Source organism: Hippoglossus hippoglossus, chromosome 15 (genome assembly GCF_009819705.1).
Source record: "Hippoglossus hippoglossus isolate fHipHip1 chromosome 15, fHipHip1.pri, whole genome shotgun sequence".
NCBI lineage: Eukaryota > Metazoa > Chordata > Actinopteri > Pleuronectiformes > Pleuronectidae > Hippoglossus > Hippoglossus hippoglossus.
The window spans coordinates 17,759,918-17,832,006 of NC_047165.1; the positions used below are offsets into that span (position 1 = coordinate 17,759,918).

The following is a 72,089-nucleotide window of genomic DNA, read 5'->3' on the forward strand; positions in this document are numbered from 1 at the left end:
AACTTAAAAAAAATGGAATTAGGTTGAATCAAATATTTTGGGGAGTGGATTTATTACCTCCACCAAGGAGACATGTTTTCATCTGCGTTTGACTGTTTGTTTGTCTGTTAGTTAGCAGGATTACTTATAAACTACTGGATGGATTATTACAAAACTCATTGGAAGGATGAGGGTTTTGGTCAAGAAATAAATTACAGTCATTTTTTGTGTGGATCTGTTTGAGGGGATGGATCCAGGATATTTTTTTCTTATTTTCCTTAACATTGTGAGATACAGGGCCTTTTTTCAACGTTGCCAATGATTTCTCAGAGAATTATTCATGGATCTTAATGAAAAAAAATCTGACATGTTTAGGGGACTGATATTTATGAGTTTGTGCGATCTGGTGTCCGTCCAAATAAAAAATCTGGATGAAGTGACTTTAATGTGGTTTCATACTGTTCGGCCTTGGTGGAGGTATGAGCTCCACTGAGTGCGTTTCCAATTTATTAAATCACAATCTGTACCTCAGGTGAACCTACAGCTAGTTTAGCTCACTAAGATTAACAACAAAAACTGATGTGTGAAATTGGATAATCTAACAATTTGCCGTGGTTTATGTGCCAGATTAGCTCTTTCCAGATACAGTGATTTCCTGGAGTCTCCAGCTCGCTCAAACCCAAGAAACATTACGGCAAACAACCCCAGGTAAGACGCTGATCAACGTTTTTAACTTCACAAATTTTACTAGTTACATTAAAATATCCATCTTTTTCCGAAAGACTTTTCAACAGCGAGAAAATTATCTTTTCTGTCCAAACTCTTTGACGCTGGTAGCAGCGATAAGTCCGAGCCTCGAGTCCACGTCAACCAATTAATCTCTGGCTCTCCAATGACGTAAGTCTTACAACTCTTCTTACAAATTAGGAATGTTGAGCCAATGTGGTTAACTCTTGAAGAAACTACCAAACTACAACAGTTTTAGCACGAGATGAAGTCCATTGAGGACGTTAAAGAAGTGAGAGAAATCCTTGTCAAAGTTTGAAATGCCAGGGAAAAAACTCTCTTCATTCTTCATTTTATAGAGTTATAAAGTTGTCAGTTCCACTCAGCATTTCTCTGTGTTTCTCCCTTGAAAAAAAAAGTTCTGTGTTATTTTTATTAGGTGTAATGGTGCCAGTCAGGTGGGAGGGAAAGCAAACATTTTGATCAGGACTCACACTGCAGCGCTGCGGCGTGCCTCATGTTTCTGACTCATGCTGCAGTTTGCTGTTTCCCAGTGCAGCTTCATGGAGTTGAAACGACCAAACTCCCAGTTTCAAGCTGGAAACGACAACGTCGCCTCCACCCACCTTCTCCTCGTGCTCCCCTTTTTAGCTGAGCTCCACGGCGAGCAGGCATCCCAGCTATTTCAAACACTCTGAAGTACTGAGGTGGAAACATGTGAGGAATCTGGATGATTGACCCTCCACTCCCCCTCCATCCACTCCCTCTATCCCTGCTCTCTGTTACCTGCTGAGGGGGAGGAGACGACAGCGGAGGCCTGGTTGTCTGGACGAGGCCATTATGGTATCAGTGACACTAAAGGAGGTCCTGCTGACTTATGGAGTGATGCCTCCTGGGCCACAAGGAGAGGGACTCTGCTGCGCGAGATGGCTCACGTCGGGCGGAGTGGGAGCGTTCCGCAGTAAGAGCTGGTCCCCCCTGATGCAGGAGATGTCCAGAGTGGCCACATGATGAGAATAAGAGGTTTCTCGCAGAATAGTTTATCAATTTTCAAACCCATTTCTTGTACTCCTATTACTGAATCCAGTTCCCGTCCGACCAAAGAACAAAAACTTTCTCCTGGCACTTTCTGTCAGGGTTCGTTTACATCGCCACATGGCTGCAGAGGAGCTATATGGTTCAAATTAGACCCCAAGGCGTGCATCTACTTCTGACTACAATCTCCCCCATGCACCCCCATCACGCGCAGCTCCACGCATTTGTTTCATATTTGGCACAGGATGTGACTCACCTACGCTTGATGTGTTAATTATATAGTGTCAGTGATATATTGGGAGAAAACGGAGAAGTCTCTCTAAGATTTGGCAAAGCTGAGTTACAATAACATATCGCTGCCACTCATGATTAAGTGCAGCACCCTCAAGGAGAAAGAAGGATCTTTCAGAGGAGAACAAGCCTGTTTTGTACTCAGTGATTTTTCAACACTGAATATCTTAGTTACACATCTATAGCATACAGAGAGATGGAGGGAGGGGCTTTGCAGTTCTGGCCCAGTGGATTGTGTGTGTGTGCACTGCAGTAACAAAAAACACTGTATAATGGGTGGTTGACTCCAATAGAGGCGTACACCACAACCATTGCCTATGGTGTCACTAATATAGAGCTGTGGGGATTTAACAGGACATGTTTGCTTTGGCTGTTTAAAATACACAAATCTAAGACAAAACACCGGAATTAGAAATAAAGCAATGAGTCTACAGCTATTGTAACGGCTCTGTGAGTGTATTTTCTTTATTGTTCACACATGTGTTTGCATGCTAATGTTGGCTAAATAGCACCAAAGACAAAGTAGGCCTACAGCTGAGGCTTATATAAGTGAGAGTGGAATAAAAGTGAAGAAGGGTATCACAAAGGTAGTTTGGGTTCATCCTCTGGGCACCATGAACATGACAATTCCTCCAATAGTTCTTGAGATGTTTCAGTCTGGACCTTAATGGTTGAATGACCAACTGACTGACATCCTCAGAGCCAAACACCTTGCATAGCGGAAAAAGTTCGATGTTAAATATCAAATATCATAAAGTGATGAGGCTGATCGCTCCAGACATGTTTCAAGAGGTATAAATATAATTTTGCTTAAATAACAATTTGAGTTTTGTTTTCACCAAAATTAAATTAACCACGTCTACCACTGTCTTGTTGCAATGCTCATAAAATAGGGTAAATGGTAAATGGAAAGTAGCTTTTCCAGTCATATTGACCACGCTTTCTATCATATCATTCATACATAGCCATACAGGGGCAGTTTGGGGTTCAGTATATGGCCCAAGGACCCCTCCGCATGCATACTGGAGGAGCCATGGATCGAACCACAGACCGTTTGGTCAGTGGACGACCCTCTCCACCTCCTGAGTCAGAGCATATTAATAATTCTTTGTTTTTGAAAGTTTAGCTGCTGGATGCAAGATATCTCCTTCACTGTAAAGTCAGTACTCAGTGTATTTTTTCAAGTTTCCCACTAGTTTGCTAATCGACCATGATTTGAAAAGTGATAACACGCACTTCTAATTGAAAGTGAAATGAAGCTCCTCGTGTTAAAATCGACATGAACAGTACATCGCTCTGTACAGTGAAGCATCAGCATCCACAACCCATGTTAGACTGGTGGAGGACTTTAGTGTGAACCAATTAGCTGCTCCATGGACAAAGGGAAATAACGGCTCACTGCTGATTAGCTCCGTTCACCAGCATCTTAAATTTGCATAGCAGCAGGAGGTATGTTTAATGACAAGTGAGCGGCAAAAGGATCACTCGCAGCCTCGATCATCACAGTAATAACATGAATTCTCACCATTAACATGTGCCATCAGAGGATCCAACCAATCCGCTGCGCTCCTGATGATTTCTATCGACACGGGCACAGGGATCAATATGTTGATATACGATGCTGATGGCGAGCTATTAGCTTGTCACTTTCATTTCCTCTCACGCTCTCCTCTGGTTCCAAAAACCCTGTGGCCACTGGATTAAGGAAGAGGGGCGACTGAAGAAAAGATCGGAGATGAAGAAAGACAATGACAGGTTGACGGATACCACAGTGCAGGGCCACTGGGTGCACACAGTTCTCAGTCAAAGGCCCATGAGACTCTGCTTGATGAGGTTTCTCTCAATTGTGAGACGCCTGAGCAGTGGAAAATAAATTGGGCAGTTGGAAATAGACTAATGTGAAGGGAGGAAAGAGAGGGAGAAACAGTGGGGGGTATTTCACGCTATACTCTCAAATGTACCTCTCTCTCGCTCTCTTTATTTCCAGCCAACCTGTCAGCTCCACTGTTATCTGATGGCTTTACTGGTGGAGGCAGGGATGGGAGAGCAGAGAAAAACAGACGTAGAACTCTCCATTCACAGGTCAAACCTTTGCCTCAGACAAAAAAAAAACTCTTGTTAGTGCCTCTTTTCAAAATGAATGGAAGCAGTTTCCCTCCCTTGTTTAAAAAAAAGAGGACTTCAGCGGTGGAAGCGAGACAAAAATGAAACCTCTGTGGAGATCAGAGTCTTCCAGCCTCCCCTGTGTCTCTTTCAGAGCACTTGAACCAATGCAGGAGACAGCTTGAAGCAGTGGGAGAGGAGCTGCAGGGGGCCAGCCTTCAGTCTCTCTCTGGCTAGCTGTGCTCAGATTTGTCGGAAAGTTATGAACTTTATTTATTCCTGTAGCTGCAACAATGCATAGTACCAGAAAATCTAACTTTTTATCCTTTACTTCAACTTCAGGTCTTGTCTTCTTGTCTGCTCTGTGCTTTCATGTTACATCAATCTGCCCTCACAGGTTCTGTGGAGTGCACAACTGGATGTTGTGAAAATCATATCATGCTGTAAAAAATCTGTTACAAGCAAAAGTCTGCATTCAAAACGTCAGTCAGGGAAATGAAACTGAAAAGCAAAATGCAAAGTATCAAATGTGACAGTGTGCATCTAGCATTCTTACTTTACATTATATGGTATATTATATTCTTACTGATGCATTCAAATGTAAGCAGCAATTTAATTTAGTTACTGGTCGAGGTGGAGCCATTTTAACCTACTGTCATAGGTGCTTGAATCTGTGGTAATGTGTGTATTATGCTTAATAAAACATAATATAACATAACATATAAATAATTGATCTGCTAATTAACCACTAAACTGCAGGTCTTATAGAAATGTAGTGGAGTAAAATGTGTAATATTTCTTTCTGATATAGTATAGTAGTGAAGTAGAAATATAAAGTAGCCTTTATGTAGGCTATATAAAATACATATATAATGTATGTTCTTGTAAAATCCCTCCATCCATAATCTATGCCACTTATCTAAGAGTTGCAATCGGGGTGGAGCCAAGTACACATGAAGTACATATGTGAGGGCATTTTATTTAATTTGTGCAATAAACCATGCCAATAAATCAGGTTATGACTGTATGTTGCTCATGTGTTGATTTTAGAATATGACAAATTGGGTAGACCACACTCACTGTCTATTAAAGTGGATGACAGATGATAACATACCTGAGAATATGGACTTCCCAAAGTGTCCTTGAGCAAGACACAAGCCTGACCTGCTGTACGGTGCTACAAGCTGACAGACTGGTGGGAAGTAATAGAGTATTTACTCAGGTATAAAACTAACTATGAGTAGCTGCAGTAAATAAAGATGTATATTGCTACTTGTAATGAAATATTTTGACTCTGTTATATTTTCTGTTTATTATGACATTGTTTTATCATTACTGGAGCCCCTCAATATATTATATTGAGTAGTTTGCTTTGAAATAGATTTAGCTAAGCTGAGTATGTGTTTTCTGTGCTCATACTAAAGCATTTTCACCGTCTGAAACTTAATCAGATAAATCACCTTATTTTACTTCAGAGATATGATCTAAATTAAAAGGACTGAGGAAAAGATTTGAGATGAAGACAGTGACAGGTTGTGACAGGTTGACAGAAACCACAGATAAGATGCAACAAATATTGATGTTCCCTTTGCTGCTGATACTTACACCTATTTTGTCCGTTTTAGAAACAGTTTAAAATGATCTTGATTGCGATATTATTTGACATTTATAAATGTTCCTCTCTTTTATTTAACTGCAGAGCTACGGTCTGAATATGGACCGCACTGCAGAGGATGAGCTGAACATTGTGGATGATGCTCTCTGCGCGTCCCTGTGTGTGCGTAATCAGTGCGCCCCCTCCCGCACGTGTCACGCCTCGGCCACTGGGGGGCGTTGTTCCCGCGGTCTGACGCGCTGGGACCTTACCGATGGGGCCCTCGCTCACGTTGGACCAAGTTGTGAGCGACTGAGCGCAGCGCGGCGCGGCGCAGGACGGACAGGGAACAGCGCTGCAGTTTGCAGGAAGCGGCTCGAATTACACTGGGGGTGCTTGGGGGGGGGTGGGATGACACCCACTGGAGTGAAGGAGGAGGAGGGAAGTGTGTGGAGACGTAAGGAGGAGAACAAACCTAGTAAACCTGACAAAGCGTCTGAGAAGCGGAGCGAGGAACTGTCGGCGGAACAGGAGACGCAGACGCGAAAGACGCTCTCTCCAGCGGGGGGACGCACACTGATGGATTTTATGTCATCTTGCATCGGACAAACTATTCTCACCCGCGCGCCAGCTCCTCTGTAGCTGCAAACTTTCTGTTTTTAACTTGACAAGTGCGCCGCTGGAACACTGGGGCATGTTTTGCGCACTGGAGGAAACTTGGTGACGGGGGAGGAAAGTTAGTTGAAGGGGGGGACAGCAGCAGTTATGGTTCTCCGAGCTGTTTTCGAAGGATAAGTGGGATTTCACTGCATGGCACCGGACTACACTGCTCCTCCGGTGTGGATTATACCCTCCGATCTGACTCGATGCCGGCTGATTGTGGAATAGAAAGCTGAGAAGAAGGCAGCGCCTCGCAGATTTTTTTTTTTTTTTTGGTGCATTGTGGAGTTGGAGACATTCCTCCTTCAAGATTCGACTCATGCTCTCGCCTCCCTTATCTGTGCATGCCAAAACAGAGATCTCCACGATTTTAGTCCTCCCTGGTAAGAAGCCTGTTTTTTCCCCTTCCCTTTCTTGTTTACGATAAAGCTCAGCTGGGAAAAAAGTCGACAGCTTCTCCACTATCACATCTGTCAGGATTCCGGCTGTCATGACAAATAGGCGACGTGATAGTAGACACGGCTTTGCGCTTTTGGGGGTTTGTGCTACGTTTTTCCGTGCGCTCGAGAACTATTTACTACTCACAGCTGAATTTACACAATTGTCAAAGCAATGACTCAGTTTGGAGACTTTTCACAAGTCGATGCAAAGTTAATCATTAAATATTTTCTTGAATTTGCATCAAACAAATAATAACGCATTGTGCGTAATTTTTAACCCCCTGTTGTTTTTGGAATCATCCTTTTGATAAATGTGATCAAGTTAATTCAATAAAACCTCCATGTTTATTTTGAAAGGCGGGGGCTTCTCCACCAGCACCTTGCGCCATCACTTTAGGACCCATTAACAAGTGTCCTGGTTATTTATTACTTTGCTTAATTTTCTTACATTGCATTTATGGTGCCAATTATCCCGTGACCGCAGTTGTTTTTTCACTGCTTGGTGCCGGAGCCCTAAATCACTGAGCGGCTCCAAATGAGCCCCCATTGTGGGAGAAGCCAACTGATTTGAATCTCAATGGGAATTCAGTCGGTGCCAAAGGAGGTTTCATTCAAAGCCCCCGGGTTGAAGTGAAGGCGGTGGTCATGTATGGAGCGAAGTCCCTCGTGTGTCCTAATGTCAGCAACATTGGGGAAGTTTTGCAACGAGGAGAACATCAGGTCACATTTTAAAGACATCATTTTAAATTTGTAGTTTTTATATTTTTATCAGGACATGTTTTGCTTCCATTATATTTGACCGACTACCTGTAGAATAACCCTATTTTTGATGTGATTTGGTCCTGCTGCCGTCGCCTCACACTTGCAATTGATGTAAACCGTGCAGAGGTTTCTGGGTAATTCTGTTCTCTTTCCTCCTGCATGGGGTTTATAAGCGTTAAGGCTGAATCAGACACTGACTGGTTTATAATAATCCATCAATGATTCGTGTGTCTGAGCTGATGCAGAATTAGCTCAATCAATTGGAAAGTCAACACTGGGCGTAAAAAAGTTGTGGTGTCTGAGGGTTATAAATTCCTGGATTCACCTCCACGTCATGCGCGCGTCCCCCTGGGGTTTAATGGTCGAGGGAAACCAGGATGTTCACGTTTTCAGGTTCACGCACTAAAAGTCAAAATACATGTGTTTCCGCGGGTGAAACCGATCGATACGTCCAGCTGGGGCGCAGGAGAGCGTGACTTCTCCAAACCTCCAGGGACACTGGATGCACGGTTGATCCGCAGATGTCTGGCAAAGGAGATCGGTGTGCGTGCGTGTGTGTCCCATTATTGCAAACGTGCAACTGAAGCCTTTTTGGAAATCACGAAAATGCAACGAGAGCCTTAGATGCAGTTAACACGGCTGCAGCAGTGCGCGCAACAGGTTTGGCGCATGAACCAAATCGGTATTTCACCCAGATACTATGACTCATCAGTCAAGAATATTGTTTATTATTAAATCTTAGTATAAAGAATAGAAGCAGGGTGTTCAAATGATGCAGGAGATAGTTTTAATAAAGTTGGCATGAGTCTGATCTTAATGCATCGTGGGACTCCGACACCGGTTAGACTGCGAATAAAAAGCCATACAAAGCTCCTGTGTCTCCTAACTGGCATCTCTCAAACGCATCTCAATGCATATGATTGTAGACCGGAGGTAAAGGTGGATGCAGGGTGGTTGTGTGTTCACCGCCGGTGCCTCACAGCTTCGGTATGTCTGTGGCATGGCTTGTTTGACAGCATTTTGGAACACTGTCTCTGTTGCTTTCTTTTGATTCCTTTTTGTTCTGTCTCACTTTGTCAAAAAAAGAGCATAAGCAAGAGGAAAGGAGGTGTTTTGAAAATGTATTTGAAAGTAAATTCATTATGTCAGACTGATGTATTTACAATTTCTCTCCTCTGTCACATCCCTGTCCTCTATCATCCCTCTCCTCCTCTTCCCTCTCTCCGTCTTTCGCCCTCTCAGCCCAGGTGATTGGGTGAATTCCAGTGAGTGACAGGCCGAGCCCGGCTGCAGTTGATGGTTGGGCGGACCCCCTCAGATGGGATCAGTGTCCAGGGGGAGGTGGAGAAGGGTAGTATGGGGAGCGCTGGCCCCCACTAACGTGATGGCCTCGTGGGCCTGGCTGCTGGCCGCTGTCCTGCTGTCTCTGCTGACGGTCAGCGTGGCCCGACCGCCACTCACCGCTACCAAGGAGGAGGAGGCCACTCTGGAACCTGAAGGTAAGCAGCAGCAGCAGCAGGGGGAAGGGAAGGGAGGGGAGGGGAGGGAGGGCAACCATTTGTTGGGTTTGTTTTTAGAGGGCAGGTGTAAGTCTGTCAAGTTTGTCCCCCCCCCCACCCCTTTAAACCTGACTTTAGAGGTTTGGTGTCTTTTCTTTAGAATCGTTGTGCTTAACTAACTTAAAGTCCGAGGATAAAAATCCACAACGGGCCGCCAGTTAAATGAGGATTGTTAAGATTTCGACAATTTCATGCGTCTGAGGACGGATTAGTTACAAAATAACCCCCAAAACACATTTTACTCTATTGCTTATACACCCACAAGTTAGTATCTGAAGTTTTTTGGTAGAGAAAATCAATTTCTCTCTATTTTGGTATATATTAGATTTTGGGGGGTGATTCAAATAAATAAATCCAAGGAAAACAACTAACCACGGCATGGCTGCCGCCCTCCTGTTTTCCTCAGGCGTGTGATTGACACTCGCGCTTGTTTTATTTTTCTTTCTAATGTCTGTGACAGTTTCTTCTGGAGTGTTAGAGGCAGGTTTGTGAGCCTGTGAGGGAGGACAAGGCAGAGCTGTGAAGGAGGGTGGGACAGTGTTTATGCTGGCATCTCTTTAATGCCCTGCTTGCCTGGAAGGACGCACGGACAGAGAGTGAAAGGGAGAAAGGGAGAAATTAGGATACTGAGTTTTGCTTCGTTTCTTTGAGTCACGTCAAACTGCACTGCATTTTCTCCCAAAGTTTGTTAATGAAAAATATCTTAAAGCCCTATTTTTTTATTGGAAAAACTTTTGAGAAACCTTTTTTATTGAGAGGCCGTCTTTTAGTTTTTCTTTTCTTTTGAGGCTTCTCCATTTTCTGTCTCCGGTCCTGGAGTCTGGTCAGAGACGAGCTAATTAGAGTTTTTGTGATGGATGTTAACTCGCATTCCAAAGCCTTTTGTTCCCGGGCTTTAATCAGCATACTAATTGTAAGTTAGCGCAACAACTGAGCATCACTTGTTGAGCCACCTCCCCCTTCGCCTTCTGTCTCTACACACACACACACACACACACACACACACACACACACACACACACACACACACACACACACACACACACACACACACACACACACACACACACACATTCTGTACCTTGTCTTGCCCTTTGCCCTGCAGGTCAGGTATCGTTGTTACCTTCGTTGATGAGAGGCCGTCTGAACTCTTTTCCTCCGCTCGTAGTTTTTGTTGTTCTGTCTCAGACTGTTTGGCTCCGAGCTGATGTGTTCGGAGCCCCATGTGGCCCCGGCGGCCACAGCGAGGACAGAAAGAGAGAGCGTGAAAGAAAGAGAGAGAAAAAGAGGGGGAGAGTTTTCCAGAGTTATACAATCCTCCAGGAAAGTTCTAAGAGGATTTGTGCAAATTTGACTTCTCCTTTAGATGGAGAGATTACAGAGCGCCGGGCAGCGGTGAAGTCATGTGACTGCAGATTAAGTGGCTAGACCCGAGGTTCACATGATGACGGATCAACAGGGCACAGTGATCCTGGTCTGCTTGTCTGACCCTGACTCAGTGAATCAGTTTTCCCGCTGCACAGGGCAAACATAGATATTTTTTTGAACTGCAGCTCTGTGTGATTGAATCAGTGTCGGCAGGCCTCAGTTCAGTGCTGCTGTCGCGACTCCTGATTGGCTGTTCTGGTGTCACCTGTAGGGCATACATGTTAGAGAGACAGGCTGGCTGGACCCGCCCTCTCTGTCTAATAACACCCCCCTGCAGAGATGTTTAGGATTTCCAAGGCTCTCTGCCCTGCAGCCTCGGTCACACCGCTGCCTGAGTGTGTGTGTGTGTGTGTGTGTGTGTGTGTGTGTGTGTGTGTGTGTGTGTAGATTCATCAGATTGCATATCAATGTTTTCTCTATAGAGCCCACGCCTGCACCCCTGGTGGCCCCTGCTAGTTTGTTTACCTGCAGCTGCTGTAACAGTAGAAGCAGAGCGGGCGCGCTGGTTAAGGCCTCCACAACAGGTCTATTGTTGTCGCTGTAGCCACTTCGGTATCTATGGGAGTGTTTACCTTGTCCGGGCGCTCTCCATTTGCACAGTGATTAGAATACTATGAGCTGAATAACAATCGCAGCACACACTGGTATGTGTGTGTGTGTGTGTGTGTGTGTGTGTGTGTGTGTGTGTGTGTGTGTGTGTGTGTGTGTGTGTGTGTGTGTGTGTGTGTGTGTGTGTGTGTGTGTGTGTGTGTGTGTGTGTGTGTGTGTGTGTGTGTTTGTGTGTGTGTGTGTGTGTGTCTTTAACATTGGTATTCTGTGCTCTGCAGTCCGTTTAGGCCCCTCTTTGCATATAATGTGTGATAAATGTGGCACCAGGCGCACTGGAACGCAGGCTGAATGTGAGTGCAGCTGACAAAAGTCAGCTCGTGGTTTGGCTGCTGTACTTTGCTCGACTCCCCTGCCAAACTCTGTTCTTCAAAAAAAAAAAAAAAAAGCTCTGATCAGCAAAGAGTCAAAGGCTTCAAAAATAGTTAAGTAAATAAAGGCTACATTATGTGTCAGGGACGAGTCTCTCATGCTCCGACAGACAGAAGAAAGCAGAGGGATGCCTGCCAGCGAAAGGCGTTTGATTTCTGGAAGAGTTTCTTGGCACAGTTGGAAATCGAATTGCTCTCTTGGCATCTCGACATTTCTACATTTACCCTCCACCTGTAGACTATGCATTATTTTATTAAGATACATAATCACCAGAGTGTTTATTTTAGTATAGTTGAATAATTAAAACCATAGTGTTCAGCAAACTGTTGTATGTACAGAAAGTGTTAGAGAGAGTTGCAGGCTCTGTACCTTTCTGTTACTGTCATATCTACACAATCCACACAGTAGGAGAACAGCTGTAAAAGTGTAAAAGTGTCAGCTTGCTTGATAATGACATGGCGTGTGTGTGTGTGTGTGTTTGTCTGTGTGTGTGTGTCTGTGGCGATGGCAATGGAACTGAACTCTAAACAAATGCAGTGTGTTGGTCGGTGGTGGGGCCAGGGGCAGTTGGGCTGAATATATGGCCTTCACACAATGACTTTTATTAGCCGTTGCTGGCTGGTGTTAATCTTGAAGGTTCAAGTTTGTTAGTGTGTGGGTGTGTGTGTGTGTGCTTCACACCGCAGCTCAGTCTCACACCTGTCTGATAAGAGGCTGGGAAGAGCCGCTGCCTGTGCCAGCTTGTGCCTCAGGTCTCTGTGGACTGTCCGGTGTGCGGCGGGAGGCAGAGAGAAATCTGAGCCAGCAGCAGGGACAGAGTGCAGGAGGACGGTGGGCAAAAAGGAGGAAAAACACGGATTTAAACAAAATATGTATTAATCAGAAACACTGATGCAAAAATAATAATGCAATTTCCTAATAAAAGTAAACGGAAATTTTTTAATTTGTATGGGGATTTCCGTGAAGCTTCTATTTTTTTGGCATGCATGTTTACTAAAAACTGCTGCAGTTACTTTATATTTTATTATTAGCTTTCCTTTTATTGCTCAGGATGATAGATCTGAAAGGTCACAGATTTGATTGTTGCATCAGCCTTACATCATCCTTGGATGTGGTTTTTGTGCCTGGCATTGAGCCAGATGTCCTCCCGAGCCAAGAGGTTGTTTCTACAATCCGTAAGTCTTTACTTTTAATCAGAAAAAATTGGCTGACTAATCGATATTGAAAACAACCCATAGCTGCAGCCTTATTGTTTACATTAAACTGACTCTGTATTCAGTTCTGAACATTAATCTCGAGAAGCCAGAGCAAATTACATCTCTGAGGGGTCGCTGGAGCTTCATCCTGAAAAAGGTTTTGGGAGCTAAGCGGCAGTCAGTGGGTTGAAGAGGTCGGGTGGGGGTCAGGGAATGCCTGGATGGGGGGTGAAGGGGGTGGGCAGACTGGAGGGGCTGTTGCCATGGATGCCAGCATGGAGCTGCTCCTTTGTCAGAATAAAAAAAAAAAAAGCTAAAGAGGAATTTAAATGTGAAAGGATGTCAGAAAACAGGGAGGGACAAAAAAAGTGGAGAAAAGTCCTGGGATTTGACTGCGTGAGGAGGATAGAGAGGAAAGAGGAGACGGTAAAAAGGAGGAATAAGAGACATGAGGTGAACAGGCAGTGTGTGTCGCCTGTTGGTCTGCATGCGTGTCGAGTGCGTGCCTCTGAGATGGCCGTCATTACATTTAGTCCATTGTGCAGAATGCCATAAGGAGGAGATGGCAGAATAGACTCGCAGTTGAATGAGCCTCTCTGCAGAAATACATTTATGTAAAAGACAAACTCCAGGGCTATTGGAGTTTGGGCTATATAAAACATGCCCTCGCCACATGGCCAACCGCACTGCTCGGCTCTGTCTGATTTGAAAGACAGACAGACGGACAGACGGATGTCAAGGAGACATGGATGAGAATTGCTTTCTCCAATTTGCTGCAGACTCTCGGGCTGCGAGACTAATTATCACCAGCCGAGAGACGGCGTGAACGAGGACGGAGAGGCAGCGAGGAGTGGACAGCCCGAATCCATGACACCTGATAGACAACTGTAATAGCTGTCACAGAAGAAAAAAGAGGGAGATGGGTTTTGAAATGGAGATGTGCTTCATGAGAAGAGAGGCAGAATGATAGTGACGAGGGAGGGAGGGCGGAGGAGAGAGCTGTTTGATCGAAATTGAGCAAAAGTGTGTGCCTGCCTGTGTGTGTGTGTGTGTGTGTGTGTGTGTGTGTGTGTGTGTGTGTAGGATAGAGGCACCCGCTCCCTCCTGTGGTGCAGAGCGGGATGAAACTTTGTAAAGATGAAAAATCTGCAGTGAAGTGTTTCAGCTCTTCAGCTCAGCGCGCATCCCTGGACTCTTGTAAACTCAGTAGAGCAAGGTGTGTGTGTGAGTGTGTGTGTGTGTGTGTGTGTGTGTGTGTGTGTGTGTGTGTGAGTGTGTGTGTGTGTGAGAGTGTGTGTGTGTGTGAGTGTGTGTAGGTGTAGCTCTGTATCTTAAGTGTGTGCAATTTTCCTTGAGGTTCTTGCTGCATTCACCGTGTGTGTGTGCTGATTGCATGACACAGGTTCCCATGAACAATCGGGCATGCTGGAGGTGTCAACAGGTTTTGGGAAGGGTCAGGCTGAGGTCAGCGGGGTCAACAGGGTGGGTGCGGGGGGGGGGGGGGGGGGGGGGGGGGGGGGGGTCGTGGGATATGTGGGAATGGGACAGAGCGGAAGGGGAGGTGAAAGAGCTAGAAGAGGGAGCAGCAGCAGTGGGGGAAGGAGGAGTTGACGGAGGAGGACAGATGGACACAGCGGAGATAAGAAAATGATGTAGGCAGAACTAACACGTGCATGCTTTCTTTAATCAGATGCACCATTTGGATGAAGTCCCTTCCTGTTTTTCCTTCTCCCTTCCTTCACTTTGAACTTCTTTTCCCTCCTTACATCTCTCCTCTTCCTCAGACCCCTCCTTGTATGAGTATCTTCTTTCTATGAAGTACCTCAGTGCTCTTCCTTTCTTTTTCGACTTGCTGACAGATATTGTTGCCTGTGTGTGCGCGTATATGTACATTCCACACCCCCCACCCCCCCTGTGTTGACGTTGTCGGTACCTGCGAGCTTCCCTGCACACACTGTACCTTCTCCACTGCTTTGTGTCCCGGTGGTTACGACATCTCCGGGTTTCTAAGAGTCTAAATCAAACAATAAAGGAAAAAAGGCGGAGCCAGTAATAATGTCAGAGGCCTCCGGTGTGGAAAAGCACGTCGTAAAAAAAGGTAGCGGAGACAGCTCCCATCAATCAGCGCGGGGGCTCCACCTTTTATCAGACCACACACTCTGTGCTCGGTGGTGAGGGAGGGGTTAATTATTAGTGGATTGAAGAAAAGTGGGAAAATGACAATACAGGAAGTGTACCTGTGAGTCTATGTGCCCAGAGGGATTGTTTAGAGGCTCACACACATGCCTGGACCGCTGGCTTGTGGCGGAATGACTTTCCCTTCCTGTTGGGGCGAGTGTGTGTGTACTATTTACATTAAACACGCACTCAGGGCAGCAGCACATACTGTAATGGAGGTGGGATGTTGTTAAAAAGGTGCAGTGAGGTACAGGAAAGGCTGGGAGTGCCACCGCCTCTTTAATTACACCTATCAGCCTTCAGCCAAAAACTCTACGTACACCTCCATCACTTATGCTTTTCCACTGTTACTATTTTCCCCCTCAAATCTTTTTAATCCCTCTCTTTTTTTTGGCCCTTTCCTTTAGCTCCTGCTAAATAAAACACACACACACACACACACACACACACACACACACACACACACACACACACACACACACACACACACACACACACACACACACACACACACACACACACACACACACACACACACTTTTTGACCTTTTTCAGAATTTTGTACATTTGCGATGAGTGAATGTACACAATGTCCATGAATGTGTGTGTGTGTGTGTGTGTGTGTGTGCCTCAGGCTTTCTGGAATCAGGTTTGATATATGTGGCGGTAGCCAGCTTGTATGTCAGGCAGGTTTTCCCCCTTATTACTCAACATTTAGTCACAGTCTCGACTTTAAATGGTTAAAGTAAAAAAAAATCCTTCCTGATGTAGAGTTTGCAGTTTCAGCTCTGGCCCCTCACTTCACTTTTATATATGTTGGACATTCATTTTGCTCTCCCTGTACCGCTGTACAAGTCAGAGGACAGGGTGTACACACACACGCACCCACTCACAGGCTGACTTGGATTTCCTCCCAGAAGCGAAGGTTTTTATGCACTTTGGAGTCTCGCGGAGTTTCTCGCTCTGTGCCTTGGCCGGCGAATCCGGCGCTGGGATTGTAGATCCTTCATGGCCGTGTTATGAAAGAAAATGCAGAAGGGAGAGATGGAAAACAGAAGAGTCAGTCAGGCTACAGCCAGGTCAAGGTTTTCTAAAGCTTAGGCGCTGAGTCAAAACCAGAGAAAAAGCCCCTCAAAAAATAAAATAGAGAGCGCACCCCCCCAAGCCCCCTCCTTATCCCTTCCCCTGCCTGACAACTGCTTCCGTCCTGGACCTTTCTGGCTGCTTTCCTTTCTGATGGGCAGACGCGCTGGAGTTTTATTACCTTTTTTTTAGTCTGAAGAAATCTGTCTGCGCTGCTACTACTCACCCACACACACACCGGCTGCTTGGAATCTTCGCTAAGAGGGAGGTGGTTGTTTGGGCGGGGGGTTGTCTGTCAACGCAGCTCGCAAAGCATTGAGTGTTTTGTTTTGTTTTTTTCAACATATGCTGCTCTGGCCGTTACTGCATGCTCTGAATCTATAAACACCAATCACACTGCACCAATCACCTGATAACCAAACCATGGTATTCTCTAAGAGCTCCATCTCAGATGACTCACTGGGAGTTTGTGGTAACGACATGTTGGTGTGATGGTTTTAAGAAATGGGCCTCCTCTTTTCTGTATTGCTCCTCTTGCATAAGTTGATTTTATTTGCATCCATTGGGGGTTATTATGGTGTTTTTGTTTCTTACACTATTGCTTGTTTCTTCCTCTCCCACCTCTCTTTCTTCTTCTTGTGCACCCTCTTCCTCCTCCAATCCGACCTTTCCCTTACCCCCCCCCCCCCCCCCCCCCCCCCCCCCCCCCCCCCCCCTTTCCCTTCACCCCTCCCATTCGCTCTGCAGAGGCATCGAACAAATACCAAATTTCTAAGCCCACGGTGTGCTCAGTGCACCCAGGGGAGTTGCTGAAGCTGAGCTGCCCTCTGCCATCGACGGGGATCATCACCTGGACCAAAGACGGCAGCTCGCTGGGCACCAACAACCGCACGCTGATAGAGCAGGAGGTGCTGCAGATCCGTGATGCCACGCCCAAGGATTCGGGCCTGTACGCCTGCACCAGCGTTAGCAAAGACACGGTCTGCTTCATAGTGAATGTCACAGGTGAGTCAGGGATCAGGCAGGATAGGACAGGTCAGGTTGGGACAGGAAGTGTGGAGACGTAGAACAGTGTCCTGGTAGTTGCCGTGGCACAGATGTGATCAGGGATGGACATACTGACTTCTGAGCGACTCTAGGTTCTAGTCTGTGTGTGTGTGTGTGTGTGTGTGTGTGTGTGTGTGTGTGTGTGTGTGTGTGTGTGTGTGTATGTGCAATTACAGTAGCATACGACCAGATTCAGAAAAATCTCCCCACATGTGACAGCATGAAAAATTCAGCATGCAATACCACATGTGTGTGTATGCGGGTTGCGGAGGGATGGCAGTAACCGTGGTTACTCTCTACAGATGCAATTTCGTCGGGAGATGATGAGGACGATACAGAGCGATCGGAGGACACCGGGGCGGACGGAGAGCAGATAAGTGAGTACGGGAGGAAAAAAACGGAGTGATGCATGAGCAGTGCTGTCCTTCCACACCATTAGACCCTCTTCAGATGAACTACACATTGTAAACAAGCCTGTGAGCCCACCCTTTATATGTCATGATGGTGTCTTACGTCTGATCTGTCAAAGTTCAATCAGAATAGGTAGGGGTAGAGGTAGGAAACAAACAGGTAAAAGATAACGCTTGAAGTAACTGGTCTACAAAGTGAATGAGCAGTCAACAGAACTTAAGTCTGGAATGCTGATTGCGATAACTAAACACTTACAAAGACTTAATCCCTATCTGAAATAATCTACTTAGCTGTGCCAGTACACAGTTCAGACTGTATGTGGATGATTAAAGCAGGAAAGAAAGCGGACAGTCTCCATTTTTTGGCAAAATCGGGAGGAGACAGGTGTAAACAACACCAAAACTCATATCAGCTCTGCCCTGCACCCACATCTCTGCTATTCTATACCTTAGCATTCCTGCCCAGGCCTATACTGAGACTTAGTAAGTGTGTAGTATGTGTGTGTGTGTGTGTGTGTGTGTGTGTGTGTGTGTGTGTGTGTGTGTGTGTGTGTGTGTGTGTGTGTGTGTGTGTGTGTCTCCACGGCTCCAGGGAATACAGAGATTCCTGGCATTCCTGCAGCCCGTGTCTCTCAGGTAGTCAGGCCTCATGGAGCCAAACAACCAGCCAGTCAGTCAGCTGGGCTCACCCATTTTGAAAGACACCCATCTGGACGCAGTTACCCACCTGATGGGCCTGTGTATATGAGTGCGTGCGTGAAATAGAAAGTGTGTCTGTGTGTTGATATGTGGGGTAGTCGCGTGTTTATGTAGCCACGTGCACACATGCATGCATTCACATACACATACACTCAGAAAAAGGGGGCTGAAGCAAAGATGAGGGCTTCCACATCTTGTTAAAATTCTCCACACGCACTTTGTCTCACCGTGAGTCCTCCTCCTCCTCCTCCTCCACTTTTGGGCTGACTGTAATTGCCTGAAATCCATTAAATATGGGGGAGAGAGGGAGGAACTCGGTAAGAGGAAAAAACGGGGGGAGAGGGAAAAGATCCAGCCATTCTGGTGGTAATAAGCTGTTTGAAAACAAAGGGAAAGCTGTTCTGGCAGTACAGTTGCATTTTCTCGCTGTGTGTGTTTTTTGGAGATTCAAAACTGAAATTATTATTAAAAGAAAAGGGGGAAGAAGAGGAGAGGGGAAAAGGCAGAAGGAGGAGAGGGAGGGGACTGGGGGATTTGTTGGATCAGCACCAGCACTTCTCGGAGCATGGCGTGGAGCCTTGGCCTCGGGCCCGAGGACTGGAGCGAGGGAGGAGCGTGCATTTAGGCGTGGGAGGGAATGAGAGCGGAGGCTGCCGGGTGTAGCTTTATATCTGTGGCTTTTTTTTTCTTCTCTGTCCTGGAGCACTCTGAATGGGCCGGCCATCAGGCGACTGTCAAACAGCGGATTTCGATTTGACTTTGTATAGAAGAGACAACAACACAAGCATTTTTAAAAAAGGGAGCGCGTCCAGAGTGTTTGTCCATCGTCAGCAGCGGGTGGTGTTATTGGAGGAGACATGGAAGAGCCTTTCCATTGATCTGCTATGGAAGCTGTGTTCTTGGGATGGGTGAGGGTGGGCAGGAGGAGAAGAGGGTAGTGCCGATGTCATGATGAAGAGCCATGTGGAGTTTTGCTTTCTGAGTCACAAAGCCTCCGTACTGTCTATCAGGATTTAGCTCCACTTAGTTTAGAATATGATTATACCGGGTTTGGAGTTGGGCTTAGGGTTGTTTGCTTATGTTGCAGGGACATGGCCTCAAAGTCAAATTCCTAGTTTCCATGTCTGCCAGTAAACTGGGGTCGGCTATGGTCCTTGTGACAAAAATGTCGCCATCCACCCATGTCTGGTAGAGTACCCATGGACCCCAATGTGTACGTCCGTGTGCAGCCCAAAATGTTTGCCTTTTCTGACTGTACACGTCGGTGTGACCAGGTACAACCATTCAATCAACTGGAATGAAATTTGGGGTGGGCCCTCATTTTAGTGTGAATGGAACCGTGGGCATGTACGTCTGAACTCTGTTCATTTGAAGAGGACCAGTACTAAATTCATTTCAATTTCTGGTCCTAATAATCCATTGCACACAACTGACTAGTAAAGCTTGTATAGATGAATGGTAAACAGGAGAGAATCAACAATGAAAAACCACTTTGGGTCACTGGTGGATTTAGCTCTCCAGAGGAACTTGGCGAGGGAGAAAATCTTGACTCATAGCATGGGGGTTACAAAACCTCAGCTCACCCCAGGCCAGCTTAGGATAAACAGCCGTGAGTGGGGATCCGGATGCACGGGGCTTTGGGGGTGGCGGGGGTTCCTGGAGGCCTCAGCAGTTGAGAAAGTGAGAGTTTGGCCTCATCAGGAGAGAGGTCTGAGGGTCGTCTCGTTTGAAGTGCTGCCCCTCCGGACGGAGAGCATGGGAAACAGCGCCGCTCACCTTTCATGTCCCGACCTCATCCTCCGACCTGCCTGCCAGTTTGGGGTCAGGGGTCATCACGGAGAGACACGCTCCCGATGAGCCAGTCTCGGACCTAATCTGTCTCTGTCTGAACGGATGGAGTGATGACAGGAAGAGAGAATGGAGAGGAATGGAGGTGACTGGGAGGTGAAGAAGCAGGAAGTGAAACGCAGATAGTGAGAGTGAGAAGGAAGAAGAAGAAAGGGGGAATGGCTTATTATAGTTTCAGCACTTACCGTATGCATCCATTCAGGAAGGAAGGGCACTGTTTACTGAATTTACTATGCAAGAATGCGCGACTCGTCCGGTTGTGTGTGCCAGAGAGAAGGATGGGAGGTGTCTAATAGTATGCAGATTGGACAGGCAGGAAAGAGAGTCGGAGGAGGGAGGGCACTTGAAGCAAATACACTCCTGGGACGTTAACTTATGTTTGATGGTCTTACAAAAGTCGGTAGAGGTCTTATCTGTGGGTCCTTCTGTCGCTTGTGCTCGGGCTATACGGAGAGAAAGTCATGGTGTGGAAGACCGTTTGGGTTGTTGTTTGACTTTCTCTTCCCCTCTGAGCCCCATCTGCTTAGGCAATCACACTCCCAGGTGCAGGGAGAACGGGCGGATGGGGGGGCTCAGAGGAAAATCCAGCTGACTGAGATTCAGAAACTGGGAGAAAAAAAAAAAAAACAGGGAACCAGGGAACAGACGAAACACAAGGAAGGTGGTTCCTGTAAGGGAAATTGTAACAGTGTGGCACTGATAAATCTGGACTTAAGTTTGCGTCGATGACTCCGGAGTCCTGTGTTAAACGTGACATTCATTTTCTCCCCTGACGGTACGTAATGATTTTCCGAGGGTGATAAGCATCCGTGGCCCGGCCGTCTATATCTAGCCCAGTGACAGATAAACAGGGGAGCTATGGTAATTGGAGGAAGTGGAGGGAGAAAAAAAGTTGCTAAGTGGAATGAGATGAAATTGGATGTGATGGTCTAGTTACCCTCTTGGCAACGCCCAGGCACATTCTCCCCTTAGAGCTGATGTCCCCCCCCCCCCCCCCCCCCCCCTTCTTCAACACCCCGCTGAGCCTATGGGGAAAGAGTATGTTTTTATTTAACTGTGTGAGCTCTGGGTTGTGTTTTGCAGACAGCGGGTCAGTTAGTGCAGGGGTGTAGGGGGGTGGGGTGGGTGCCTCTGGGACTGGGAGAGCTATAGGAAAGGTTCAGGTTCGGCCCATCTGCAGTCGCACTTCCACGTAGTGCTGCCTTTGCCAGTTCAAGGCCCGAAAGCCAAACTGTTGAGGACATGATTAGAGAAACTGACCCTGACTGAACACCGACTGTTCTCTGGTTGCAGGCGCTCCTTATTGGACCTCATCAGCAAAGATGGAGAAGAAGCTGCATGCGGTGCCAGCTGCCAACACAGTCAAGTTCCGCTGTGCTGCAGGAGGCAACCCCCGGCCCAAGCTGCGCTGGCTTAAAAACAGCAGGCCTTTCCGCCAAGAGGACCGCATGGGAGGGTATAAGGTAAGATAAACAGTCATACATCACTCTTTTTATTACGAATGTCAACCCAGCTGCCTTCTCCCGCTTTGTTCTGCTTTCTGTCCCACAATGCATCTGGCTAGTTTGTGAATGTATTTACAAGGGACGTCAGGTCTCCGATCTTCCGATCATTCTCCGGCTGTCCTTTCACCCCTTTTCCACCCTTCACTGGAGAGACGGGATGAGAGTAGACAGAGGAAACGAGAGCAGTGTTTCTGGTGTGAAATTGGAATTGCTCATCCGTGCGCCTCCTCTCAACAGGATACTTTGCAGAGCCTCTCACTGTAACTCGAAATGGTTCCTTAGCCCCAACAATTAGAAACCTAAGCCCGGGACTTAAGGGTTAAATGCCCTCGGACAGTAACGTATAGAGAAAGTAGGTAGCGTCAGGGTTGAAATGAGTTGAGAATAGCTGAGGTAACTCAATCAGGGAGAACAGGTCCCACTGGCTTTGCTCAGAGACCGTGTGATTCCAGCATGTGATTCTGTTGTTATGAAATGTGATTTACAAACACTATAGCTGAGCTGGTTAAAGTTTAAACTGAAGGTGCTTGATGTGCTGTGCAGCTTGTGACTCTCTGTTTTCACAATGTACATAAAGCAAACCACACAGAGTAAGAAATAAAACTACAAACAAACACCCCCTGATTCCTGGAAAGAAGACCAGAATAAAGATAATTTCCGTGGTCAACACTTTAATTCCATTTCAGTCATCAACTTAAATGACTTCCTATGGACAGCGCTGTGTTTCCAACCAACTGCTTTGTTTGACTTCTGAAATCTCTCACCAAAGTCCCATTAGGGGATAAAATAAACGGTCTGAGCTGATTTGTGTGTGGTGAAAATACCTGATTCCGTATGTCATGGGAAAGTGAAGCTACTTTTGTTATGTTTTATTTCCTCCTTGAAATCAGCTACGACAAGTCCGAATCTGAAGAATTTCTCCCCCGTGACAGGGTCTATTTGGATTGGATCGAAGCTATTTTTCTCCAAAATTCCTCGGGTTGTCTCTGAAAACAAGCAGCGTTTTACTGTGTATGCTGGAGTTTTGCTGACGGAGTGGAATAACAGATTAAACAGACAGTAATGAAATTAATTTATGAAAAGATCCAGTGGTGCTGAACGAGTCGGAGGCTCCTGGCTAATGCCTTATGGTTTATGAGGAAACACGTCTCCCTTGTCAGGGGAGTTTAGGAGCGGACCATGTTGATGTAGCTGCTAGTGTCGTTCTGTTTGGATTTCGGCCGGCTCGTCGCAGCGTAGACAAAAAACAGCTCCTGGTGTGACGGAAACGTTACAGTCAGGCTGTCAGATGCACTGTGGGCTGCTCGTTTCTCTCTTTTTGTCAACAAGTGCCGGACAAAAGCCGTACCTGAGCCCAACCCTGTGGCCTAATCTCTCCATTGTCAGAAATGTAGGCCTGCACAAGCAGCAGCTACTGTGTCCCTTCGGAAACGCTATTGTTGGCTCACACCTGTGGATTCCACACACAGGTGAAGCTATTTTTACAAATCATTATGAATAAGTGTGTATTTGAAACAGCTCAGACCGGACAGGTGGAGTTTACGACACAAGATAGCAGTGACTCATTTGAGAATTAGACAGTTACAGGGAAGTATGGAGGACTGTGCTGGGTGTGCATCTTTAAAAAAAACTTGCTCCTAGTTTTTTTTATGAAACTCTCAAAGCAGTTGTATATGTAGAAATAAAAACCGGAGTGATACTCAGTAGAGCACAAACCTCCATCAAAGGCCAACAGTCCCTTTATGAAACCACAGTTATTTTCACTACATCCAGATTTTTATTTGAATCTGCACCAAATTGCACGCACTCATAAATATCGGCTGTTTTTTCCCATCAAGATCCATTAATTAGACCATGGGAAATCGACAAAAATGCGGATCTGTACCAACATTTATACGATTCTTCCTCAGGTCACGTCCCACCCCTCCACAACCGATTTTATGGAATTGAGTATTTTTAATCCTGTTAACTAACAAACTTCTAACCCTAACCCTAACCCCCCTGTTATCAGACTCAATATTGTTTTCCAACACACTGAATCAGCTCTCGTCTTTCACTCCTCCAGCCAAATCCCAGCTCTTGTCACTAGCTTGTCCTTGTTTCTGTGAAATTCTGTGTTTGCTTCTCCTAACAAGAATCCCATGCCTCTCCTACCCAGGTGCGTAGCCAGCACTGGACCCTGATCATGGAGAGCGTGGTGCCGTCGGACAAGGGCAACTACACCTGTCTGGTGGAGAACGAGTTCGGAGGCATCAACCACACCTACACCTTGGACGTAGTGGGTCAGTACCACATTCTCATAGCACAGAGTGACACCTGTGAGGCCAATAAAGGAGGAGATGGGGGATGGAGGGAGGTGGAGGAACGGGGAGGGGAGGGGAGGCCAGCTGAAAGAGTTCTCACAGTGAGAAGAGTGTGTATGTGTGGGTGTGTGCTGTTCGATTGGCCAGGTGCATGCTGGATGCAGGTGCAGGCCAAGAAGTGCTGCCAAGCGCACGGAAGCTAAACATGAGTGAATGTTTTTTATGTAGTTTTCATTCATTTATATAGTAATACGTTTTTTTTTATTAAATCCTCACATTTCCATCAGTATTATGTCTTACAAACGTTTTGGTCCTTTGTGCTTAACCCCACCCATCTAAAAGAAATAAACTTAAAACTGTTTATTTATTCAAAAACACAATGAATAAGTGGTTTAACTAACCCTTTAAGGTCAGCTCAGGTATGACGGCGACTTAAACCGGTAGCAGGTTATTGTTGAGTGTCTCTTTCTGAGGACAGTGCTGACCTCGGCACTATGGCAGCGAGTTCAGAACCAACTCAACCAACCCCTCACTCTGACCTTTGGAGCGCAGAAAGCAAAGCGTGTTTTTCTGCTCGGTTTGCAGAATCAATAGACAACAGGGACAACAAGGGGAGTGGGATAAAGATAGTAGATCAATATGTGCATAGGTGTGTGTGTGTGTGTGTGTGTGTGTGTGTGTGTGTGTGTGTGTGTGTGTGTGTGTGTGTGTGTGTGTGTGCGTGCGTGTGCGTGTGTGTGTGGTGCAACTTTGCCCTTAATTCAATGCAGACCAGTTCTCCTTTGGCCTCACTCGAACCAATATAGAAGCGATCGGTACACATCAAAGTTTATCTGACAAAGCTCTACTTCTGAAATCAGGTCAATAATCCAGAGATAACAGGGACAGACATGCGGCTGCAGCAGTTTGATTCGGAACATGTGGGGACCACTGGTCACTCCAAGTGTCAGCGGCCTGTGTCTGTATGTAGATTCATTCTTAGAGTGTCTCCATTGTCCGGAGCAGGCCTACTGTAATTACACACTGCTGTTTTGATTAGTGCTTCCATGGTAATAAAGAGTATTATTTTCATTTTATCAGATGGAGATTGAATACCTGAGGGTTTTTGCTCAATGAGCATATAGGCACATGCACACAAACACACACGCGCACACACACACTCCCCAACGCAGGCCCCCTGCTCTGCTCCCCTCTGGAGTTGGCTAAAGCTCTCCTTCAGACTGCATATTTCTGTTTTTTGTTCTGTTTTATTGCAGAGCAGTAAACCCCCTCCTCGTCTGGCTCCACAGCCACTGCACCCTCCAACCTCTTGCCTCATTTTCCTCCATTATAGTGGGTTGGCCAGAGGGAGGAGAGGGGGAAGACAGAGAAAAGAAAGCTGGGAAACAGACAGAAAAGGTTGTTCTTATCAGTCTTTCTTTTGCCCAAGTGACCTGCAGGATCAGCCATTAAAAGCAAGAGTTATCTGGCCTTTTCTGGTTCAAACTGGCCTCTGGACAACAGGCCGCAGTTGGACATCGTCTAGCAGACACACAGGACGCGTCAAAACAGACATTGAGGCTCTTTGAGTCAGAACTGTGGCGAACGGCGACCCTGCGGCACTTTGTCAGTAGCCCCATGCCATCCTGTGCCATGCAGCGCCCTTCCTGTGCCTCTGCCCCTCCCCGACCCTTAGGGCCCTGTGTGCCAAGCTGCCAGGTTACCCAGAGTTCATCAGTCTCGCATGGGACGCCATGGAATGCCCCTGGTCTGTCTCCTCATGCTTCTTTCTGCCACCATCCCACTACCGCTGCCGCCAAATTACTAGACTAATTACTTAATTGATAAACGGACTCAGTTTTGAAACGGGTCACTACATGTTGGTCACAGCAAACCATGAACAAGCAGCTCAGCGTCTGCTCTTTCTTTCAGTTTGGACCTGTTGGCTTTTTATGTCCCCATTCCTTCATGCTCCACGCTGCAGTCTGAGAAGACAGCAATTTATAGTCGTCTTTTATTGTTTCTCTTTCTGTTTTTACCCAATGTAAGTGCAGCTCCTTGGTGTGAGGTCGATGGGCCGTAAAAGAACTAGACTTGCTCGACACCAACACACACACGCGTACTGTCTTTCTTAAATTCCTTTTTTTGATTTAAGCAATAATAGCTCCACCAACTTTTATTGTTGGGTTTCTCTATAATCATGATGTGGCCTATTTTCTTGCACTAAACACCCTCTCTCTGTCATTGGGTCTGAATTGTCAGCTATGGAGCTTTAAACGGCCCAGCTTGAATTTTTAAATAATGATGGTTAGAATGAAATTATCTCTGCACAATTGTCGAACTTGAGTTTGTTTCCACACAACATTAAAAGTTAACTACTTTCTGCCCTTTTTTAAGTAAATATACGTTTTCTCAGACTGTATTTTGTAGGTGGGTTTACTTTTCTGTTCCGGAGTGGGAGAAGGCCTGTGTAAGATGGAGGAGGAGAGAAAATAGGGGGGAAAGAAAGAGAGAGAGAGACAATAAACAAGGCTGGTCCTAGGAATGTGCAGGAAGGAGGAGGGAGATGGGGAGAGAGAAGGTGGGGTGGGAATCATCTGATCTGACAGATTTGAGAAAGATGGAGGAGGAGGAAGACAGGCAGGCGGTCAGAGACACGGACGGGATCTCTGCTCTTAGTTTGTCTACTCTCCATCTGTTGATCCCCCTTTCTTCCCTCAGCTCACCCTCCTAATGCTTTCTCCCTTTTTAGTCTTAAACCCAGAATCCCTTTATCACACAGCTTCACCCCTCTGACCATCCCCCATGACCCACCCCCGACCTTACACACACACACACACACACACACACACACACACACACACACACACACACACACACACACACACACACACACACACGGCACAAATGAATTCACTGCACCTTCCTTAAGCCTTAAGGCTTTGTTTTGGAAAGTCACTGCATTGCCCAAGGCTGAGTGATGTCATTATGTGTGTGTGCGTGTGGGGTGGCAGCGGGTGGTTGCCGTCCGTGTGGGGGTTGGTGGGCTCATCCGTGTGGTTGTGAAGGCCTTGCAGTGTTTTGAAAGGGAGCATTGTTCAACAGGTCTCGCTCTGTTTGGATTCGCGGGCCAAATGTTTGCATGTCAGAGAATGCAGAGAGCTGGATGGATGTGGGGGTGCTACCAAGGTGTTTCACTTCCAACACTGGTGCATGATGTAGTTTAGTCACTCATGTGCAACATACACACCCGGCTTCAGGAGGAGTCCTCTTCCATCTCCTGCAGTTATTTTTGTTTCCGAGATAAAACGCTCGTGTGAAGCCTTTAAATGCTTCAGAGATAAGAACGAGGCGCAGTCACGATTTTAACTGTCAGGGTTGCTGGGAAACATTCACACTCACAGTACATGCAGTTCTGCAGTTCTCTCACGGTTGGCACTTTGTTAAAGGTGTCAGATTTACCTGGTTTTTCGAAGGTAATACCCAGTTTTCGAAACACTTTCCATCTTTGAACGTTAACACCAACATTTTCCTCGCTACCGACAGAGCGCTCACCTCATCGGCCCATTCTCCAGGCTGGTCTCCCGGCCAACACCACGGTGAACGTGGGAGAGGACGCCCGCTTTGTCTGCAAGGTCTACAGCGACGCCCAGCCTCACATCCAGTGGCTGAAACACATCACTCAGAACGGCAGTCGCTATGGCCCAGATGGACACCCCTACGTCCGGGTGCTAAAGGTACATTCCTTTTCTTCCTCTTTTTTTCAGTTTAATCCTCTTGATTAGAATCAAATCCTTCCCTCTTGTTTTTATTTTCTTGGTTTCAGGTGTTTCGGATAAATTTCAAAGCTCAGACTGTATCAGGAACTAATCATTACATTTCCTTCCTTATTAGCTGATAGGTCTTTTCCATCCTGGCTCTTGGTGGTGATTCCTGCTGTCTCTTCTCTCCTGCAGATATCCATATCCAGTAGCTGTAGTCACAATGTTTGCATGCCTGTCTGATTTATTCTACGTATTTATTTAGATTTACCATGTTGAAGTCTTGACGTGTGTATGTGTGGATTGCAGCGTTCAGGCATTAACAGCTCGGACGTGGAGGTGCTCACCCTCACCAACGTGACCGAGGACGATGCCGGAGAGTATATCTGTAAAGTCTCCAATTATATAGGCGAGGCCAACCAGTCAGGCTGGCTGACTGTCATCCCAGGTAACCCCCTGAGACCCCGCCCCATCTACCCTCCCTCCCGGTGTGGTTTCCTGGGCCTCGTCCCTGACCTGCTGTGCTGTGGTGGTGATCCCGCCTGTGGTCTCTTGGTGGTCCTGGGGCTCACAGACCCTCTCTTCCCCCTTAATGTTGGACCTCTTGTGTTTCAGCTGCTCCCTCCACTGTAGAGACCGGGTGCAGCCATGGAAGCACTGCTCCGACCTGCATACCTACACTCTGAAATTGTCACAGCTTGGTCTCACCTCTCCCTTCTTTCTTATCTTTAAGTTTTATCCATCTCCACCTGTGTAGCAAGCTGTGTCAAGATGGTGTATGGTGTTGCAGTGCAGTGCTCTCCATGCTCTCTGTGTTTGTTTATGCATGTGACCACTCCAGTGTGTGGACTGGTCTCTCTTAGCAGGTTCTGTTGGTGATGGGAACCTTTTGGGTTTTTTATTTTTTATTTTTGGTGCATTGACTCCATTTTCCTGTGTTTTGGTGGCATACTGGGCTCTATCCATGTCTTTGTTTATGAAGCCTCCTCCTACCCACCCATGGAAAATCCCATAATCCTTTGCTCTAGATGGGAACTCCACGACGGACGTCATCCAGCTCCTCTTATTTCTCTCCTGGTGCTGTGGGTCTCATTTTGTTTCTCTTTCTCTGTCCTCCCTCATCCTTCTCTGTGACTCTTCCTCCCTGATCTTTGACCCTCTCTTCCTCCTCCTCCTGCTCTTCCTCCTCTTCTCCCCTCCCAGACCGCAGGTGTTAACACCACAGATAAGGAGATAGAAGTTCTCTACTTGCCCAATGTAACATTTGAAGATGCTGGGGAGTATACGTGCTTGGCGGGTAATTCTATTGGGATCTCCTATCACACTGCTTGGTTGACGGTGCTTCCAGGTATATACACTTGAAAACTTTCCTTTCTCTTTTTATTTTCTTGTCTAAAACAGTTTGATTATGTAATTGCATTGACCTCTACGGAAGGCAAACCCTCCCACCGGCACGCTGCTGCTCAAATATCAGATGAACCATCACAGTCATGATCCAAAACAATGTAACGTAAGAGCAAGGAGCATATATTCCGTGATATTATCGGGATTGGCGAGCTGTTGAAAGCTCAGAGCAGATAACGGGGTAGTTAGCAGAAGACTTATTATAACTCTCAGGCGGAAGTGGAGCTCCCAGAGCAGCTCGAGTGTCTCCAGACTCCCGAAGCAGGGGAGGGTTTGTCTCCCGCCTCCTCTTTTCCCTCTGTTACATCTTTCTCCTGCTCCTTGGGGAAAACTTTTCAGTGCCACACTTCAGTTCTGCATGTAAAAAAAACACATGCATTTCACTTACGCCTCAAAATGTTTCTCCACTTATTTCCTGGCTCTGATAATTGCCTACTTTTAAGATCCTTATTTCCTCTTGAAATAAAGGTCGAAAGCTAAAGCTCAACACTTGCTTCAAGTTGGCTTGACTTTCTCGATTATCAGGGCCAAACCTCTCTGCCACTGCACGATGAATCTCGTGCATGCAAATGTTTGTCCATTTGTGTGTGTGTGTGTGTGTGTGTGTGTGTGTGTGTGTGTGTGTGTTCCCATTTGTCAACTTGTTTTATCCTAGTTTTGTCTGTCACTGTATGTCTGGTCTGTAATTATGCATACCGAAGGATCAGATACATCAAACTCGGTGTGGGAGTCTGCTCAAGTTCACTCCAGGCGAAACAGAACAAACGTTTCTGCGAGAGTTCTGGCCAAAAGTAGAGTGGGCATTAAATGAGATCGATGAGAGTAGATGAGTGTCTGCGGGGCTTAACAGACAGCGCTCGCTTTATATTGTAATGAGATAATAGTTTTGTTTTGTCTGTAAACAAGACATCATAATGATCACAGACAAGCCATTTCCTTTGGGAGTAATATGGGATATTTATTGGCCTTGATTTGCTCTATGCGCACCAGTGGCACCATCAAGGCTGTTGCTTCTGCGCGTGTGCTACGGTTTGTGGACCGGCAGATACGAGGCAGACAGGAGAAAGGTTCCTATATGGAGCTTCACCTCCAGCTGGCTGACGGGCTGCTCGGCTGGCTGTGCTGCACAAGAGCCTTGTTTGTGGTCTGGAGGGCTATGCATTATGGAACAGTCCATTTATATGGCAAACACACACACATGCACACACACACACGAACTCTACTCATTTCCTCGACAGGAAGTTCAGGCCATATATACATCCACGAAGGACACCGCTCTCCCTTGTTTGCGTTTTTGAAGTGGAACGCATATTGTTCTGTTGTCCGTGGGTCTGTGTTTATGCTCGCGTGTTTTGAAGGTTAGCACAGAGTGCAGACATATGCAGGCCTGAGTGAAGATTTATAATCTGTTTAGACTCTTAATCCCTGTACAGGCCTGTTAGGTTCAAAACGTATTCGTTGGCAAAGAATAGAGCGAGTGGAGGACGCTACAAAATCATTTCGTTGAGTTCGCCCGCCAGTCGTGATCATATTAACGCATGAGTCATCTCCGAGAGCATCTGTCTCTGTGTTTGTCTGTCTGATACCCATGTGTGTTCAAATGAAGAATGTGCCTGTGTGTCAGTCATGTGTGCGTGTGTGCAAGAGTGATTAACTCCGACTTTCTTTTCCTGACGTCCATCTTTATTTCCCTCAGCCCTCGAGAAAAGAGCAGGACCCTTCTCCCCAGACTACGTGGAGATCGCTATATACTGCGCGGGCGTCTTCCTCATTGCTTGCATGGTGGGCATCGTGGTGGTGTGCCGCATGAGGAACACGGCAAAGAAACCGGACTTTGGTGGCCAACCGGCAGTGCACAAACTGAGCAAGCAGATACCTCTGCGCCGCCAGGTAACAGAAAGTAGATAAAGAGTTCTAAAGGCATCTAACACCCCTAGAGGAGAACAACACACTGCACTGCAGATCCTGCTGCAGAAATACAATGACAGACTGCAAATATACATGAATATAGGAGGGTAATGCTGCAAAATATAATGAAAGCTGCATGGGTGGAAAAACATGTATCACTCATATTTTAGCGTGCAGTATGCTGTTACGATATTTTAAACAATCCACCTCAGCCTCATTTAGAAGGCATGCAGGCATTTTTAAGCAAGTAAGCACTGCTGCCTCAAAATGCAGCCAGAGCTTTTTTTCTCTGTGTGTGAGCCATGCTTTTCCTTCAATAACTAAAAGGTGAAATGTTGGATTTCATTCTGCGACGAGACTTGATTCCTGTGTCAAGGTAAGTTTAGGCTGGAGAGAGGCCAGATGAGCCTCGGGACAGAGGCGAGGCTTCTAAATGCCAACTGAAATAATCTCTGGCCCTGAGACAGACTCTACACTAATGTTAAACCATTAAAATTAAGGATATATACTTTACACATTAATGTTCCATATTAACCAGTAAGAAATACCACAGTCAATCAAATATTCACTCATTTACTCCGAACTCCTCTGGTGATGTCTTAGAGCTTTAGCTGACCTATGAACCCAGACTCCGGTGATCAGCCAATACTTCTCTTCCTGTAGGTGTCGGCAGACTCGAGCTCTTCCATGAACTCTAGTACGCCGCTGGTACGCATCACGACACGTCGGAGCTCGGCGCACGACGACCCGATCCCTGAGTACGACCTTCCAGAGGATCCACGCTGGGAGTTTTCCCGAGACAGGTGAGGGATGCTCATTGGTTATATGTACTCTTAATTTATTTTACAGTGAAACTATATAACAAATTTTGTCTGTTAAAGACAATATGAAAATATGCAACGATTTCTGCTGGTTTCACTGACTTGTGGTCGATTTCTAGCACGAGAAATAGTGAATCTGGCCTTGTCCTGATCGCAAGTCATTTTATGAAATGCATAATACATCATTATGTGAACCTGATTCAGCTCCAGCTTGAAGTCTTTAAAATGCTGATCTGCTCCTCCACTTTTATGTGATTATCAAAGAGGTATTTCTAATAACTCACTCAAATTGAAATTCAAGGCCTGCAGACAGTTTGACAACTTTCAGTGCTACACCCTTGGCCTTTGTCTTCAGCTATCTTTGGCTTAAAGGTGCATTTCAATAGTGGATAACGGCAAAATTAACATGATGAGCATCTGTTTGATTGTATGTCAGCTGCTAAATGATCAGATAAGTATTGTCGTAGGTAAAGAGTGTCATTAACACTGATAGACAGCAGACAATCACGATTACCCAGTGAATAATGGTTGTGGTGGCTGCTGCTGTAGTAAAACGACCTGAACTTGGCCCCCCGGCCCCCTCCTGCCCCCTGTCTCTCCATTACAACCTCTGCTACATCACACTCTCACACACACACACACACGCATGCTTCTGATGACGAGGAATGGTGCTGTGCTAATTAGTGGTTTGCAGCTCGCCGCTTTCATCTGCATGTTTGGGCGAGGAGTGTTTGCTCAGTTTCATACCAGAGGACTTAGCGCCGCTGAGGTTTCGGTTAGTCACAGTTGCAGTGGCCAGTGATAAGCTTCAGGCTGGATTTAATGGAACAGCGAAGGTTACAGGAGTTTAATACCTACTCGAGGCCTCTGGTTTTGAAAGACAAGGGGAAAATCCCAAGGCATAAACATGAATGTCTGTCTTTTGTTAAAATGGTTGTAAAAGAGCTGGAATCATAAATTTTATCATCCCTCATCAGTGGAAAAGAAAAATCCATCCTGACTCTCTGCGCACATGCAGAATGGCATCGTGGTGAAAAGATTTTGATTGTAATTGATGAACCAACCAAAAGGGATGTTTTGTCTAGGCTGAATACAGCTCTGTGTTTGGGTCTTTATTCCCCGCCTGTCATCCCAGCGCCTGAGGGATCATGGTGGGATTGCAGAACGTTTGCAGTTTGCGTGGAGGAAAAATAACATTGATTATGTGTGGCTGGATGGACAGAATGGCTGCCATTGAGCGTGGCGAGCATGTGCGGACAGATAGGGGATTGTGTTACTATGGCAGGGCGCCGACCTCGGGCCTTCGTCTTTGCGGTGCGCAGCGTGATTGTTTACATAGCCAGGATACTAAGCCTTAGGGAAGGGACCAACACCTGTCAATCAAATAAAAAAACACCAGGGATTGCTAACTGAGGTCAGGTTGGTGCCGTCGCTGTGATAGATAATTGTAGTGATAATTGTAGTTGATAGTGTAATGAAGTTAGGACATTAAGTTTAACACACCATCTATTTTGACATTAAAATAGTACTTAAATTTCCATCTGGTACTGAAGTCAGATGCACCTGTATGGAAACACAAAGCCAGCATTCCATCCATCACAGGCTAATGTGTTGGGGCTAAGCTAAGGCCTGTGTAATGACTTGTAAAGAGTGTATATTGGAGCATGCCAGGGCAGGGTAAAGACTTTATAAATGAGAACCTCTCGCTGGCTTTATCAGGTGATTATCGTTGCCACGTCTGCCTTCCTACCTACTGCCCTGGCACGGGCTGCAGTCACCGCGCCAATAAAGCTCTCACACAGACACAATCAGATTGAAACAGAGGGAGATTTATCGAGTAAAAAAAAGACAGGGTGAGGTTGAGAAACTGGCTTGGTGCCTGGTTTCTTTCCCTTTGTCAATCTTACTCTCTATCTAACCTGTTTGTTTCTGCACAGTTAGGGAATCGATGCCACGGTCCTAGTTTTTAATTTGTGTTCCAGCAGCTAATCAACATCCTGTCTGTTTTTCCTTGTGTTTGGCTCTGCGTTGCTGTCTCGCGGCTGCAGGTTGACCCTGGGCAAACCCCTCGGTGAAGGCTGCTTTGGCCAAGTTGTAATGGCAGAGGCCCTGGGCATCGATAAGGACAAATCTAAGGAACCCATGACTGTCGCCGTCAAGATGCTGAAAGGTAAGTTGTTCTTGTTCCGGTGCACAATCACACTGAGGCTGTAATGGTAAACGTCAGGCTCATGTTTAACATCACACCAATGGGATGAAATATACTGTACACTGCTTTGTTATGTCTTGTGGGCAACCTGAGTAAATTTTATAGGTGATTTATCCTCTAGTGAGGGTTCAGGAAAAAGGGCAAGGCGGAGCCTGGGGCTGCCATTATTATTCATTATTTGTGGCTGCTGAGTGACGGCTTGGGGGAGGCGGGTTGGGTAGGTGAGGGTTAGGGGCGGTCACATACCTGACCTCAGAGCAGCAGCTGGCTGAAGCTCAGTCAGCGCCCACACAAAGAGGCAAGTCACACTAGCAGCACTGGAGTGATTAATGAAAGCAGCAGGAGGGGGCGCTGGGTTGGTTTGAGGTTGGTTGGGGGGTGAGATCAGGTACAGCAGCAGGCCATCGGACCCACCTTGACAAGGGAAAGAACCACTTCAGGTAAGGTAATGGTGCACAGGAATGCAGGCTATGCCATTTTGACTTGCACCGCCTCAATCAGCCCCATGAAAAAGTAGCCTGTGCAGCAGATAATGAATCCAGATTGAGCTTCTTTAATTCCTCCTCCCTCCTCCTGGCACTGAAAGGATGCCTCTGTAGTCTGCATGAGGAGCTTCCCTCGCTCCCCTGCCGTAACTTTAGCCCACATTGTCCTTCGGCCGCACTTATTCAGACGCACCAACAAAACAGGGTGTTGTCTGAATTGGGAGGGCAGCCCCCTAGTCCAGAGTCCAAAGGGTTAAAGGGAAGACAGGAGTGGTGTGTTTGTTTTTGCTGAGTTTGGTCTGACAACGCTCATCCATCTTCTTCTGTTTCTTAGATGACGCCACTGAGAAAGACCTGTCCGACCTGGTGTCAGAGATGGAGATGATGAAGATGATCGGCAAACACAAGAACATCATTAATCTCTTGGGGGCCTGTACACAAGAGGGTGAGTAGCACAAGGGTAGCCTGCTCTTGCTAGCTTTTCCAGGATTACCAACCCTAACTTTAACTCTCCACAATATTGTACTAAAGGTTGCTGCATGCTTCAAACAAATTCATGAAGTGTGTCATCAGACCACATCAGACAGGTCGTGTATGTCAAGGTGCTTTTGCTCTTTGGAGGAAGCTAGAAGCCATTCGAATGTCATTCAGGTGGATTCTAATTAGATGTGAAGAGTGGATAAAGAACTGAAACAGAACAGAACAGAAATTGTCTTAACATTCAAAAGAGAGGTGTCTGTTCTTTATGTATTCCATGCAATATTCACCCTGAATTTTGTTCAGTGCCGCTTTCTCTCAAAAGGAATAATTTATAACCGTGTTCAGAAGGTAATGTGAGTCTTTTCTCCACCGCAGGCCCCCTCTATGTGATAGTGGAGTACGCCTCCAAAGGCAACCTCAGGGAGTACCTCCGAGCCCGTCGGCCCCCTGGCATGGAATACTCCTACGACATCGCCCGCGTCTCAGACGAACAGCTCACTTTCAAAGATCTGGTCTCCTGCACGTACCAGGTGGCACGGGGCATGGAGTACCTAGCATCGCAGAAGGTAAGGGGACGACACACGCAAACACACAAACAAAGTCCTGTCCTCACGTCAGATCCCCCTCTGCAGGCAGTCCACACAGTGTTTTGATGTGCTGTACCCAGGGAGGTTTTTGCATTGTAAGCTTGCTTGTGCGTCACTGTGGGAATGTTGTCTCCTAAAAACACTACACTGACCCTCTGCCCAATCCCCACATTGTCTCTTATTCCACAACAAAAGCCCCTCTGTGTGGGAGAATTATGAAGTTTTCACAATGGGGGTACAGCCATGTTGGCCAAACGCAGCCTCACGCTCCCTCTCACTGTTGGAATGTGACAGAGCGCGCGCACACACACACACACACACACAAACACACACACACTCACGTATACATATTTGCACATGTGCACTGATGCACACACTCCGGCCGTTTACAGTATGCGGCAAAGTATGTGTGGAATCTTTACTTATCCAGACATGTTCTTGTTGGTGCAGTCGCTGTGGCGTCATGTTATTCAGTCAAGTGTTACCTCTGTGCAGGAGATTTCTGCACCATTACTTGCATCACAAACATTTAAAGACCATTCCAATTTAAGTGTACACCTGTTTCTGAGTTGATTTATTTATAGTATGAGGTAACTGTCATATTCTTCTCCTTCCCCTCACTTTTTCCACCCTGTGTCCTCCTCCCCTCTTTTGTCTCCTCTTGTCCCCCCCCCATTCCTCACTCTCTCCATCCCAGTGTATACACAGAGACCTGGCAGCCAGGAACGTCCTGGTCACAGAGAGCAACGTCATGAAGATTGCTGACTTCGGCCTGGCCAGGGACGTCCACAACATCGACTACTATAAAAAGACGACCAATGTGAGTCCTCGACCCGCATGCTGCACGCTGAGGGATGGGCACTTTGAGGGAGTGGGATGTCTTTAGGAGACGCGGTGTGAGATTAGACCACCCCGTCTTTCTCTCTTTTTCTCTGAACCCCTCATCTCTCTGTCTCACTCTCTCCCTCGGCTGGTGTCTTGGCAGAAGCCGCGGGTTCCCAGGCAGCCTGTGAATGTAGTGCTTCTGGAGACTCTGCCTTGTTTATCCCTCAGTCTCTTGTTCCTTTGCTTCCACAGACACTTATACAATTAGCCAGCGAGAGAACCAGTGAGAGAGAGAGAGAGATTGAGTGAGAAAGAGAGAGAGTGGGGAGCGGGGTAAACACAATTGACGTCTCCAAAGTGTCTATATTTCCCACCGTAGAGCAGCGCTGCCTGCGCATCCTCATTTAGCATGCATGGTTGCCTTTTCATCGTCATGCTGAGAACTATCTGACAATAACAACAACAACAATATGCAATGATGTTGCTGGTACTGATGATCAGGAAAATGACAGCAGCTACAATGATGATCACTTGCGTTAAACCAGTCGAGACAGTGCTGCCATTGTGGTGCCACACTTTTTTCTTCAGTCAAATAGGAAAGGGACCATTTTCAGTGATCATACTATTGTCATATTTCCCTGTGATAATATGTTATGTAATATATGTTCAACTTGTTTTCTCATTCGTTTTTAAAGCAGTAAAAAAAAAAATCTATTTTATAAGGATGTATTTAGATGTTGCTTCTTTATAACTGAGTGTGTGAGTGTTCTTGCCCGTAGGCTGCCACACAGATATTGATCGAGGCTGCCCTGTGAGCCGTGCTTAGCTTCCCAGCCAGTGTTTTAATGGCACATGGAGATAAACTCTCTTTATCTGTGACCCTGTTTATCAGCTCTATTGCATTAACAATCTAAATGCTCCTCTGGGAAATCCTCCTCCCAGACAGGCTCTATACTGCTGGGGCCTAGTGTCGTATTCCCCAGGCTCTCCAGGAGTAATGAGATCTTTTAGCAGTAAATGAATTCAAATATGCTGAACGGGACAGAAAGGAAAGTGTTCCGAGGTGGTGTGTGTGTGTGTCTGGGTTTGTGTGTGTGTGTGTGTAGAATTTGGCTGATCCTTCACCTGTGTGTGTCCTCAGGGTCGACTCCCGGTAAAATGGATGGCTCCAGAGGCGCTGTTTGACCGGGTCTACACACACCAGAGTGACGTGTAAGTATTAAACAAACTGCTACACATCTGTGATGACAAAAAAAATCTTATCTAACACAGTAAACTATCTATTTCATGCTGTTTTTGAGACTGAATGTGGAGCCCAGCCTGTTTCTTGTAGCCTGCAGTCAGATTCCGAGGGTTGTTTTTCAGGAGTGGGTGAGGTGTTTTTGGTGCAGTGCTGGTAAATGTTAGATGCGAGGGGGTTGACTGGTTAAAAGGGGCCAACGCTGGCCAGTCTGTGGCAAAAGTGAGGATTTCACGCTAGACTTGTAGTCAATGCCGTGTTACTAATCTGACCGGCTTCAAAGGGCCCTGGAAGGAGCCCAGAGCCCACCAAGCACCTCCTCTCCCACCACCTCACCCCTCGCTCCTCCGGCTCGGCTCGGAAGTCTCCCCTCCTTTTGGGCCTCCACACATGTATAAACGCAACAATACTGCAGCGCCTCCAGTCCGGGCCTCGCTCTCCCTACAACCACCCCCCTCAAACTCCTCCTGCCAGCCGTCCCGTCTTCGCTCTCCTCTCTTCATTCAGCAACACTTTGAACATGAGGCTCATCGTTTTTTGGAGCTGTTCCACTATCAAAATAATCTCCCCCCTCCCCCCTCCTTTCACCCCATCGTTCTTAATTTCATTCATCTGCTATGTGAATTGCTGACCCGTCTCTGTCCCTTTTTCTTTTTTTTTTAAGTTGAAGAGCACTCATTCTAAAAACAGAACAAAGGGAGCGCGTCCCTCTCTTTTTGGTGTTTGAGTCTTATGCATTCTGACAGTGTTGTTTGAAGTTTCGGCTCCAGACACTGGCGGCAGAAAGTGCATGTGGCAATTAGATAAATGCCTTACATGTTGACCCCTGGGAAAGGAGAATTTGTGTGTGTGAGTCATACACCAGTAGCACACAGAATCTAGCAATCATCCAGTTAAGGACTTGGATAGAGTATATCTGCACTGTCCATGTTTGTGTGTGGGTGTGTTTGTGCACATAAATAATATGTGTACGTACACATGATGCCCTTCATGTACCTTAGCACAGCACCAATCAATAAACTGGGGGAGTGCAGGAGGCACCAAGTGGCTACTGTAGTCCTTTCTCCCAGCTCACTGCTAATTATGTTTCATCACTCACTTTTAGTAATTGGCTTTTTCATGTGGCACGTGAAGGGAGAGGGAAGATGAGGAGAGGTGTTGGGCCGGGTGGGTGGGATGGAGGGTGGGTGTGCTCACGCTCAAACATCACCAGAGGCACAGGCGATCCATACATGACATCAGATTAAATGAATACATGAATTCCAATGGAACTCGCCCCCTGTTGTTTTGACAAATGTGCCCCGGGGACTCGGCTAAGAGTTAAGAGTTGTCGCTCAAGCCCAGACACATGGAGTCATTACCAGGATTAGTGGTGGGGGGTCTGATCCCTCCCCATAACCAAGAAATAAAAAAGTTCCTTCAGCTCCTACACCACGTTCCAGAGCCTCGAATCATTATGTTTTGATCAGATCCACTGATGCGTGCACATGTATCGAGTGGTTCTCTGTCATTTTATATTCATGTTGCTTTTCGGGTCAATATCATCAACATCGGCAGCAGAGAACCCCCTAATTAAATGAGATATGGGCGTAATGAGGTATGACTCCAGGATATAGTCCTACAGAAATAACACTCGTGCGAGGTTGAATGCCAGGTCTGTGAAAGTGACCCGTAGCATGTTGGCGTGCTTGTTTATTTGGCGAGTCATGGTTGGTTGCAGGTGGACACAAAGCTGCGCGGTCCCGACATGTTGACGAGCGCTGAGAGACACTCACAAAGTAGCACAGAAAGGAGAGATGAGTGTGTCAACAAGCGGAGAGATACAACCCTGTGATAGAGGCCAGGCCAAACCCTGGGCCTGGTTGTGTAAACAGATGGACGAGCTGATAAACAGCAGACCTGCTTGTCCATGCCGACTTTGCCTGGCTGGACCACTAACATGGCCCATGGCTGGCATAACGTGCATGTGCACATTCATGTTTATAAATGTGTCCGCGTGTTATAATTCAGCCCTTTTGTGTGGACCTGAATCAATCGTGCTGTCAGGGCAGGCATGATTCATTTGAAACCCTCTGGGTCCGTGATATAAACATGCAGCATGGTCTGCAGCAATGGAAAATCAGCGGCATGGAATCGCTGATATTTAACTACCGGATCCTGCTATGAGGAAGTAGTTAATAGTTAATATTCACTGGACATAACCGGACCTGTCCCTCCTCTTTTATTCTGCTGTGGGTGGTCTACTGTTTGTTTTGGTGTGGTGTGAGCAGACAATGGCAGCCTGTGTGACAGGCCAGCCCGGCACAAAAGCCAGCATTGAGATCAGGGCCAGAATGGCACTGGGAGTGGGTTTGCGCCACAAGCCACCGGACGGCAGAAAGAGGGCATTGACACCACTGTTGTCACGCTGTTGAAGTTGTTTCCAAACTTTGGTTCAGCGAGTCTCTGTAAGTTATCTGTAGGTTAAAGGAAAGTGACACTCAACAGGGCTAATGTTATTTAAATTACGCTGGAAGCTCTTGAGCGCTACTTACACACAAAACCTACTGTTTCATTGTCATTCTTGTCGTGTCATGAATCGATTATTAATAATACATATCTCTGTTTCTCTCTGACCAGCTGGTCATTTGGGGTGCTGATGTGGGAGATCTTCACCCTCGGGGGCTCGCCCTACCCTGGCATCCCCGTCGAAGAGCTTTTCAAGTTGCTCAAAGAGGGCCATCGCATGGACAAGCCTGGCAACTGCACCAACGAACTGTAAGTGTTGCTCATCTCTGCCAAACTGGCATCTTCCCTAACCGAGCTGAGACCCAAACACACACTCGCCCTTACATCGAGAGTCGGCCCCATCCCAGTCGCCATCAGATCCATGACTCTGGGGCTCTGTGTCCACTCGGTCAGGGGCTCTGCACAGCTGTGACTGGCTGCTATCAGTGTCCTCATTCACAATCTGTCAGTGGACAATGGCCCAGTTCTGCCACGGTGCCACACTGGAGAACAGAGTAGAGCAGTGAAAGAAAGACAAAGCACTGGGAGGTGTGTTCAGCAGCAGTCTGTCAAAATGTGAGAAAGTGAGAGATCATTGATTCAATATGGAGACTCCTGGGCCCAGAGGTATTAATCATTCAACAGATTTTCAAACGTGAGGACAAGGTAGACGAGGAGCGCCGCAGCTTGAGTTTGGACAAACTGAATAAAGCCTACAACACTGTATTCTGTCTCCTTCCATCCATTCGTCTTCTTTCATTTAACTAATACGGATTTTACTTCTCTCAGGTACATGATGATGAAAGACTGTTGGCATGCCATCTCCTCCCAGAGACCCACTTTCAAGCAGCTAGTAGAGGATCTGGATCGCATCCTCACCCTCAACACCAACGAGGTGAGTGCAGCTCCTGTCGTTCTCCTGCGCACAAATCGTTATAACGCGCGGTTCCAGGATTCAGGGTGGTCAGGAACCATGCTACGCAAACAGTATAATTTCCTGGCAATGTCCAGTATTTCACAACAGTAAGACTGAATAATATGATACATTCCTACACATAGTAACATGCTCCTCAATCCAAACCAAACCACTCTCCTGCCAGGGCCTGTGTGGTTCAGCACAATTCTGCTGAAAGCACAAGTAGCATTAGCAGCCATGTTGCTGACATGAGTTCTAAATGGTGGCCGAAAAAATGGCCAGATGATTTGATCCAGGCCAACATGGCCGCCATGGCCCAGTGAAGTTGCCCAATCATCACATCCATGCCTCGCTTCCTATAATGGCCAGTGTTTCTTTCCATTCCCCGTCTTGTCTTTTGCAATATCCACGTGCCGACGTGAAAAGAGGCTGTCAATGGAAAGCTGTCAGGGCTCGTCTGCTCCGGAGCTGGAACTTCGTGAATTTATGCCAAAAAAGTCCAACATTGAGCTTGAACATTTGAAATGGAATAAAGTGGCTTTTTTTCTTGCCTTTCTCCTCCCCCCTCCTTTCCTCTGCCCCAAACCGCTGGCAGATGTTGTACGTTTTTAGTAATGTGAGCCTCCCCGTGTCGAGCTGGGAAAATGGAGGCCAGGGCTCATTTTCTAGAAAACCCCAAAAAACTCTTCTTCCTCACAACTATTCCCAAAAACAGCCATGAAAGACGAGGGGGGAGAAAAAAAAAGAAAAAGAAATGGTGCCTCAGCCGACATGAAGACCAAAACAACTTAACAGCGCTGGGGCCGAGTCAAAAATTAATAACAGGATTTCTTGGGGTTTTCGTCCTCTGCCAGTGCCTTTATTTCTTCCAGCCCTCTTACTGCATTTATGTCGGGCGTTTCGGTGTCAGATGTCTCATTGGTTTGGATTGAACTTGAGTGATGTGAGGGGATGCTGTAAAGGCCTAAACTTCTCTATCCTCTCGTCCTTAACTTCCCAACCACATCAAGCTGTTATATCGTGGACTAAAACCGCAATTAGATCAACCCTGCTATCTTCATCCTGCACTGGATCAGTCAGCGATCCAACATTCAATCTATGACTTATTATCCCTGATAATATTTTTTCATAGTATCTAGTTTAAGATTATTTGCTCTGCTCTGTTTCATAAATCCTGTCAGGGAGATTTTCTATGATTTAGATAAATATCATAATAAAGGTGATACTCTCCTCCTCCACCTCTCTCACCCTCCTCTGGAAAGTCCCTGTTCTTGTTGACTGGGTTTCACCTCTATATTTGTGTTCTCTTGTTTGCTCTGGGTCTTTGCCCCTCACTACTTTGAAGCATTTCTTACTTTTTTCATAACACATGAGCTGGTGTCTGAGTGTAAAACGACTCTCTCTCTCTCTCTCTCCCTGTGTCTGCAGGAGTATCTGGACCTGTGCGCCCCCACAGAGCAGTATTCCCCCAGCTTCCCCGACACTCGCAGCTCCTGCTCCTCCAGTGACGACTCCGTGTTTTCCCACGACCCGTTACCAGACGAGCCCTGCCTCCCCAAGTACCAGCACATCAACGGAAACGTCAAAACATGAAACCCCCCTCCTCCCCCGCACTCTCTACCCCGAAACACCCCAAAACACACGCAGCACAGACCCCTTCTCTGACATGCACCCAACCTCCTGCCCCCCCATCACCCCTCTGGCTCCCAGTGGACTGAAGGAGAACCCAGACGGGACTGGGCCGGTGGCAGCGCTGCTGTCACAGACTCTCACTGCCATGTGCACACACATGTTACACACCACACACATGGCATGCTCACACGTGGTCTTAAAGGAGAGGACAGGGACCCTGCAGAAGCTGTTTTTTTTTTACTGACTGAATGGACTGAACTTCACCGGGGACCCTCCTCCTCCTCCTCTTCCTCCTCCCCCTTCATGTAAATACACAGACTTTTCATTTTGGTTCTCATGTTTGTAACCAGAGAGGCATTAACTTGTTTGGTGATCCCATTCCAGTGGCTGGCATTCCAAGACTGTTGTTTGCTCCTGGAGGAATGTACATGGATCGACGTGAACTTAAAACAAGGGACAAGAGGAGGAAGACGAAATAGGAAAAAGGACTGAGAGACAGAGCTCCGACTAACAAAACAGAGGAGTAGGAGGAGAGCACATATAGAAACTGCTCTCCTGTTTATTTTGTAATATTGATGCTTTTTTTTTCTTCACTTCGCTTGATAAACCTTCCCAATTATTCTGGAGAAAAATAAATACACAGTATAATGTATAGTGCTGGGTATATTTGTAAATATATTCAAATATGTATAAATATATATTATATATTTACAATGAATTATTTTTTGTATGGACTCTGAAATAACCCCATCCCTTCCTACCTTAACGTTGTGTTTGAGGCAGGAACGCTAACAGGTTACGTGTACGATACTTCTCTTCACACACACACACACACACAAACACACAAACACACACACACACACACACACACACACACACACACACACACACACACACACACACACACACACACACACACACACACACACACACACACACACACACAGATACACATTTTAATACACAAACACCTGTCTTACTCTCACTCAGTAACACAGTTGAGTATTGGCTTTCAGGGACTGAGGTAGCATGTTAATTTATTGACTTATGTGTTTTTGAAATGATTCAAGAGAAAAAAAAAGTTTTGGAAAAAAGAACAAAAACAATGTGGCAGAGATGATGACATTAATGATGCTGACAATACATAAATAAATAATCCATTAAATTTATGGTAATTTAAAATGATCTTTCAACAGTAACAGAAGAGAAAAGCTATTTTAGTAGGTTTGAAAGATCCAGGTTTTGTAAGTTTTATGTATGAATGTGAATTTTAAGTTAAATTTTTAAAAAGTGTACATTTTATAGTCAGCTAATCCCTTTTTTTCTTATGTAGATGTTGATACAATTTCTATCCAGGCATTTTACTCTTTCTTAGCTTTTGCTTTAGGAAAGGAGGTTGATTTCTGGATATTTATGTACGGTTAAAAAGGAAAAAACAGATTCTTTGGGAAAAACCTACTAGCAATCAGCTCCCTCATTTAGACTTAAATATAGACTACAAATTCACTTGACAGAATTGAAAGCTGAAAAACAAAGTATTAAATCATTCAAGTGTTTGTTGTTTTTTTCTACTGGACCAACTTTAAGATGTTCTTTTTTTGCAAGTGTTTATGGCACATTTGCAAAATAAATGATGGAAAAACATATTCTTGTTCTCATCTCTGACTGTGTTGGAAGTATTGAGTGCATTTTGGCAGCGAGGGGCAGACAATTTGTTTTATTGTTATGAGTTGAAAGAATGTGTTATCAAACTGCACTTTCCTCTGAGCTCAATTTCTTTTTCTCAGTATTTGATATGGGCGGAGATGGTTTAGATGTCGTTATTAAGTATTCTACTTGTTTGTATGTTTTATTATTTTCTTATATATGCGAGAAGAGAGATTCTCCAGCATATCTGCAATTTATTCAGAGAAGTGAATAAGCAGGGCCTCAGTAGGATGGTAGGACACAGACAGTTTTTCTAAGTTCCAGACTTTTCTAAAAGGAGTGTTGTCGTTTTACACAAAAACCACTCCAGCTGCCCTGATAGGTCGAGTCTTCATACAGAACTGCAGAGCTCACTACAAACACAGTGAATGTGATCGAGTTAAGATCCTAACCTTGTGCCAGTGGTCAAAGCAATTTTGTTAATGAACAGGGAACTCATCATTGTCGTGATAGTGCGTCTGTGTGTCCCGAGTTGTCCGACTCTGATCAGACAAAGAGTCGTTGTCCGTCTCCTGGCAGACTAAGAGGGGCTCTGATTAGCTGATTGATTTCCCTATTTTCTCTTATCACAACAGACTTAATTCAACAGAGTGACCAGTTGATTTATCTGATTTGATGTAAGTTAATCAAAGTTGATCTTTTAGCGTGTGTGAGTTACGGTGGTGGCTGTGGATGTGGGTGTATTTAGCAACGACGTTGCATTGTGCAACGATGATAAAGCCACACGTAGGTCATGGCATTAAAGGGCGAGCTTATGAAGCACTGGAAACCTCTAAATGTGGACTTTATGGTGTTTCTTGATGAAACGTTAATCTGCAAAGCGATTACAGTCCTGTGGGGGACATGTATGTCTGTAGTACATTGGTGGATCATCTTAGAGACTAAGATCTCTAGAAGTACCATGACTAAAACAAATTGTCGGATGGGTAATGATTGCGTAGTAGTCTGGAATTCAAACATTTACATTTACATTTAGCCCAGTAAAAGAGGAGCAACAACATGGATTCTGGAAGGGCTGTGCAATAAAACAATATCAATAATCAACACAATATAGTTTTTGTCAATAGCATATGACAAAAGTATCTATTGATCTACGTTAGATTTGTAAATTTGTAAAAAAATATTTTTAAGTGTTTGTCATCCTCTGTCCATTAAGAAGAGTTTAAACCACAAACTTCACTCAGGAGCATAAATCTGCCGTTAAACTTCAAAGAAATAACAACGTGATATTTATCAAGATAATTACCAAGTGATAAGAACAATTTTATCTTGATGTAATTTTTGGCCACAACACCAAGCCCTAGGTTCTGGCAAAGGTGAGCATATTAAGTTTAAGAGTCTTCTTTAACATAAACCTGGATCCCGTCTAACACCAAGCTTCAACTTGTTCTGAATAAACATACAGTCTTCCTCCAATAGACGTGCCCCCTCATGTCTCCGGAACCTGAAAAGGGCTTGGAGGGGAAAATCACTCAGAAAACATTCCTCTTTTTTCCATAGAATATGATGGGTGGGGGGGGAGCAGCTACAGCCCTGGAGGATTGGAGGGGGATTGGAAAGAAAGAGTGGCAGGATAAACCACAGCTCCACACACACTCATTAGAGGGGGGAGCAGAGAGAAAGGCAGCCGGATATCCACACTGACTGTTGCACACTTTTATCGGAATGGCTGTATATTGTGCTGTAGGCTGACACACACACACACACACACACACACACACACACACACACACACACACACACACACACACACACACACACACACACACACACACACACACATACACAAGCAGGGAGAAGTGAACTCCGAGGAGATGAAGTGGAGGATTATATTGTTCCATCTTGACAAAATGCCCCCTGAGATGTTGGTGCATTTCTGGGAGACGAACGCACTTTGTCTGATGTCAGTGAGGATCCTAGGTTAGAGCTCGCTCTTTCAGGGGATATCACTTTGATCACGTCGTAGATCAGGCTTACCTATGACCTCAGTCATTAGTCAGTGATCATGTGAAGGCAAATAACAACTCATTTAAAGCAGAAAAGCCTTTATTTTATTGTTCCAGTAAAATACAGCAGATTCTCATATCACGTCAATATTAAAACTTGAAGCATTAATTTACATGATAGAAAATTGAATCACCCCACACAGATTGTGCTGCATAGGACAATTAAAAAGATTTGTTGTTCCTCTTCTCCGTTAACGAATCTGCTTTTCATGCTGCACAGTTCCCTCTTATATTAAAATCAAACCACACTTTAAAATGTATGTGTACACACGTCCTCGCACAGTTTTGCAGAACGGGGTCGCTTTCATATTTTAAACTGCAACACAAAATGCATTCTGATGTTGTTAAGTCCTCTGCACAAATGCCCCGGGGACTCTCAGCGGCAGTGATGCTCTCTTGCCCTCCACTGATAAACACAACCCACTGCACTCAGTCAAAGCCTTAAATGAGTTTTTCATTTTGGGGTCTTTTTCCTCCATGGTTCCCCTAATGCTCTGAAGATTAACCCAGTGACCCCGAAGAATTAGCTGTGAATGACTTTAGGGAGATGGGGCAGAAGCTGGAGGACACAGGAAAAACAATATGTGTGAAGGGATTGAATTGTATTTTAGGCACAAATGTGTTGCTCTTTGCTCCAGTAAAGTGACAAGACACTTCATTTGCCATCTGGCACTGTGACCGGCGGATGATGTGCTGGGGTACCCTGACATTTTAGTCCTAAAAGCGATTTTCGTTCCGATCTCGCTGTTTTCTTCCTCTTCTTCCTCGTCCTCCTCCGCGTCCTTCGCCCTATAGCCCTGTCCTCCCTCGCCTAGCCATCTGGTGGGGCCTGGTGTGTTTGCACAAGGCTCGGTCTTCTGGAATGTCAACATGGGGCTTTGTGTGAAGCCAGAGGAGCCCACATCCACTGGAGATAAGACCCCAACCCCAGGAGAGGAGGAGGGGTCAGAGGGTTGGAGGCCGCGGTGGGCCTCAGTTTAGAGGGTGACTCAAAGTTTAACAAAGCTGCCAAGTAACCTCGGTGCCCAAGGATTAATCCTGGACGTAACCCTATCATCCCTCACCAGACTCCAGCCGATAATAAGTGAAGCTCTTACAAGGAAACCAGAATCTCATTTGAAGACATCTGGGCTCCCCATTATGTTAAACCTATTGTTTTATTTCCTGCATTTAAAGCAGGTACTTCGATAAACTCTTTGCCATTTGACCAATCAGGTCAGAGTATGAATCTGTCAAGGCGCTGGCATTGGGTAGCAGATAATTAATGGTTCATCGCCAGGTCAGTGCTCACGAGAGGGAGGGGCCTGCTTGTGTTTGATTAAGGGCACGCACGACACCGTGTCTGTTTCTGCATGGAAGGATAAACAAATGGAGTGTGTGTTTGTGGTTGCGACTCTTGTGTATGTGCGAGTGGGGACGTGTGTGTGGTTTGCTGGCCCTTAGGATCCTTATCCACTAATGGCGCAATTGTGTCTGAGCAATTGTAACTCACAGACTCCACTTCCAGTTAGTTGATACGCTGACTTAGCTTCGTCTGAAAGTCTGAGGTAACGGCTCTTGGAGTCGAACCTAAATTGTTTCGATGAAGACAACAGAGGAGCCAGAACGAGAGTCTAGACTGATTTTATTTTGTTAACTGAGAGAATAATGTGTCCACTTAATAGTGTTTAGTCAGATTTAAGTAGGTTGAATACTGCACAGTCGACTGAACACAGCTAATGTAGACCCACACACAGAATTCACATTTCTGCCGCAGTCAACACTGAGGTGTGCCACACTGAGCTAACATGACATGCTTTACAGCTCTGGGTGTGTTCTGTAAATGAACTCGTCATAACGCTCCCTGCCCAGTTGTGCCAATCACAACACTCACCCCATCACTCAGCCCTACTCCCCAGTGTCTAGTCCTGCAGCGATGATGTCACTGGTGACATCAAAAGCCATAAACCCTGACGCACGCCGATGAAATCCCAGCCAACGTGTCAAACATGGGTTTTCCAATGGTATGATTTTTATTTCTCTGCACAAACAAAATGCCTCATGTGGTTAGAATTGTTTTGTGCTCGTGGCGGGGAATGTGACAGAGGCAAATCTGTGTTTCATGAGAAACTGAAATGAATGCAGGAGAGATGAAATGCCATATTTCCCACAATGCATATCAAAAATGTCTGTTATCAGGTCTGCTCTGTAGGAGTGTTAGGGCCACTTAAAGGGAAGAAATGTGAGATTTGAGAAGAAAAGCAGTAATGTCCCACTATTACAAAGAACAAGTGATAATATTACAAGCTCGAAGTCATAATATGAGGAAAAAAGATGTCAATTTACAAGAATAAAGTGATAATATTGCAGTTGTAATTTTAGGCTACATTTTTCATTAAATTATAACTTAATTCTCATAATATTGCAACTTTCTTCACAGTTACAACTTTAATCATGTAATATTACAACTTTCTTCTCGAATATGGATTCATTCTCGTAATAATATGACGTTATTCTGTGGCCATAAAACTCCCTTGTAGCTCTGCCTAGTATATGCCAGTGTCTTTTAAACCTTCCCCACTTTGGAAGGAGCCACAGATCACATTATTCATCTGTTTTCAGAAAGGAGAAAATCAATCCACGTGACTAGCTAACTTGATTTTATTAATTCACAAATCTGTTGGTTGCAGTGACTGATATTAAAGGTGGTTTGTGGTTTTAAAAATAAAAATAGTGGCTGATGAATTAATTTAAAGTATATTCACACTTTATATGCATCTATTGGGCTTCATTTCATTAATTTGTGGGATATTGTCTGTTCTTCTCTCACTGCTGGAGCAGCTGATCAAGCCAGAATCACAGTGGACACTCCATACCAGTGTATTTACATTATTATGTTCCTTGCAATTGTGTCTAGAGAGAGTTAAGAAGAGCAAACAGCAAAATCTGAGGAAATATGCAAGGCCAAGTTTAGAGATAAGCTGCAGCTCTCTCCTCTTGCACGCTCAGCTGAACTGAAGGCCCAGCGTATTACTGGAGCACAGAGAGGTGGAGTAACAAGGGCCGGCCTCCATGTCAGGAGACAGGCTGCATGGAGATGTATGGCAGTGTACACACAGCACAGTTACCCACTCCAGCACCATTACTGTCATGAGTAAACACAGACCCAGGCCAATAAAAAAGGCTTGTAAAAAAAAAAAAAAAAGAGTGCCCATAAATGATGTTTAATTGAAACTGTTCAGGAGTGCAGTTCGTCAGAGCTACGGCTCTCGGGGGTCCAAACACACTAGTGTTGGGGGAGAGGTGGAAAAGGAGGAGGCGGGCAGGAAGTGGAAGAAGGGAGGTTAGGATTGATTGGAAAGGGAGTTAAGGAGTGTTTTATTCTCCAATAGTGAGAGTGAAGGAGATATTTGTCAAATGCATGATTTGGACCCATAAGAATGATTTTATCTAACATCAAGTCATTCAGTGAAATGAATGTCTTCCAGGTTACACATAACACAACAGTCTCCTGACATTTCTAGGTCTGAGTAGTTATGTGTTCCCACCAGCGTCCGGGAGGAAAAGTTTACATATACTCAGCTGCAAAAGCTGGCGCCTACCTTTGTCAGGTGGCCTTTTTTTTTCGCAATCCGAATGACGAATGATCACCATGACAATGCCATGGTGACAGACGGGGGCACATAAATCACATGGGAAATAAATCACCATCACACAACCCCCCCCCCCCCCCCCCCCCCCCCCCCCCCCCTTCTTTTTTTACCTGCATCACTCTTTCCAACTAACAAGAGGTGCACTGTTTCTCCAAATGCCAACACAGTTCATTCACCTTCACCCAGAAACTCACCCCCTCTGTTCAATTCATCAATTTCAAACACACGCTTTCAACATTTTGTTGGTTCTTTTCCGCCTGTGTTTGTGTCTCCTGACTCCCCCTTCCCACCCTCTCACCCCTGGTCAATCACAAGCCCTCACCCCCTCTCTGACTAGAAGGGCTGGAGTGATGCGTTGCTGCTGACAGTGTTGGGGGCAGGTAAAGGGAAACTCTCTCCCTCTCTCTCACTCTCCATCCCCCCCCCCCCCTCCCCCTCTCTCTCTCCCTCTCTCTCTGGCTGCATAAATACTGCAACTTTTCATTTCAATACGCCTGGTGTCCACAAGTAAACACTGCTGACCCTGTTTAGCTTTGAAAACTCCAGATGATTGGGTCTTTTCAGTCAGGACGTAGCCTTCGCTGATTCGTCAGGCTCCTATCACATGATCCCCTTCCAGAAAAAAAAAAAGCATTAGCTTCAGCTCCCAGTGTGGAGCACAACATGGATAATCAATTACAAGTGCTTCTGACCCTGTTGTCTTTGCTAACAGCTGCTCGTTGAATTCTGCATTTTGCAATGACACAACTGCTTACATCTGCTGTTAGTCAAGCAATTCCAGCAATTGCTTTGTACACTGGCACACACATGCCTTCTTGTTTACTCGGGCATGCACATACCCAGTGAGTGGTCACGTGACATGTGTAAGGGCTCTGTCACACATTCGCAAATGTATCAGTAAAAAACCTTCACATCCCGTTCAATTCCAATCTGTTTGAGCTATAGGAGAGGAATTCAAAATGATCTTCCTGTGATGAGGCAAATCGCAGCGTGGCTTCACGTGGAGTTCAACTTTTTGCGAACTTTGACTCACGATATTCACTTCACCTTCGAGTATGTTTGACTCAATATGGATGGGGATTAAAACAAATACAGATGTGCGTGGACAGGACATTGTTTTAGTTTGAAAACATCATTTTCAACTAAAACCTTGTATGGATGTAGCCTCTCTCTCTCTCTCTCTCCTCTCTCTCTCTCTCTCTCTCTCTCTCTCTCTCTCATTATCTACTGTAAGGAGGTCATTAAACAAAAGTGCGCTGTGAGTGACATGCCGCTGTACCTGCCCGCCTGCTCAGAAACAACAAGAGACGGCTCTGTCTGTCCTGCCCAGGCAAGACTAAATAATTACTCTGTAGCTCCTGACTTAATCACTTTACTGTACCTCAAAGCCCTTCAGATCTACAGTTTCTTGCCTGCTTTTTCTGAATTTGCCGCCACTTGCCGCCAATAGTGAAGTGTTGCAACATTTCGGATTATTTCTTTCAGAGACAATGATGGGTGTGGGCAGACTGCTGCGGTTGAGGCAGTTCGTACATGCACAGGGAAAAAGAGGCGAGCAGTAGAAGGTGCGCTGCAGGCTTTGACTCAGACACACAGTGAGCTGCAGGGTCACTCGCAGGTTAGCTTCCATCTCATCTGGGCCTCGATACTTTTGTCATTTCTCACATTTTCCAGTGAAGAGTTTAGATTCTTGGTGAGTAAAAACTGCTGCTTTATGCTTCAGTCTGAGTCACGGATCAATATAATGGTGATGTATAATAATACACTGCTGCTGTGCTTCTATACCTCTAGTCATTGACCTTGTCTATATTCTGATTTATGAAGTCTGTCTGGTGTTTTCCATGTGTCCCACTTGGGAACATATGAATCCGTAGTTTGAACCTCATCCCCATTTCTGCTGTGAATACATTCCCTCCCAGGCTCCATGAGGTGGCTGGCCCCTGCCTGAGCACTGAAAGGGGGGGAGCAAAGGCAGAGAGGGCCCCTGAAAAGGTTGCATTGTGCTGGTTCAGAAGGGCCCGAGGCTTTAGCCTGTCAGAGGTTGTGGTTCTAGGCCTGCAGCCAGGCCTTCAGACCCTCTCGCTTGGCAGGGACCTGAACCACCATCTGGAGTGACGGGCCCTTCCTGAGCTGCTCCATGAGCTGCACAGAGCCAGGCCGGGCTGAGCTGGTTAGGCTCGGATGAGACACACACAGATGGGCTGCGAAAATAAACCATTGGTGCTTCACTGAAATTCCGTGGCCCCCGGAGTCTTAACTCTGAAGATCATTTCCCATGGGAGAGGGGCCAGAGTGGCCTCACACTGAGCGGCAGGGAACAGGACAGAAACTACTTTACCTCTCGGTTACAACCATACTGCTAGGTTTTCCTTTGAAAAGAGAGATTTCAAAATGTCTCTCTGTTCAAGAGTTTTAATCCCTGTCCAATCCTGAAAATGCATATCATGTGATCACTCACACAAATTCTATGTATGGCTGAAAACGCCGCTGGGCACAGTAATCTGTGACAGCATAAATCGCAGGTTACTTGAATAATATCTAGTCTCCTATGCATTAAACAGATGTATCATAGTAAAATGCAGAATTTAACTGCACAACTGGGTCAGAGACGCTTGTAATTTATTACCCATGTTGCGACTTGCACTGATAGCAGAGACTAATGCCGATTGTTTTCTTCCAGAAGGCTGTCATGTGATAGGAGTTTATCGAATAAGCAAAGGCTACATTGTGATCAAGAAGACCCAATCGGCAAGAGGTTGTGAGTGTCTACGTCATTGTTTCCAAACATCTAGGGTTAGGGTTGCAGTCCTGGAGTTTTCCAACTAAAACACGGACGGAAACATTTCCAAACTCCTCTGTTTTAGCATCTTTAAGACCCTGCAGTAGTGTGGACGCCAGGCATATCTGTGGCAAAGTTGATGTGTTTGCAATTGAAAATTTAAGAGAGTGGACGTAGCCTTAGAAACTTCACTGCTTAGACGTCCAAAACAACCCCATGACTCTGCTCCTGCTTGTTGACGATAATGATGTTTGAATTGCACTCAGAAACCAGCTCAGGTTGCATTTGGCTGCCTGTGCATACGGCCTTGACAGTTGATCAAAAGACTGAATAAATGGTGTGAAATGAGTCACTCGCATCAAAAGTGATGTATTATGTTTATGAGAGACTGTGTCCTGGCTGTCATCAGCTGAGGAAAGAGGGAACGATCGGCACAGTACTCAGTGCTGCAAACATTCATTGTATGCCATCACCCATGTCTGTTGTAAGTGTTTACTTTTTATATCCAGACATATCGAGCAGGGAAAGTAGGTCTGAGGAAGGAGGCAGAAGTCTGCGTGTCGGCCTGGCAGTCAGACTGATCTACACTCTGATTTGGTCTGTAGAATGCATACGCTGCATTTCAGCCGCGCTGCTTCACATGAGATGGAATCAAAGTTTCCCCCCTTCAACTGGAAAGCGAGATAATTCATGGTACACTTAGTATGAAGCAGAAAAATGTGAACCATATTGTGTTGGGTGTTGTACTGGGGCAGGTTTCTGTACTTCCCTCCCATCCCCCCTACTCCTGCAACAGAATAAAATTCCTCTGCCTCTCTGGAGCTGGCCCAAGCCAAGCAAATTATGGCCCAAAATCTTTTTATATGAACTTCTGTCACGCAAAAAAACATCACTAAGCCCCATCTCTAGCTTTCCCTTCTCCTGGAACTGGCCTCGTTTTATCCCGTTCCTCTGAGCGAGGCCATTATGTTGAATCCTTGAGGCCTCCCTAATCGAAAGGGAGAGAAAACAAACAAAAGAGCAAAAAGCCCAGACCCTGCAGAGACCACTTCAGAGAACGTACTTTAAAACAAAACAGGAACAAGTCACATGTACAGGCCTGTACCAGAACCACGGATCAATATATCATAAAATCATCATCTCCTCCTCAGAGTTGAACTCACAAACTCTACAGCTGGAAGTATTAAGACCTTTTTCTCACAAGCCTTTATTAAATGACAATCCAGTACTTCTTATTAACTTGTAAGTTCTATGATTTATAGTTTTGGATATCACTCCTCTAAATAATAATGATGCTGTAATTCAGCTGGAACATCCCCGAGAAATAGTCTGACAGGGTAAGAAAAACATGCAGTTAGATACGTTCAGACATAAAATCAGCTTAGCCAGGTTCATTTAATAGATTGGGGCCAATGTGGCAAACCCTACCACAGCAAACTAATGTACTATCCAGCTGCGAGCTCTTATTACAGCAGCCGTTTTCAAACTCGGTCCAGACATTTACTGGAGTTTGTCTTTCACATACGAACAACACATCAGGAAAATGTCCTGGAACATGGGTGGAGCACACAGGAGGCAACATAAAAGTCCAGCTAAAAGTCCAACTTGTTTTCAAATATCAATTTCTACACAAATATTTATGTTGTAACATTATAAAAATAACATTAAAAGGAGTGTTGTTGAACCTACTGTGGTCTAATTATTCACTGGCACAGACTTTAATTTCAGCATTGTTTATATCCTTCACTTACTAATTTCTTAATAAACTTCTTTCTAGCGAGGATCCTGAAACTATCTCTCTGATGGTCCTGTGACCATCATGGTTTGCAGGTCAAAGTGATCCCTCGAGAGTCTCCCATCAAACTTTATGGACCAAATTCTTGGTTCAACTTTGACCTACCATGCTGACCATGTATTTGCAACGTGCCTGAGGAACAACATTATCACAAGTTGTTTACTACTACTGTTTGAACCTGCCCCATCATGTGGTCATTTTCTTTTGATTTACTTTGGTGAGCAAAGGTTGTCATTAGTTAAACGAATGATGCCCCAAACTACAAAAAATGTAATCCAAGTTAACTTAACTGGAATTATCTTTAAAGCAAGAAAAGCAGCACTGACATGGTTTTGATAAAAGTTATCGAACCACTCTCCCCTACATCTTGGATCTTCCTAAGACCACCACAGTCCTCTGTACACAGGCATATTGTGTACCCCAGCTTTCACCTCTAAAGTTCAGCCTGGTGTGAGCCACTCAAATGGCCATGTTGTTTACAGTAGTGTTAAGTGTGTGCCCCTCCAGGATCAGTCGGAGCCATAATCCCCTCTTCATTCCCACTGAGGCCCAGAGTGTGTGTAAGTGGACATGGGTGATGGCAGACAGGGAACGGCACCCGGGCCCACCCATTCCCGCCAGCCATGCAGCTAAAAACACTCACAGAAATACACTCACTCTTTAGCACAAACACACACACACACACACACACAAGCACACACACACACACACACACACACACACACACACACACACACACACACACACACACACACACACAACGAGAAAGCACTGGATCAAACAATTGCGATGGAAAGAGAGTAAATGGAAAAGGTATACTCTTTTTTCCTCCATGTTACCCCCTTTCTTTCTCTGTTCTCCCTGCGTTTTTATGTCGTGTCACCTTGTAAAAAAGGCTTTATGGTCTTCCCAGGCCTCATGACTATGAGTGTGGTGAGGTGGATTGTGGGAGTTTGAGAACTCCTCCAGGACCAGCGCTTAGTGCGAATGACAAGAAAGCATCTGCAGAGAGCTTTAGCTCGCAAACTGGGAAACTCTTGAATCTGACTTCCTCTATTATGGATTTTTTTTACCCCCTCCTTCTACAAGAATAATGTTGTTTTACAGGATAAAGAAATTAACATTTTACAAAAAAAGGGAGAACACTTGAGCAAAGAGTACAAAAAGATTGTTATTTAAAGTTATTTTCATTATTATTTAAAATCTTAATTGTGTTGTTGTTTTGTCCTCGAGAAGCACTTCGTAACTTTTAAGAAAATGATGATAATGATGATTATGATTATTATTACACATTTGATAAGAAACACATGGTTCAGGTGATTATAATTTACTATAATCATGAGAATATAAATCAAACAGTCTGACTCTTAGGTCTTTAATGACTCTCTGTCATCAACATCCAAATGAAACTGACACAAATTGAATGGGCATCGTTTTTCTTGAAGTTAGGCCAGGACAGATCTGGAAGGTCACAGTTTTGTCATTTTCAAACCATAAACTGTTGCTGAGAGTGAATTCCCCTGTGGCTCTGGATTGGTTTCCACTCGCTCTGCAGGTCACACAACCCTGGGCAGAATGTGCCACTGCAGCCATTTACATGATGGGTAAGATAATACAACTGTTAAACTAAATCAGCAAGAAAGGGACTGAATGGGAAAATCCACATGACAGAAAAGAGAAAAAAGGAAAAGAGGGGCAGTGGTCGTATGTTGTGAAACGTATATGTAACGTCTTCACCGTCTCCACCTTGACCCCCTTACTTTCTAGTTCTGCGGCCCCTGTGCAGGCCAGTCTGTATAATGTCCACACAAAGTCAGCGTGGGGCCTCACTGAGGTGTTCTACAACTATGCTTTAAATCACACAATTAGTGCTCAGCTGGGGGATTTATTCTTACTGGCAATAGTACGTCTTAAGTTTATATATGGCCGTGGGGGAAACGATCCCATAAAAAGGAATGCAACAATAAAAAACACCCCCAAGATCCGATTTTGTATCACATACATTCATTAGTCAATACAGTGCATGCGTGGCACTACATTTGAAAATGACTGTTTTGCATGCAAACGGGTGTACGTCTGTGTAAGAGAATAATCCCGAACGAGTTTAAAACAAAGCTTCCACTTCTTCTTACAAGATGTATGAGTTTTGATGCAGCAGCAGTAATATGGGTGTTTATGTTATGTAACCACAGAGCATGAATGTGTTTGTGTGTTGACCATCTCAGTCCCGGGTGCATGTCTCCATCTTCAGGCGTCAGTCTGACCAGTTTTATATCTTTTTCCCCTGGACAAATAAACAGACTCAAATGAACATAATGAGCACCAAGCCATGACTCCACTGCTGAAACGGTCTTTCCCGACACAGATGCCGTCACACTAGCAAACAGTGTATTACTCAGCTTTGGATGGAAATCTAATTTCCCCCCCCCCTTCCCCTTGCATTTTTAATCACGGATATCTTCACACTCCAAACAGAAACCAAATAAACACCGGACAACACAAACACACACTGTGCTGTTGAGGAGCAAGCACGCGTGTGTGTGTGTGTGTGAGAAGGCTCCAAAAACTTGTGTGTGCTAACAAAAGAGCAGACTGCGAATTCCAGTGTCCAGCTGATGGTCGCTGTCTCTCGGTCCAAACCACAAAACATGTGAGACTGCACAGAAAAAGCAGCAGAGAAGTCCATGACGGTCAAACACTCACCACACACGATACTAATACTGCACACATGTACACATACCTATACCTACCACAAAATACAAAAAAAAACTCCCCCCTATTTTTGTCTTCACCCGCATCTACAGACATAAAGGATTTACAGTGCAGAGTCCCAGGGAGCCTGAGACACAGACAGCTGTCATACAGACACATTTAGACCAAATTGAATCATCATAATGATCCTCATCAATCACAGTGGAGGTAAATATGAGTTTGTGTTGGGGATGAATCATGTCTGATGAATTGGATCCATTTAATTGGCCGGGCGTCCTGAAGATGAGCAATGAGCTAAAGACATTCCCCAGATTTGATTTCCCATTAGCCTGGTGAAGTGAAGAGCGGCCAGTCACGAGCACCACACCATCCACTTTGATTGATATGATGTTTATTCATATGGGGGGTGATCAGCTATACTTTATCTGTTGTGGAGAAATAAGCTAAGTCATCAACTGAGTGTTTAAATTACATTTAGGGTGTAAATCCTTTTATTTGAGGAGGTAGATAATGGTGAGAGTTCTCTGTTCAAATAAAAATCTTCCTTTGAGATACACCCTCCTTCACTGTGTGTGTGTGTGTGTGTGTGTGTGTGTGTGTGTGTGTGTGTTCTTGTGTGGCATATGCTCCAGGTTGTGTGCGCTGGCAGAAAATTTACGACAGAGGTTGGTCGGTCTTCCTCTTGCTGCTGGGCAGGAAAAGTCGTGAAATATGTGTTAAGCAATAAAGGAGACCAGCAGTGTGTTTGTGTTTAAACAGTGCAAATGGTGACATACACGCCAGCTGTATGTATACTGACACACACACACACACACACGCCTGTGCGATCCTCAACTGGGACTCACAAAGTCGTGAATAGAATGATGGACTCAGATGTGTGTGATGAGGGAGAGAGAGGATACTCTACAGTACAGAAGTGAGAGAGAAAGAGTGAGAGCCAATGGGAGATTGAGGCCGTGTAATTCTTGGCGGTATCTTCGCACCCTGGTACATTCCTTCCGTGAAAGAATGCAACGAGTATAAAAGCCATTTACTGCAGTGGTTGTCCAACAATAGCCTTGCTCATTTACTATGGTATAATTTACTGCTTTGTCAATTATGTATTAAAATACCCTTTTTTGACCATTGGGGCTTGTGTGGTTTCAGCTATGGTGTGTCTGAGAGGAATATAGGGACAGATAGTTACTTAGGGTTTTTCCCCCCGTTGGTCAGCAACACATTCCTCATTTCTGTCGTTCTCTCGCAGTGTGTGTTGCCAGGTTGAGGAACAGTTGGAGAAATTGGTTGCTGAGTAACGCTGACAAGAGACAGTTTTCACCGCGTGTGCAGGAAACCCATGTGTGCGCTACTTCAGTTGTGTGTTTGGTTTAACGTTGCCCAATGTGAGAAAATGTGAAAAATATACAGAATGTGCGTGCAAGTATTTATCTTCCTGCTGCCCCGAGAGCTGACGAGGAAATGCTTACACACTGGACACATTGTTTCTGGCGGTAATAAGCCGACTGGACGGGCTCCAGTGAAAATAGTATGAAGGACGAGATGGTAATCTATTTACCCATTTTTACATTCGTGCAGCGGTATGGCTCACCTCAGTGTGTTGCTGTGGGGGGAAGCCATTAACCACTTTTTCAAACTGATGGCGAAAACACATTTTCTGTTTAAGAAGAGTTTGTTGCGGAGCAATTGTGGCAATTGATGGTTATTGATCTAAAACTACTGATCATATTGTGGAATGCTGATGTCTGCAGAAATAAAAAACATTTGTGGCTTAATGAGTGATAACGTGAGCCCTTCAAAGCTGCTGAAAGCCTTTAATAGGACTTTTGGAACCACTATTCAACCCCTGTTTACCCCCACCCCCCTTTCCCCACATGGCCAATGTCTCCACACTGTGGTATACAGTAAAATTATGGCCTAATTAAGTCGGGGGGGGGGGGGGGGGGGGGGTTAGAGGAGGTGGTTAGGTTTCAGGGTCTAACTGCTGCTGCTGCTGCTGCTCGTGATGCTATCTGCCCAGGCTCAGGAGCACAGGGGACCGACATCGAGACCCCCACTCTCTTAGGAGCTATGGGTGCAGACAGTTTGGTGCCACAAGGCCCGGAACCAGTAATGGACCGAGTGGTGACTAATGAGCTCCTTATCGCACAAATGGTAGCATGTGGCCTGGGCCACGTCCCCCTGCCTCCTCTGCAGAGCTAAACCGATGTATACTTACACACTCAGGGGCTCGAAAACCACTCAAGATCAGTCTGGGTTCATTTTCACGTCATGCAAACAAAAAGTTGTGCATCTTTGCAAGTTTGCATTTTCACATGTCATGCAAACTTGCAAAGATGCAGAATCACTTCCCCCCCCCCCCCCCCGTAGTTCTTACTACATTTCTGATGTAGTTCATACGGCATCACCTGAAGATTGTGTGTCAAACAATGGTCCTGATGCTGGGACATCTTTTTCCTTGGATTTTCTGTTAACCTCTTAAAATCTGGTCTTTTCTCAGGCCCCTGCTCAGAAATTAGATCCTCAAAACGAATAGTGTATGTCAGTATGTAAAGTGTTTATATAAAAATAATCTTGGTATCTACATGAAGGTAACACTTGTGAGATTTCTACAGAGGATTAAGAATCACTGTAGATGTTACTAGATCATGATGGAACACAACATAAAGATGTCTAAATAATAGTTTAGAGTGAATGTCTTCTATGAAATCATGCAGTAACAGCTCAAAACCTCCATAGCACATCATCTGAACATTATTGCTGGTTTGTGTGTTTGACATGCTGATTTAATTGCACGGTGTTTGAATTGTGTCTGATTTGGGGTGAAAATGGTTGTCATGGGCATTTAGCTGAGCTTCTACCCATTTTATCAAGGTATAGCATGTACATATTAACAAAACTTTATTTCATACACCTTGAAGGTGCCTCTAATATCCAGCAAGTTGTGAAGAAGTAAAGACATCAATGTTGTTGCATAAATAATCCATTTACTTTTTATTAGACGGAGTTGTGAAAACTAAAAGAGACAATGTCAAACTTTGAATAAGAGGCTATAACTTGAACCACAGCTGTGTTATATCAATTGGTCATAGAGTTGCATAATTGATGTGTATTTATACGAAAATGCTGCACACCATTGAAAAGAGAAATAATTTACTTGCCAAAAAAAAAAAAAAGTCCACGCTCCTCTGCTCTCTGGGGCCTGTGGTTATTAGCCCTTACATAAACCTAGTCACAGACGTGGACGTCATCTAAGCATGAGTGAGCCATTTGTTGTATCACTGACACCCACAACAAACCGACTCCGGGATCACTCCCCCCCCCCTTCCAGCTTTCAATGGTTGTCGGCCACAAACCCAAACACATCAGTTCATTTCTGACACAGTCGTGACAAATTACAAACCTTTTTCCTGTGTTCGGGGGGGTTTTAGCCGGACGGCGCTGGTGGGTGTGCGTGGAGCAACATATGCAGCATGTTTGGAGACGAGGGGCCGCTGAGAGCCAAGATGTTGTCAGACACAGACTACGCACGGAACTAACATTGCAGCCCTGAGAACCACCGTTGACCATATGGTGGCACTTAGCTGAACTCTCTGTCAGCATTAAATTGTTTAATTTCATATAGGCCTGCTTAAGACAGAGAAATGTTTATGTTTACTCCCATAATGGAATTTGGATTTGTGCAACGGATAAATATTTACAGCCCAGATGAAAAGCCATTCATCAGGTTCATGATAGCGTTTCAGGATGAGCTGGTGGGATAACTTCAACAGGATGGTTTATGAAATCGAGTTTATTCAGCAACAATCGACATTGTCTCATCCTCTTTGCAGCTGACGTCACCTTGTCTCTGCTGCTTTGGAGGGTTGATCACGTTAAGTGGTGTCATGCAGTTGATGCTGCTTCACTCAGAACACGCATCAGTGCAGTTCAAATGAATCGTAGCGTCCCATTTTAATAGCAGTTGAACCTGATCCCTGTAGCATTATATACAGATGCTGTCTGAAACAGGAGCCAACCAACAAGTGAAGCTCTGGTGAACCTGAAGCAGCAGTAGGTTAGGTTAGTTTGAGGTTCTCTACTCAGCTAACAGAGAGTTGATTCATTGTGGGGGTAAAAGGTGGTCAATGGCCCATTGCATCAGATAAGCACCTGACTGGGTGGCTGGATGGATCCCCTCTCCGAAACTGAGGGTAAACAATGTGGTCCTAGAGTCACCCACAAATTAAAGGACAATCAGAGCTTTTCAGAATGGGCCGTGAGGTCGAGAGAGAGCAGCAGAGCTAATAAAGGCTTTTTGACAGACATGAAAATAATGTTGGTTGATGGATCTGGTGACAGTGATCAGGTCCGTGTGTGTGTGTGTGTGTGTGTGTGTGTGTGTGTGTGTGTGTGTGTGTGTGTGTGTGTGGTGTGTGTGTGTGTGTGTGTGTGTGTGTGTGTGTGTGCAGTGAGGATGTCTTAGCGGTAGTATCGTAAAGTTTGCCTTGCGAAAGAAAGGACAGACCGTGTTAAGTATTACTATTGATAAATGATGTGGTAATGGGTAGAAGATGGGTAACACAAAGAGCTCCAGATGGAGAAGCCAGGGATGAAGGATGAGGAGAAGGAACGTGGAAGAGAGACACCATCTTTGCTAGTGAACGTTGTTAATGACTCCATGATCTCACATGTGTGAGCAGGAACACCTGTTCAGAGATAACTGTCTCACTGTCTTATCAAACATCTGCTAAGCTGGATGTTGTTGAATAACAAAACTTGATATAGGTTCACATAAAAATGGCTTTGATTAATCACATGAATGTGAGTGAGCTGACACAAATGTTTGGAGCATGGAAGAGAATTAATTCAAAGTTTTTAGATCACATGCTGAACTGACAGGGAGAGGAGAGAAGATAGAAAATACACTTCAGGAAACATCTCTCCATGTGTGTTGCTCCTGTAGCATCCTGATAGCGATGGCCCTAATCACATAACTGAACACTTATGTGTTGCATGTGATATTGTCCTATTTGTCTGCCTCTATATTGGCCTGTCCAATAAAATAAAAACATGTTTAGCTCATGCCCAGAGGACAACAGCGTGTAATTAGTTTAGTTTCAGATGGTGAAAACCAAGACTAAAGCTTCTTTCAGACATTCACTAAACTCCGGATAATCAAAAATTATCCATCTGGATAATGTGTGAGTGAGCCCATGTGAGAACGCAGCAGGAGATTATCCAGAGGATTCTCAGTGACTGAGCGAGTAGATGACGTTTCTAACGTGCAGCGGACACAAAACTGAAAAAAAGAAGAATACAAATTCGTCTGGTGTGAAATGCAAACTCATTTGCCGGAGTTCATATCTTAATACAGTGTGCTTAATGTGGATTGGCTCTCTTGCTCCTCCTGGTGAACCAGATCTACTGATGCTATAGGCTCTGTGAGGCTTTGATACCTAGACACAGTGATGCTCTGAGCCTATAGCAAGATGTTATATTTTCCATTTTCTTAATCAAGCATGTTAGCACGTTATCATTTACTAAATGGCTCTCAGCTCAGTGTAGCTGAGGTTGATGGGAACGTTTTAACAAAGCAAATCTTTGACCTGATGATGGAGCTAGATGGAAAATTAAGTTACAATAATTGATACTGAGGAAAGGCATGAATATCTACAATATTTCATGGCTATATATCCGATAGGCTAATTGTTGAAATATTCCACAAAAACCATAATTGTCAGCCTTGATGGAGCTAGAGCAAAAGTCAGAGAAACATCAGTCAAAGTCAATATTATTCATCCTCTGGGCAACATAAATGTCTGTAGAGAATTTCTAAAATAGAAAATTTCTGTGTCAAAGGTTACCAAAACAGAAATGTCCAATAACCCTGGAGCATGATACACATCTTAAACACTGACTTGTGGTATGTTCAAAACAATGAGCAGCAATTTATATATATGTACATATATATTACGCTACGTTGGGAGGGTACTATTTACAAAAAGGTTACCTACCAAGATTATACAAAAATTATTAGATATTGTTTTATTGACAAATATGTTTGTTGTTTGAAGCATAAGGAATATCAGCAACAATGTCACATTTAGGCAACTGAAGGCACTTATAAATAAAATAGGGTACCTTGTTGCTGTAGTAGCCTGTAAGATCACAATGAAAAAATAAAAAACTATATTTAGACATATATTAAAGAAATTATATATATTATTATTTTATAATTTATATAATTTCTTTAATATATTATATATATTATTTACACAGAGAGTATAATAAGATTTCGGTCCAGTGCCCATTACCTCATATGGTGAGATCACACACACACTTTTACACGTGTGTATTTAAAGGCAGCAGTTCACACCTGCACTGCACTTCTGCCTTGTCTTTTGCTGAATCAGGATGAACTGATGACTTAAATAAAACAATCTTAGTTGCTGTTGTGATTCGTTGAGTCATGTGTTCCATCACCCGTGTCATGCGAGGTGTTGGCAGAGTGTTTGTGTGCACACTGCCCGCGGTCGGCCAGCAGACAGTGGTGTGTGTCAAGGTGTGGCCTCTCATTGCATTCCTTTGTATTGTCCTTTCAGGCCTGAGGCAAACATGGCTGCACTCTGCAGTGACACACAAAAGCACAATAACACGTTTCAGAGTGCCCCAGCTTGTGTCTTCAAGTGAACTTGAACATTTTTGGTGCCTCAAAATCACAGACACTGGGCTGTTGGCCATATGCGAGGGGTCAGAGGAGGAAGATGTTCTTGGGTAAGTGAAGACAAAGAGGTCAAGCTGCCTGTGAACACGGAAACATGATCTTTAATCTTGATAAAGAGGTGACGGCTGGGTTGAGTTAAGTTAAACCAACAACAGCCTGATTGGTGGAACGCTTTATTCACTTCACAACTTCGCCGCCTTCAGACATTCAAGTATAACCTGAGTATATTCCTCCTGTGCAGTGAATAACCTTTCACTCTCTGGACACAGGTTTGTTTTGTCTTCCAGAGAGCAGCTTCCCTGCCTCTCGCAGCTCTGACCAGAGGCCTGATGTTTCCAGTTAACCCACAGTGGAAGTCTCTCATTTGACAAACAGCAGTTTTGCCCCAAGAGATCTGGTTCACCCAGAACAGAGCCAATCCACATGAAGGCTTATGCTGGCAAATGAAACTTTTACTGATCCCACAAAACACACGGTCTCTCTCTCATTGTGATTTACGCCCGCCCCTGTTGTCAAGATGCTCCAAACCAGCTGCACAAATTGATAACAGTGTAGTTTATGAGCGTGGGCTCATCGCTCATACTTCTGCAAGCGGTTTGGAAACTCTCTGCAGGATCGTGTGCTTGCACACTCAGGCCTGCGTGTTTTCCCACTGTTTGATCTGATTGGGTTTTTGGGGTTGTTTTCGTTTTGGATCAGTTTGAAGCCCTCCCTCTGAAGGGTGACTGAGGGCAGAGAATCTCCTCTCCAACAATGGGTCAGTTAAAATTTACAGTATCTCTCTGAAGCTGCTTTCAGACATGCACGGAACTCCTGATGAGCTCCTGAAATAATCCAGAGGGGCTGTAAGTGAGAACACAAACTCAAGTCAGTTGCTATGGACATTTCTCCAGATTTTTTCCCACAAGCCCCCAAGTATAAACTCTGGATAATATCCTAGTGAGCATGTGTAAGAACACAGCAGGAGATCCTCTGGAGGATTCACTGCGAGCAAGGGAGCAAGTTGATGACGTTTCTGATACTCGACAGACGCAAAACTGAAAAAGAAAAAAAAATGCTGACGGAACTCAAATATCTTGAAGAGGTGTCATACACGTAGAAGAGAATATCAACTTGGAAAAACAACAAGATTGGGGTGTTTTTGGTGATAAGGGCCAATGCTGGTGTCGAAATGCTGAAAACTAAAACTGATCTCATTGATGTCTGCAGGCAAATGTATTTGTCATGTCATGCCTCTGCATGGTGCGTCACCCTTGCCTGAACACACTGTGTTTTCTGAACATGTCTGACTTGAGTATCTACTGACACCTTGTTCATATGTGAAAGTCTGGACCCAATTGTACAGACATTCTGTGGAGTTCATGTCTGAAAATGACTTAACTCACCAAATCCTGAGATAATGGAAGATGCATTGAAAATAGTGGGTTTGTTTCCTGACTTTTCTATCATGTGAGATTGCCCAGGTGATGTGAGTAGTTCCTGAAGCCGACAAGGCAAAGCAGAGGACTGTTTCCTTTTAGGTTCTTCGAGACGACAGCCAGGAAGTCTGTGGATTTGCAGCACAGTGATGTTGCTAAATGCTCAGTCTCAGTCTCCTGGCCTGCAGTGATGGCTCACATTTGTACAGACCATTGTTGAGGCCATTGTGACAGAAAGTGACAGAGTTGTTCTTGAACTTACAAGTCAGGCATGTTGCAGAACAGTGGCCAGAAGCTGCTCCCAGCCGGGCCGTGTCCACTCACACACTTATGAATGACACGCATCTGGTTAAAACACACTGCATTTAACACGTGCTCTGATGCCAAGTGCTCTTGACGCAGGGCACGTCCCTCGGCATGAGTCAAACGTACCTGGCTGATGATGATAATAACAGACAGGAGGAGGTGAGGGAGAAAAGTGGAGAGGGAGTGGGACAGAAAAACATTTATACTAGCCTGCACAGTCACAGATCACTCTCACCCGGGGGTGTAGTCAGGAAAGGCCGGGCTGCGTTATTGACTTGTTGGCAGCTCGCTGTGATTGGAGGGGAGGGATGGAAGATTAGATTGTCCTCTCACCTGAAACAGTTCTAATCCAGCAAGAGTTACTGCCCCTTGTTGGCCGTAAAAGCACAAGTTGCAAGTGAATTTCTACTGTGAGTCAGAGATTGGTCAATACAGAACCAGATTATGTCAAAAAGGATTATGTGCATTGAAATAAATAATGGAGTTTTGTTCATACTGTATTTTGTATTTAAAGGATGGTGTTGGACCAGCCAACAATTATTTATCTAAACTTTTTCACACCTGAAACTCTGAACCATGGTCTGAACCAAGGTCTATGTCTTACATTTGATACAGTTAGATTTTGTTTCATAATGCAAATTAGGGAGCAAACAAAAGACTTATATGACATACGCACATCATGTGGTCATCACCTACATGGACCGTGTCTACCCATCCTCGACACTGATTGGTTTGTGGATTGTATTCTCAAACTTTTGTGAATAAAAGTGAACACTGCGATAAGCTGTGACTGAAAAAACAGGGTTTAACACCTCCGTAACCTACTTTCCTCATTTCACAACAGCTGTAGCTGTTACCAGTTACAAGAAGACGTACCTCAAATGTTGTTTTACTGCCTTTTCCTTTCACATCACGTCATAGCTTTCATCTTGTTCCTCAACAAGTAGGCACAGGATGACTCACCTCGCTCAACAGTAACAGGAGCAGTAATCATAAACTGCCACAAAACTAAAATGCAGCATGAAGGTGCATATTTTTCAATTTAAATGCTGGAAAACTAATAAAAAGGGGAAACCTGCGGCCTAATGCTAAAGACATGTTAACCACCTCTAGCTCAAAGATGAAACAGGAGGATTTATTTGTTATAATGAAAAATAGCATTCAACAGCACACCTGCTCACTACTGCATGATGCACTGTTACTCAACTCCTCTGAGGAGCCCTTGTTAGCACCCAAAACACCACACACCACACACACACCAACACACACACACACACACACACACACACACACACATACTGAGGTGTTCCGACTTGTTGGAGGACAAACAGAAAAGATTAACACTGAATAGCTGCTGCACACATACACTGCGGGGTGGGATAATTACCCTGCCAGACTGAAACACAGCTAAAAAAAGAACAACGTGAGTGAAGCTCCTCCAAGTGGTTTATTTATGATCTTTAATTCTGCCCCGCAGCAAGTGTATCTTCCTGGGAGCGGAGGCCTCCTCTCTCTCTCTCTCTCGCTCTCTCCACTGTTCCTGTGTAAGCCCGACAGCAGAGACAATCTGAAAAGCCCGTCAGGCACCCCAGCACATAGGCGTTCTGACAACACCCAGCGATGGCATGAAGTCATCCTGCAAGACTACACATGCAGCTACAGCAGCAAACACTCACCTAGAGAGGAGCCATACTTTCTCCTTCCCACTGAACACAAGCGCTGGAGGGGAACAGGGAGACTCGACATTGTATTGAATTGAATTGTGTCTGAGTAACTGTCATTACTATAATAAAAGATCCTTTGTCCTAAATCATGAAAACATATTTTCCCACTTACGACAAGTATTTTCTCAGCTAACATCTTTAGCTTTCTGAGCCCAGATTTTATTACAATAGCCTCGTTTAACATTGTGGGAAGTGCAATAATGTTTTTTTCTTGCTGAGAGTTAGATGAGAATATTGATACCACATATGTCTGTAGGGAAAATATGGAGTTTAGTTTGGCATTCATTCTGAAAATAAGGGGGAACAGCTTGGCTCTGTCTGAGGGTTAGAAAACAAGTCTACCAACATCATCCATACAATCCTACACAGTGCACCAGGTCCTATGAGGCACAGTGTCTTTATGCTAAGCTAAGATGACAACCTGCTGGCTGCTGCTTTATATTTACATATTTCATACATCAGAGTAGTATCATTCTTCCTATTATACTCTCAGTAAAGACAGTATTTCCCTAAATATCCAAATATTCTTCCGAGATGTCTCTGCTGATCAAAATAACATTTTTAGATTTCCATTTTATTTAGAATAAAAATAGATTTAATAAAAATCACCTGAAGACCAGTTTGTCTTTCCAGATTTCTAGAATCTAGTTGCCCAGATAAAAAAAATCACAGAGCTCAGAGTGAACAAAACAAAAAGTTCCAAATAGTTATTGATGAGCAGCAAATCACTTGATGCAGTAAGAACACTATGCGTGCATACAATAATTACCCAAAGTATCAGAAGTCTGATGTGGCCAAGATGTTTTTCTAGCTAGCAGACAATGGTGTGTCACATAGTTGTGCCTCTGGTAATCATGGAGGGATTATCATGACCACAAGCCCTGGACACAAACCCACCACATCACAAATGTAGCTGGGTCGAACCCACTTCCCTTTCACTTCCATTCTGTGGGAGCGAGGAGGCAAATAAACCGTCTGCTTCCTGTGGCGTGAGGAGTTTATTTTGATGAGATTTGACTGATGACATCATTGCTTCAACCGATAGCAAAGACATTTGTGAGTCACACCAGGAGTAGTCCTTCGTTTCCACACACCTGCGTTGTATCTTTTTCCTCTGCAGGCGATGTGAGAAGACGCAGCCCACTTCCCTCTGTAGCCAGGCTGGTAGCCTCGGCTACAGTAGCATTATCCATGGTGCAGTTCTCATTTGAACTTGGACCAGCAGTGCAGGCGTTGGCGGGCAAGTTGTTTCCAAAAGGCAACACTGTATCACAGCCACTGCTGCTGACATCACCTGCCACTGGGTTTTTAGGGAAAAATATTTATTTACTTTTTTGGAGTTTACGCTTTGCACTTGGCAAGACATTTGCCCTTTAACCTATATCATTGTGACTTCACAGGATTTAATCTGCTAAATTAAAAAACATTCAAACTGTTTCATAACCATGCAACATTTAAAAATCATATTTACTCCAATATATAAAAAAAGTTAAGCTCAAAGGCCCCCGTTGGCTGGTGGCCACTTTGCCTATGCAGTAATCCGTCATTGCTTATGATAACCTGGACAATATATCAGACACCTCACAGAATGCACTGCAACGCTCCATCTAATAAACCATATATCATAACAAGCTGCGAGCTGCAGAGTTCTTACTGTACCACTTCAAAGACTTCATATTGTGTTGTACGAGGAACAAACAAGCGAAGAGAAGAATTACACCGACAATTATTAGTTGGAGGTTATTCACAATCAGGGAGATCACATAACGTCCGCAGCAACCTGTGCACACAAGCTCCCAAATGTTCAGTCTACAAGCAATCTGATTCTGATTGTGTACCCAAATGATGATGGACACAATCTCATTGAAACTGAGCCAGTGTGTGTGTGTGTGAGTGTGTTGATGTGTGTATGGATGGTGACTCCAGTTAATCATCTCTTTAGGTCTGTTTGGGTCACATGGGGGCAATTGACTTCTGCTTTATGTCCGGGTGATGACAGTTATTCTGAACTGTGGAGTCGCAGAGGGGAAAAACTCCACACACAACACACAAGGACACAGACACACACACACTCACGCACACTCACAGATACTGCATGAGCACACATGGACACACACAAACACACAGTGTGCTTCCAAAGAAAGACATTTCACACCAATCTAGCACCCTGAGATTGTGAGGGAAGTAAAGAGGTAAAGGGTAGAAAGAGTAAGAAGAAGGAACACAATAATAATGAAGTCATCTCAAACACCTCAGAACACACAACTCACGCACACTCATCCAACTGCAGCCCCCCCCCCCCTGCATCAGCAGGCCCAGTCTGAAGACATAATAGTTACTGTATATTAATACACAATATACCAGAGCCACCAGGCCTGTTTCAGTTTAATGTCCCCACCAGTGTTTGTAGAAGCTTTAACACATTTAAGCTGCTGTGGACCATTTTTCAAAGCTTTTGTATTTTTCTTAAATTGATTCAATACTTTTGAATACTTTCACAAATGCCATTATGCTGTCCACTCTTATATGTCTGGCTATTTAGAATAATCTTGGCATGGTAATGCAGTTTCAAAGAGAATTTTTTCCCCCAGTAGTGTCTATGATATTCCACTTTTTCTAAACGTATTTTACTTCACGGCTTTATCGTGTATTTTAATATTGCATTGCATTGTTTGATTGCTTTTTTTTTTCATCGAGGGTAGTGTTTTAATCACGAGTTTGCTATACAGTTAGTTTAGAAGGTAGCCTATACATTCTAGTATCTATAGAGATTTATAATTAATCGTATAAGAGGTCATTTCTATTTCAGGTTACCTATTCAGAACTGGCTAGGAACTGTAGATAAAAAAATAACCTACACACGTCTGTCTCACTACTTTGTCTTTTGATCAATGAGAACTGTCCCTATATGAAATAAAACAGGTAAAAATATATAAATATATCTGAATAAACATGTATCTGCCTGGTAACAGAAAAGTTAAATTATACAGTTATATAATTCATCACTTTCATAGACGTTATCAACTACTCTCAGCTTAAAAGGCCTTACAAAGGTCTGGAGTGATTTGTAGTTGCAGTTCAACATGCAAAATCACCAGCAATAATATAGAAACACCTTGAATAGGTAACAAATACACTGTGTAAAGTAATAGCTACATGCTTACCAATGTTACAGTGGTGTTCTTATTTCTCACCATCGAGTAGATTCAACTCATGTAATGTGAGTAATGTACTTGTTCAGCCTTCTGCAGGTGTAAATGTACCTTTACTGTTTTCCTGGAGGGAATGAGAGCTCAGCGGTGCACATGTGGATTTTGGAAGCATGAGTGAAGCTATGTGCATGGTTAGCATTACATACATCTGTGGGGAAACTGCAATGGTTAATATCAAAGGTACTGTCATTATGGGTAACAATGGAAACCATTTAAATAGCCTAGTGTGAATATTTCCAAATTTTTTTAGACTGAGTAAATACAACTAAGTCGTTAAGTCAGACTAACTTATTTTACTTAAACCTCAAGAATAGTGCTAGTGCTCGCAGGCAGGCAGGTTGTTAGTGACTGACCGGTACGCCAGCAAATCTAATGGTCGTGTTAATTAGAGTCCTGCGAGCGCCACAGTCACAGGGTTTCTCTTTAACTTTTCAAAAAACTTTATCCATTGATGGCTATCGGGACGTGAAGAGGATTTCAACAAATAAGACGAAAAGTGAAACATTTTACTAACCTTACCTTTAAGACTAATAGTAACATTAACTATAGACTTTAACTACTATAGATTTACTTAAGTAAGATCAACTCGTCAACTTTTACAGTGTAGGAGTCCAACAGCAAGAAGACAACTAATACAGAGTAAAGTATGGAGAGGTAACACGGTTAAATCTACCCAATGCATGTGCCCCACTCTTAATTCACAACCCTATTGAGTCCTTTATAGGCAGAACATGTTGGTTGCTCTGCATTGGGTGGAGTCAGCTTGTAGGAAAACAGACATAAAGAAAAAATGGCATGTCTGGCATGTATATAGTGTTTCTGTATTCTGCTCCAGCCAAACCAGTCAGCTGCTGATGAGAAATATCACTCTACACAAAGGAAGCTAAAGTTTCCCTGTGACTAATGTCCTGTCCCTCTTGTTTCCTACACCCTCTCCAACCTCCTCACTTTCTCTCATCCCATTTATTTTCCTACTCATTTAATCTTCTCTTTGGTTGGATCCTCGCCTCCTCAACCAGTCTACTATCTCTGTCTTCTTGGAGCATCTTCCTTATCTCTATCCACCTTCTGGCTGGGATAAAACGCCACATTTACAGATGGAAGTAAGCAGAGCTCTGCACCTGGTCGGCAACGGGTGACTGTAAAGCTCCTGGGAGTCTCTGAGGGGGGGGGGGGGTGCTTTGGAGTTCAAAGGTGAATGAGATCCTGGTGCAGTGGGACGGAGTGATGAGGTGAACCGGAGTGCCGACACAGACTCCAGACAGAATCAAATATCAGTCCAAATCCCTGCTTGTTCAGATCCATCAACTGAGCAGTGTCCTGAGACGTCCGAAATGTTTAGAAATAGTAAATCTTATTGCGGTTCTACACTTCTCTCTTTTCAACTCTCTCACAAACATGATCTACTGCTGAATACATTCAGTCCCTCACCTTAATAATAATACTCAAACACTTATGCGATCATACAGAATTGAACTATACTAAACAGGGGAGGAAATAAAACCGTAAAAAATGTTGACCAATAAAACCAATGACA

General features: G+C 44.9%; 1 protein-coding gene across 6 annotated transcripts; it reads left to right on the forward strand.

Annotated features, from left to right (window-relative positions):
• Nucleotides 1–6,078: 6,078 nt before the first annotated feature.
• Nucleotides 6,079–44,202, forward strand: fgfr2 (fibroblast growth factor receptor 2). Of its 6 annotated transcripts, none has more exons than XM_034608031.1 (18): nucleotides 6,079–6,771; nucleotides 8,833–9,089; nucleotides 16,760–17,017; nucleotides 17,362–17,436; nucleotides 21,310–21,479; nucleotides 23,680–23,803; nucleotides 27,350–27,540; nucleotides 27,874–28,012; nucleotides 30,665–30,864; nucleotides 31,540–31,679; nucleotides 33,746–33,867; nucleotides 34,726–34,836; nucleotides 35,247–35,437; nucleotides 36,156–36,278; nucleotides 37,425–37,495; nucleotides 40,143–40,280; nucleotides 40,800–40,905; nucleotides 42,355–44,202. In XM_034608031.1, exons 2-18 carry the CDS (start codon nucleotides 8,909–8,911, stop codon nucleotides 42,517–42,519), a joined length of 2,505 nt encoding a protein of 834 aa, XP_034463922.1. In that variant the 5' UTR covers nucleotides 6,079–6,771; nucleotides 8,833–8,908; the 3' UTR covers nucleotides 42,520–44,202. The 6 variants fall into 6 exon arrangements, with proteins under 6 accessions (XP_034463922.1, XP_034463924.1, XP_034463921.1 ...); XM_034608030.1 differs by lacking the exon at nucleotides 27,874–28,012 and adding an exon at nucleotides 28,768–28,912 and having other exon boundaries at nucleotides 6,080–6,771; nucleotides 30,665–30,858; XM_034608028.1 differs by lacking the exon at nucleotides 27,874–28,012 and adding an exon at nucleotides 28,768–28,912 and having other exon boundaries at nucleotides 6,081–6,771.
• The last annotated feature ends 27,887 nt before the right edge of the window (nucleotides 44,203–72,089 follow it).

Excerpts from the sequence above, each read along its gene's own strand:
- fgfr2 (XM_034608028.1), top strand. The coding sequence starts at position 8,909 with ATGGGATCAGTGTCCAGGGGGAGGTGGAGAAGGGTAGTATGGGGAGCG. Across the intron at positions 30,865-31,539 it reads CTCTGCGCCGCCAGGTAACA|GTGTCGGCAGACTCGAGCTC; the intron begins GAAAGTAGATAA and ends CTCTTCCTGTAG. Across the intron at positions 40,281-40,799 it reads GGCAACTGCACCAACGAACT|GTACATGATGATGAAAGACT; the intron begins GTAAGTGTTGCT and ends TACTTCTCTCAG.